At 49.8% G+C, this 62,500-nt stretch overlaps 2 protein-coding genes across 2 annotated transcripts; both read right to left on the bottom strand.

The window, feature by feature from the left end:
- Positions 1–18,932: 18,932 nt before the first annotated feature.
- On the bottom strand, positions 18,933–35,671 carry LOC144676544 (hepatic and glial cell adhesion molecule-like). Its single transcript, XM_078536943.1, has 5 exons — positions 35,464–35,671; positions 28,109–28,453; positions 23,162–23,419; positions 21,162–21,286; positions 18,933–19,096 (listed from the first exon to the last, which is right to left on the bottom strand). Exons 1-5 carry the CDS (start codon positions 35,513–35,515, stop codon positions 18,938–18,940), a joined length of 939 nt encoding a protein of 312 aa, XP_078393069.1. The 5' UTR covers positions 35,516–35,671; the 3' UTR covers positions 18,933–18,937.
- Positions 35,672–44,649: 8,978 nt separating this feature from the next.
- Positions 44,650–54,519, bottom strand: LOC144676545 (hepatic and glial cell adhesion molecule-like). The gene is made up of 5 exons (XM_078536944.1): positions 54,316–54,519; positions 49,909–50,253; positions 48,491–48,748; positions 45,756–45,878; positions 44,650–45,579 (listed from the first exon to the last, which is right to left on the bottom strand). Exons 1-5 carry the CDS (start codon positions 54,371–54,373, stop codon positions 45,542–45,544), a joined length of 822 nt encoding a protein of 273 aa, XP_078393070.1. The 5' UTR covers positions 54,374–54,519; the 3' UTR covers positions 44,650–45,541.
- Between the last annotated feature and the right edge of the window lie 7,981 nt (positions 54,520–62,500).

Below are 62,500 nucleotides of genomic sequence, written 5' to 3'. Positions count from 1 at the left end.
GGCTGAGGACCAACCTGATTCGAGTAGGAGGCGAAATGAAGCCAATTCATCATCTGGATGGTGTTTTTCTGACAGAGCCACACGGTGGCTTTGATGAGTCGTGTGGCCTTCCCTAAATGGAGGCAACTTGAAAAATCTAACCAAACTCTTTTTTTACCTTCTTGGCACTGTTACACTCACTTTCTGTCACTGTCACACTCATTTCTGGTTCTTGTCACACTTGCTTCCTGTCACTGTCACACTCACTTTCTGTTACTGTCACACTTGCTTCCTATTCTTGTCACACTCAGTCTTTCACTGTCACACTCACTTCCCGTTGATGTAATTCTCACTTCCTGTCACTGTCACACTCACTTCCTGTTCTTGTCACACTCACTTCCTGTCACTGTCACACTCACTTTCTGTCACTGTCACACTCGTTTCCTGTTCTTGTCACACTCACTTCCTGTCGCTGTCACACTTACTTCCTGTTCTTGTCACACTCGCTTCCTGTCGCCGTCACACTCACTTCCTGTCGTCGTCACACTCGCTTCCTGTCACTGTCACACTCACTTCCTGTTCTTGTCACACTCACTTTCTGTTCTTGTCACACTCACTTCCTGTTCTTGTCACACTCGCTTCCTGTCACTGTCACACTCACTTTCTGTTCTTGTCACACTCGCTTCCTGTCGCTGTCACACTCACTTCCTGTGGGTTGTTGTCCTCACCTCGTTAGGTTTTTTGGGGGTGAGGGGTGGGGTTTAAACTCGAATCCTGCGAGTCTTCACTCAGCGTAACATTAACGTGCCCTATTGAGGCTTCCGTTCGGGCAATAATAGACAATCTGGTGACGTGATGTCAGGAGACATTTATTGAGGAACAAAAGGTGGCCCTTTTAACAAAGTCGGGCATTGGCTTCACCGGCTCAGCCTGGTCCCTGTTCCTGATTGCGCCTGGGGGTGGGGAGGGGGGGGAGCGAGGAGACAGGGGTTCCGGTCTCCTCCCTCTGTCACGTCTCCAGTCTTCCGTGTTCCCAGCAGTCCCTCGTCTGTATACTTCTAGGGTCCTCAATTCTGTACCCCTTGGTCTGGGAAGCTTAACCCTTTCTGGCACACATGGTGGTCAGTGGTGCTGCTGGACGCTGCTTGGTTCAGGCCAGGGGCTCTGGGCAGCCTCTGCTTTTAGGTTAGTGCGTGACCAGCCTCTGATAGTTTTCTTCAGGGTGAAGTTCTGTCACTTCTGCTTCTGCCCTGTCTTATCCCTTCAGTTATCGGTTACCTGTGGAGCAGTGCCTCTCAGCGCTGGGCTTTTATTTCCCTGGTCTCTCGTTAAATTTTAGGACTATCAACGATGAACCTTGGGTCGTTTCTGTGTGCGCTGTTTGGAGATACGAGGGCGTGTGAGGTCAGGTCCTAATGATTAACGTCTGGGCTCACGATCCCAAATGCTGATTGATGTACGGGTGTCACTATTGCACGTCCTGTCGAACCCTCATTGAGGTGGGTGCCCCTCAGTGTCCTGGCTGAAGGGGCTGCTGGCTGGGGGGGATTTCCCCATTGTGATTGTTGGCGCTCAGCACAGAGCTAATTAAAAAATAGCAAATAGAGCACAAAGTGGCACAGAGCTTGAAAACTGACGCAGGGATTACAAACCTGCCCAGTTTGTTATGACCGATGCAGTCGGTAAGGCGGAGTTATTAAAACAAATCCCAGAGGGAAACTTTAAACAACTGTCATAACCTATAATTTTAAGTGCTGTGTTTGTGATGCATCTCTAAATTCAGGAATCAGACCACCAGCTCTTGAGGTTGTACATCAAACGAATTAAGCATTTTATTCATTCACACAGGTTTAAAAATATGGCTACAAATTACTGCTGTCAATAACTTTTAACAAACTCCCAAACTCATCTCCACTAAGGCAACAGCAAACCCCCTAGACTGAACCAAAACACCAGGCAAAGCGTTTTTCACCTGACGAATCCAAAATGAGTTTCCTTTTCACTGCGGAGCCAGTTGGAGGCTGTCACGGTCACACTCGCTCGATCTCACGTTGCCTTAAAATCCACACAGAGCGCGTGTAAAAATCAACGCAGTCCGGGTGCAAAAACGAGGGGGCAAGATGCACTTACACAATACGGCCGGACACGTTCAACCGATGCACGTTCACGAGCAATGGGAGGAAGCGACAAAAGGAATTTAATTCTTAAGCCGGCAAAACCAAATCAATGCTCAGGCTTTGTCGTACCACTTGAAAGAAAGTGACTGTTCCTTTTTTTTTGAAGGCACCACGAGTTAAAATAGTGAATTAAGTTGAGGGCTGAAGGCTTGAAACCTTCACGGCCGCTGCCCTCACACAATAGGCCTTGAGAACGAGTTGCGTAGGGAGTGTGACAGCTCCGGCCTGGGGCTTATTAAACCCAAGACTAACTTCACAGCCATGGCCTGCTGTAAAACCGTGTGAGTGTAGATTGGCACAGGCGCAGGGCCACAGGCTATATTTCACTTGTCAAGTAAAGGTGTAAATACAGACCAAGGGGCAGTCACATGGTAATAGAGTCCGACGTTGATTACAATTAAAGGGAACGTAATATTAGGCTAATCGATTAATATGCTTTCATTACTTTATCATTACCCATAAATAACCAAAATACTAAATGTTAAACATGAACTTTCCAACGCGGTTCTGTCACAGTCACTCGTACCACCTGTCCTGGTCACACTCACTTCCTGTCACAGTCACACTCACTTCCTGTCACAGTCACACTCACTTCCTGTCACGGTCACACTCACTTCCTGTCACGGTCACATTTATTTCCTGTCACGGTCACACTCACTTCCTGTCACGGTCACACTCATTTCCTGTCATGGTCACACTCACTTCCTGCCACAGTCACGCTCACTTCCTGCCACAGTCACACTCATTTCCTGTCATGGTCACACTCACTTCCTGCCACGATCACACTCACTTCCTGCCACAGTCACATTCATTTCCTCTCACAGCCACACTCACTTCCTGTCGCAGTCACACTCCCTTCCTGTCACAGTCACACTCACTTCCTGTCACGGTCACACTCACTTCCTGTCACAGCCACACTCACTTCCTGTCGCAGTCACACTCCCTTCCTGTCACAGTCACACTCACTTCCTGTCACGGTCACACTCACTTCCTGTCACAGTCACACTCACTTCCTGTCGCGGTCACACTCACTTCCTTTCACAGTCACACTCACTTCCTGTCACAGTCACACTCACTTCCTGTCACAGTCACACTCACTTCTTGTCACAGTCACACTCATTTTCTGTCATGGTCACACTCACTTCCTGTCACACTCACACTACCTTCCTGCCATGATCACAGACGTTTCCCGCCATGGTTACACTCACCTCTTGCCACGATCACACTGACTTCCTGTCACGGTCACACTCACTTCCTACCACGGTCACACTCATTTACTGTCACGGTCACACTCACTCCCTGTCACGGTTACACTCACTCCCTGTCACAGTCACACTCACTCCCTGTCACGGTTACACTCACTCCCTGTCACAGTCACACTCATTTCCTGTCACACGTTTATTTCCTGTAATTTACAGCTCGTCATGCTCAGTCCCTGTGCACATGAGAGATGTACACATGGTGCCGTGGTGTCCAATCCCAGCCTGCACCATTTAACATTCCGCTTCGGCTAAACCCCACCAAATAAATCCCACCCCACTGCAGCGGGCTCATTTCTGTCCCCTTCCTGGAACCTGTTGAACCATCAGTCTTCCCGCTGAGATTTGAGGCATGATGCCGTTTGATTGGGTGAGATTTGGACTGTGGAGGATGCCGTTTGATTGGGTGAGATTTGGACTGTGGAGGATGTTGTTTGATTGGGTGAGATTTGGACTGTGGAGGATGTTGTTTGATTGGGTGAGATTTGGAATGTGGAGGATGCCGTTTGATTGGGTGAGATTTGGACTGTGGAGGGTGTTGTTTGATTGGGTGAGATTTGGACTGTGGAGGATGTTGTTTGATTGGGTGAGATATGGACTGTGGAGGATGTTGTTTGATTGGGTGAGATTTGGAATGTGGAGGATGCCGTTTGATTGGGTGAGATTTGGACTGTGGATGATGCTGTTTGATTGGGTGAGATTTGGACTGTGGAGGATGTTGTTTGATTGGGTGAGATTGGGACTGTGGAGGATGTTGTTTGATTGGGTGAGATTTGGACTGTGGAGGCTGTTGTTTGATTGAGTGAGATTTAGACTGTGGAGGATGCCGTTTGATTGGGCGAGATTTGGTTTGAGAGGTGAGGCGAAGGCACCGCATTTGGTGATTAGGGTAAGTAATGCCTGAGACGGGTAGGACTCAGCTTGAGTTAGCTAGAATTGAGTTGCAGTTGCAAAAACCTGAAGGGGGGGAATAGAAAAAAACAAAAGAAATGGAAACATGAAATCTTCGAGGTTGAGTTTCAAACAGAGAAAGAAATCGGACAGTGCGGAGTGGAGAGAGAAAAGTTTTAGCTGCATGGGTTTAACAGAAGCTGTTCCAGTCAATAAAAATGATATTGCAGAGAATAACAGTGATGTGAAGAAACCAGTCTACATTTATTGCTGTAAGATAGACATATAAAAGCAAGTTGTTGGAAGCTGAATGGTAAACCAGTATAAGTAATGAGAATCAAAAACAGAAAATGCCGGAAAAACTCAGCAGGTCTGAGAGCCTCTGTGGAGAGGAAAGAAAAACAGAGTTAATATTTCGAGTCCGTGTGACTCTTCTTCAGAGCTAAAGAGGAGTAAAAATGTGATGAAATTTATACTGTTTAAGGGGGGTTGAGTGGGTGAAGTTGGATAGAAGGTCAGCGATAGGTGGAGGCAAAGGAGAGATTGACAAAGGTGTCATGAACAAAAGGCCAAAAGGGTGTTAATGTTAGTGGTAAGGACTAGAGGAGGTGCTGATGGTGGCATTAAGGTCGGAAAGCAGAATGTGATAATAGCAGGACTAGGGTAAGCACTCTGTGAAAGATCAACGTGAACAAGTGACACATGGGCCCTAGTGGGGGTGGGGTAGGGGGAGGGGACGTTGGTGGGAAAAAAGATTGAAAATAGGACAAACGGTGGGGATAAAACAATGAATAAACATGAAAATAAATAAAAATAAGTGGATAAAAACTAAAAATTAAAACATTAAAATGAGCATTGAGAAAAGGGGAGTGAAAAAGGGGGTGGGGATGGAGTGGAAAGTTCATGATCTGAAGTTGTTGAACTCAATATTCAGTCCGGAAGGCTGTAAAGTGCCTAGTCGGAAGATGAGGTGCTGTTCCTCCAGTTTGCGTTGAGCTTCACTGGAGCAATGCAGCAGGCCAAGGACAGACATGTGCGCATGAGAGCAGGGTGGAGTGTTGAAATGGCAAGCGACAGGGAGGTCTGGGTACTGCTTGCGGACAGACCGCAGGTGTTCTGCAAAGCGGTCACCCAGTCTGCGTTTGGTCTCTCCAATGTAGAGGAGACCGCATTGGGAGCAGCGAATGCAGTAGACTAAATTGAGGGAGGTGCAAGTGAAATGCTGCTTCACCTAAAAGGAGAATTTGGGCCCTTGGTCCAATGTGAAATTGTTTGTTGCGTGTATGCGTGGTCATTGAATACTTTTAAGGTGAAGGCAGAAAGATTCTTGCTAGGCAAGGGAATCAAAGGTTATTGGGGGTAGTTGGGAATGTGGAATGTGAAACACCAACAGATCAGCCATGATCTTATTGAATGGCCAAGCGGGATCGAGGGGCCGAATGGCCTACTTTTTTATATGCTCGTATGTCTTTATCTTTGGAGATCAAAGTTGCATGTGAATGTGTTTTCCTCAGGGCTTTCACAATGCTCCAGCGATCCTTCACAAATGAATGACCCAAGTGCTTAAACCCTTCTTGAGTCCTGAATATTTGTCACTTGCCAGTTAGCAGTTACTTGCTATACCTGAGGTGCAGACTCAGAGAATTAATAGAGTTAATATGAGAGAGCTGTTGAATTTTTGGTCTCAGGTTTAAATGTTAATCCATAGAAGCCACAACTCTTACAACGTGAAGTAGTCATCTTATGAGTCACATGGTATGATGTAAGTTACTCAGTCCTGAACTGCACAAGATTGACATTTTCAGCTCGTAGCATCACGTTGACTGCACTTAGAGCCTTTTTTTTGGGGTTAGAATGGGATCAACACTTGTTTATTCACAGATTTGTAGAACTGTCCAAGTCCTTGCTTGAACTATTGAAATGCGATGAAGATTTGGTGGTCTGCGACCGGACTTCCAAACACAAAAGGCTGTGTACCTCTGAAGACTTCCGACATTCAACCTCTATGTTTACTCAACCCAACCTGAAAACATCATTCCACCTGGAGGCAGGAGTCGCCAGTCAGAGACTTGCTGCCATCCTCTCTCTGAGGCACACGATAAACTTACGGTGGGGAGAAAACAATGAATAACGGAATCAAAATGAAAATAAATTTAAAAAATAAATATAAGTGGATAAAAAATAAAAAATAAAAATGAAAATGGTAAAAAGGGGGTGGGGATGGAGGAGAGAGTTCATGATCTAAAGTTGTTGAACTCAATATTAAGTCCGGAAGGCTGTAAAGTGCCTAATCGGAAGATGAGGTGCTGTTCCTCCAGTTTGCGTTGAGCTTCACTGGAACAATGCAGCAGGCCAAGGACGGACATGTGGGCATGAGAGCAGGGTGGAGTGTTGAAATGGCAAGCGACAGGGAGGTCTGGGTAATGCTTGCGGACAGATCGAAGGTGTTCTGCAAAGCGGTCACCCAGTCTGCGTTTGGTCTCTCCAATGTAGAGGAAACCGCATTGGGAGCAGCGAGTGCAGTAGACTAAATTGAGGGAGGTGCAAGTGAAATGCTGCTTCACTTGAAAGGAGTGTTTGGGCCCTGTTATCCCGGAGAGTGGTGAGAACGTGGAACTCACTACCACAGGGAGTGGTTGAGGTGAATAGAGGAGATGCATTTAAGGGGGATATCTGGATAAACACATGAGGAGGCGGGGGGGGGAAAGGAATAGAAGGATATGGTGATGGGATGAGATGAAAATGGGGGCTGGGAGGAGGCTAGTGTGGTTCAGAAACACTGGCACGGAGCAGATGGGCCGAATGGCCTTGTTTCTATGCTCCTGACTCAGAGCAACTCGATGCAACTCTCTATTAAAACTGAGCTTCTGGGCACCTGTCCAAATATCTCCTTCTGGGAACCAGAGTCAAGTGTTGACCTTTCCTGTGACGCATCTTGGGACCATTTTCTTTTCCCCAAAAATGTACTTGAATCATAAAAATTAGCAAAATTACAATCCATAACAGTTAAAAATGGACACGACTAAAAGTACAAAATAATTCTGGATCTTTCCATGCAGCATGTGCCACCCTGTGGTGCCTCAATGCAATTGCAGTTACACATGATGTTTACCAAATATATCCCATGACAAAGATTCTACCCAAGGGGTTTTCTCCAGTTTCCAGACCTTAGGCATTGGACTTTCCCCACTAAGCCTTTGCTGCCCCAAAATGTCGCTTCAATGTTGCGCGAGCTGCAGTATAACTCCTGATTTTGCCTCAATGCACCAGCTAAAAAGACTCAGCATCCCGTTCCCCCAACCCCCACCCCCACATCAGCCCTCGGCAGCTGTCTGCCCACCCTCCAAGCACCTCACCAACACCCCCACCCCAGCCCAACCTGCCCCTGGCGTAACATTCCCAAAGAATACCACTGGGGTTCCTGTCATGAATGGCAAGTGAGGAAACAAAAAAACAGCAGCTCAAGATCGGACTACTAGAGGGCGACTGCCGCCCATCTCCTCCTCCCCCCCTCCAATCTCGGGTCAGCCCTGAACCACACACAAGGACACGGACAGACAGCATTGCACAGACAACCCCCCCAGGACTGTGCGTGAGGGGAGTGACTCCCCTCCCACACTTTGACCATGAATCAGACAGTTCAGTGAAAGCAATGAGAGGCTCAGGCTGAATCTCACAGCCTGTAAAGAAGCCCAAAGTCTGGGACACAGGCAGAGGGAACGGAGGAGGTGGGGGGGGGAAAGGAAAATGGAGGGACTGCAGAATGCTCCGGAACAAGGGGATCTGGGTCTCCTCGTACATGAGTCAGCATTGCAGACACAAGCGATGAGGGAGGCAAATAGAATGTTGGCCTTTATTGCAAGGGAGGTGGAGTATAAGCGTGGGGAAGAGTCCTTACAGCTGGACAGGGTGTTGGAGAGACTGCACCTGGGCACAGCTCTGGTCTCCTTCCTTAAGGAGGGATGGGCTTGCCTTGGAGGCAGTTCGGAGAAGGTTCACTCAGCTGATTCCTGGGATGAAGGGGGGGTTTTGTCTCATGGGCAGGTTGGGCCTGTACCCATCGGAGTTTAGAAGGACGAGAGGCGACCTGATCGAAACATATGAGGTTCGGAGGGGGATGGACAGGGCAGATGCAGAGAGGGTGTTTCCCCCTCATGGGGAAATCTAGAACCAGGAGGTGCAGTTTCAGAATAAGGGGTCCTGTCTTCCAGTGCAAAGAGCTGTCCCCAGCTGAGCATTGCGGACTGGCACATTCCAAGGTCCAGGACTATGTACTGAGGGTGAGGGCTGGGGTTGGGGGGCAGGTTTGGAGGGGTGGGGGTTGGGAGTGGGAAGGAGGTTGAGTGTGGTGTTGGGAGCAGGGCGAGGTTTGTGGGGGCTTGGATGGTTGGGTTGGTGGGATGGTGACGGGAGGGAGACTTGAGTGGGTGGTGCGGGTGGTAATTGGGGTTAGGGTGGGGGGGGGAGTTTGAGAGGGTTGGGCAGTTAGGTGGTGGGGGTGACATGGCGGGGAGATTGATAGGGTTGTGGGATAGTGTGGGGTGGGGGTGATGTAGGGGGTGGATTGGTGGGGTTGGGGGATTGTGTGGGGTGGGGGTGATGTAGGGGGTGGATTGGTGGGGTTGGGGGATAGTGTGGGGCGGGGGTGATGTAGGGGGTGGATTGGTGGCGTTGGGGGATTGTGTGGGGTGGGGGTGACAAGGGGGGTGATTGGTGGGGTTGGGGGATAGTGTGTGGTGGGGGTGACGTGGAGGGGAGATTGGTGTGGTTGGGGGATAGTGTGTGGTGGGGGTGATGTAGGGGGTGGATTGGTGGTGTTGGGGGATTGTGTGGGGTGGGGGTGATGTAGGGGGTGGATTGGTGGGGTTGGGGGATTGTGTGGGGTGGGGGTGATGTAGGGGGTGGATTGGTGGGGTTGGGGGATAGTGTGGGGCGGGGGTGATGTAGGGGGTGGATTGGTGGGGTTGGGGGATTGTGTGGGGTGGGGGTGACAAGGGGGGTGATTGGTGGGGTTGGGGGATAGTGTGTGGTGGGGGTGACGTGGAGGGGAGATTGGTGTGGTTGGGGGATAGTGTGTGGTGGGGGTGATGTAGGGGGTGGATTGGTGGGGTTGGGGGATGGTGTGTGGTGGGGGTGACATGGAGGGGAGATTGGTGGGGTTGGGGGATAGTGTGTGGTGGGGGTGACGTGGAGGGGAGATTGGTGGGGTTGGGGGTTAGTGTGTGGTGGGGGTGACGTGGAGGGGAGATTGGTGTGGTTGGGGGATAGTGTGGGGCGGGGGTATCACTTTTAAGGTTTAGTGCCACAAAATTAAATGCTGTTCACTTCTCAAAATTCAATTTTAAATTTAAACCAGCAAATAAATGGCAGTCTAAATTTGCATAATGCCCTAAAGTGGCTACAAATAAATCACTACATTTACAAAACAACTCAATTCTGTGGCTAATACAACCTTACCATTCTGACTTCTCTGGCACCAACCCACAGAACACCAAAACACCAAAATGCCCAGGCACTACTCTGATGACGTGCTGTGTGATCGAGCAGAGGCTTGGGAATCTTGGGCCTCGGCAAAACAAATGTAAGAACCTAAAAACCGGCATTTATGCAAAGCAGGGTGCTGACCCACCCGTTTATTATTCTTGCAAAGTCTCCGATTGAAATCCCTACTTTCACTAAGGGATGGCTGAAAGAAAGGCTTTTAAAAATCTCCATTGCATCCTAGGTTCACCCCACCCTGCACCATCCTGTTTAAAATCTAGCAGAAGGTGGTCGTGCTGTGGGACTTGAATTTTTCTGGGGAGCGAGGATTCCCAATCATCCATTGTAACTTTGACAAAAAAAAAGCCATTGAAATGCCAGAGAAACAGCATAAAGGTCTTCTACTATAAAGGGCGTGTACAGAATCCCAACCCGATGACTTAAGTGCTCCTAGAAATGATTTCCCTCAGGGTATTGCTTTGTCACACTTTCTCTTTTGCTGTTGGTGTTTCTTATTTATTAATTACATGTTTCCATTTTAGGCTATAAATTCACAATGTGCAACATAATCTGTATAACAGCTTCTGGGGAAGGGGGAAACAACCTAGTTCTTGAGTTTTTGCACCATGTAATTATTCTTCTTTGAAAAATTCAGATCAACAATTCAATCTACATTTTTCCTAAGTTGCTGCCAGATGCCTGATTAACAAATCCTAGAGATAGTGCAGAACTGCCGAAGGGCCATGGAGGCTCGAAACGTTGACTGATTTCTTCTCCGTCGATGCTGCCAGACTTGCTGAGTTTTTCCAGGTAATTCTGTTTTTGTTTTGTTTTGGATTTCCAGCATCCGCAGTAGCTTTTAGCTTTTTGTTTGAATCTTCAAACTCGCTGATCAAATAAACACCGATACAATTGTGAACCATTCAGTCTTTATCCTCGAGTGTCTTAAAAGTTGTGTGACACAGAGACACTAGAGGAGTCCAATGCTTCTCACTAACAGTGAAGGCCTATGTTGTTTAATAACTACACGTTGTTGCTCAGGAGCCATTTGATTGTTGCACCCTGTGAGATTACTGATGAAATAATTGCAATGAATGTGGTCATACTCTCAGGCAGGAGAAAGCCTTCCTCTGCTTCTACACAATGTAAGAGATCTGATGCCATTTATCAGGGTTGCAAGCATTAAATCTTTCCCCCAAAATATGAATTCACTGTCACCGTGTCCATATGCTGCAATGTTAATGGGGGTGGGGGCAGTCACCGAAATCAGTGCTATCATCTGAGCAGTGTTATAAATAACCAATGGGATATTTTCCTGTCCAATTAACAATATTGCACAGTGCTGTTAAAGTACCATTTCTACTCTCTGGTCCGTTTAATAGTCATGGTGGGGTCACCCGTAGGGCAGACGCCAACGGACACCGCATCATAACGTTGCTGCTCTTAATACGAATGGCCCATGCTGCTTATACATTGGATAATATTTGTAACCAGACGCCAACATCTGGCGAGGGCGTTTCTGTTGATTGTTTGGTGAATTGATGGGTGAATCTTGAAAGGTGAAAAAATGTCAAACGTGATTGAGGGGGAGGGTTTAGTGGGGTTGCGGAGGGTGGAGGTGAGGGTTGGGTGGACTAAGGGGCCTGGAAACAGGAAAAGCGCCAGGGGTTCATGGTCCCCCTCCCTGGCCCTGAGTGTGAGGTGATACATCCTCCTATCCTGAGCCCTCACCTAGGACACGTGTGGCCCGACACGCACATCCCTGACTTCTCAGGCCCGCATATTCATTGACCAAAATGAGTCGCCCATTAAGCGGAAGAGCAGAGGCTTGACACAGAGATTAATAACTCCCGCCATAGGCCGAGCATTTCCCATTTCGCCGGCTCCTGAGGCCAGTAGGAGGCGCTGAGCTCCTGCGTCTTCAGGGATAAGGTTTCCCAGCGCGAACGAGGTGCTAGAACCTTGCGGCCTGCACACTACTCTTGAGTTGACCCTTTCCCATCGTTCTCACGCTGGAGGGGGGCAACCTACGACCTCACCCATCCCGCTATGTTTTTTTCTCCGAGCGGCCACTCCAGTTGGACCCAGTGTGCCGTTGACAGTCAGAGTGAAGTGGCCGTGACAGGTAGTTTTGCCTGTCCCGCCTTGCTCCTGATCGGCACCACCGGGCCTGCGGAGGGAGGGGCTCGTGTGACTCGTTTGAAGCACTGAGGGTCCTGAAATCATTCAGCCTCCATTTTTAACACAGGCGGATATAGAGGGATGAGTGGGAAATGCGAGGGAGGGGGGGCAAGGAGGGGGTATGTCCAATCTGGGGCAAGGCTCTTGGGCGGCGTCTCTCAGCCCTGACACCGACGGCCATCACCGCGGGCGGGGAAAATTTGGCCAAATTTCCCCGCCTTTCCCGCTATGATGCCCGCCAGTGTCGGGATCGGAAAATCCCGCCCTTTTCCTTCTTTTTCTCCTTCACACTCTTCCTCGAAACCAGATTTCTAACCGGAGAATGGAGAGGTGCAAAAAAATCTTCTGCCAAACTACCATCCTGACTCATTTTGCACCCCCGCTCCCCACCCACCCCCGCAACTCTATTGACCACTCAAGACTCTCGACACTGTAACTGAGAGTGGCTAATATGGTTTGTGATTCCCCTGACCCGTTAAACTCAATAACGTGGGTCAACCCTCACTGTTTAGACAGAACGAAGCACAGCTTGGGGAAAAGATAACTCAGCATGGCCCTTAAGAGTCACACGGGACAGGAGGGAGGCCATTCAGCCCATCAGCTGCCTGTGCCAGCCCTTTGAAAGAGCTCTCTGACTTGTCCCACTCTCCTCCCCCCGAGATTCCTCCAATTATTTTCCCCGTCCATTATTGATCCGATACCCCCCTTTGGAACGTTCCTATTGAATCTGCTTCCACCGCCCTTTCAGGCAGCGCCTTCCAGATCACAACAACTCGCTGTGTAAACAAAAAAACAGTCCCCTCAAGCCTTTAAATCAATTCCAGGCAAATCGTAGTCAGGGTCCGGTCAGGAAGATCGGGTTCCAGTTCCAAATTGGCGGGATTTAAATCCATAATTGTTCAGCTTTTCACTCAGTGAAATAAATGTGGAGGCCACATCCCCATCGACCTCACTCCTCCAGCCATCTCTCTTTATAAAAAGTTCATCGTCACCAACCCTCACACAACCCACAAAATGAAGAGGCCTCCAATCGGAGCCGAGATTCACCACCGGCTCCTGCACCAATTTGGTTCCCACACCACACGGCAAATAACAGGGAGACTCACTTTTGGAAAACGCAAATACCAGTAGAAACCAGCTAGGCCAGTGTCGATTCACCATTTCCCATCCTGTGTCAAAAACCCTTTGCCCCACACGGAGAGAGACCATGGCAGCGACGATGAAAGGACGAGAGTGACAATGGTATCAGTTTAACATTCAGGACGCTTTACAATCGACGGAGTGTGTGGCTGATTTATATGTTGCTTTAAAACTCAATCAAAACAATATTGACCTCACCTCAATACTGTGAGGAAGCAGAGCTTACAGAGAGATAGATGAAATTCCAGAAATATTTACCTCTCTAAAAAAAAGTCCCCAGAGGCCTCGGCCTCCTCTTGTTTGTTTAATTTACTCCCTGAGAAGAATTATCTTTAAAAATGAATAAATAACAGACAGGGGGGTCTGTGTATTTACAGATTAAAATTAGAAAGCGCTGGAAGTACTCAGCAGGTCAGGCTCTCTCTGTGGAGAGAGAAACGGAGTTAACGTTTCAGGCCGGAGGCCTATCAGCAGAATCAGATTTCCACTTTCCAGCAGTATTTGGCCTTTCTAGCAAGGGCCTGAAATTAAACCAGTCTCTTCGCAATCTTGGTCTCCCGTTTGTTTAAGAGATGAGTTTTCAAGCTCAGATTTGTGTCACCTGTAATGCCCCCCTCTTTTCACATCTGTAACACCGCCCGGCTTCACCCCTGTCTCAGCTCGTCTGCCACTAAAACCTTCATCCACACCGTCGTTACCTCTAGACTCGCCTATTCCAAAGCACCCCTGGCTGGTCTCGCACATCCTAACCTCCGTAATCCTGAGGTCACCCAAACCTCTTCTGCCCGCGTCTTAACTCACAGCAAGTCCCCGTCCCCTATTTGCCCTGCGCTTGCTTATTTACGTTGGACCTGAACTAAGCAACGCCTTGATTTTAAAATCCCATCCTTGTTTCCAGTTCCCTCCTTGACCTCGCCCCCCTCCCTATCCCCGTCATCTCCTCCGACCCTACAACCCTCTGAGGTATCCGTGCCCCTCTGATTCTGGCCTCCCGTGTGTAACTGCAGCTGGAGGACTATCAGCTCAGTCAAATATGCTGTTTAATCTGCCTTAAACTTGTTGGTCTTCCAGTGCAAAGAGTTGTCCCCGACCGAGTGTTGCAGACTAGGCACATTCCAAGGTTCAGGACCACGTGTTGAGGGACGCATTCAATCTTGGGGCAGCCGCTGCAGAGGCGTGATGGGGAGAGTTCGCTGTCTAATGCCCTCCCAACCTATTAAACCGGGGACTGGAAGCTGTGTTAAACCCCCCTCGGGCTCTATGTTTGACTTGAAACGAATATAGTTAATATTAACGATAATTGTAATTGTGGCGAGCAGCACAGAGCGTTGGAAGAAAACAATTTAATCTTGCATTTCTGTAATGTCAACTGTGAATGGCCCATGTAATGCGCTTCTATAAATTTTGTGAAGGAAGTAGATATTTGGAAAAATAAAATTCCAATTATAATCGCTCCACCATTGGCGGCCCTGTCTTCAGTTGCCTGGGCCCCAAGCTCTGGTATTTCCTCCCTACACCTCCGAGCCTCTCTCCCTCACTTTCTATCTTTAAGATTCTTCTTACAATCTCCCTCCTTTCCCAATCTTCTTGTCATCCGTCCCAATATCTCCTCATGTGGCTCGGGGTCAAACTCTGACTTATAATGTCCCTGTGAAATGCCTTCGGTCGTATCATGATGCCCAAAGTGCTATATAAATGTAAGATATTGTTGACGTCCATTTGCATGGCTGGTCAGTTATTTCAGAACAATTGCAGCCCCTGTAGAGAGCTCCTCCTCTGAATCAAACCTTTAACATCCAAAACTATCTCTTGTCTGCTTTACTCACTGATACAGGCTGAATATATATGGAACAACTTTCATACAAGCACCAACCTGTAACTGGGCTGATGGAGAGAAGGAGCCTCCTCATCAGAACCTTCTTGCACACCCAGAGTCTCACCCCCTCCACATGCGGTGCTCGAGGTGGTGGCAGTGGGCAAAAGCCAATAGACATTATTATTTTACCATTCGCTCAACGCTCCTTAGACAGCACCTTCCAAACCCACGACCGCTACCATCCAGAAGGACAAGGGCAGCAGACACATGGGGAACACCACCACCTGGAAGTTCCCCTCCAAGCCACTCACCATCCTGACTTGGAAATATATCGGCCGTTCCTTCACTGTCACTGGGTCAAAATCCTGGAACTCCCTCCCTAACAGCACTGTGGGTGTAACTACACCACAGGGACTGCAGCGGTTAAAGAAGGCGTCTCACCACCACCTTCTCAAGGGCAATTAGGGTTGGGCAATAAATAATAGCCTAGTGAGTGCAACCACATTCCACGGATAAATTTAGAAAATTCGGAAAGCAGTACAATAGAAGCTGACGTGATACTGATTTGAATGTTGACATGCCCTTTACACACAACAACTTAAAGAATAATGACTGCAACTCAATACTATGAGGAAACATAGCTTTTAGAAATGGGTAGAGTTCCAGAAATATTCATTTTCATCAAAAGAAAACTCCAGAGACTTCTATCTCCTGTTATTTGTTTTATTCACTCCCTGTAAGGAATTATCTTTAAACAAAATAGCTGCAACACTGACACTTAGCTGGCTATGTGGAAAATTGCCCAGGTATGTCCTGTACACAAAAAGCAGGACAAATCCAACCCGGCCAATTACCGCCCCATCAGTCTACTCTCCATCGTCAGTAAAGTAATGGAAGGGGTCACCAACAGTGCTATCAAACGGCACTTGCTTAGCAATAACCTTATCACAGATGCCCAGTTTGGGTTCCGCCAGGGCCACTCAGCCTCTGACCTCATTACAGCCTTGGTTCAAACATGGACAAAAGAGCTGAACTCCCGAGGTGAGGTGAGAGTGACTGCCCTTGGTATCAAGGCAGCATTTGACCGAGTGTGGCAACATGGAGCCCTGGCAAAACTGGAGTCAATGGGAATAAGGAGGAAAACTCTCTGCTGGTTGGAGTCATACCGAGCACAAAGGAAGGTGGTTGCGGCCCTTGGAGGTCAATCATCTCATCTCTAGGACATCACTGCAGGAGTTCCTCAGGGTAGTGTCCTCGGCCCAACCATCTTCAGCTGCTTCATCAATGACCTTCCTTCCAGCATAAGGTCAGAAGTGGGGATGTTCACTGATGATTGCACAATGTTCAGCACCATTCGCGACTCCTCAGATACTGAAGCAGTCCATGTCCAAATGCAGCAAGACCTGGACAATATCCAGGCTTGGACTAACACGTGGCAAATAACATTCGCGCCACACAATTGCCAGGCAATGACCATCTCCAACAAGAGAGAATCTAACCATTGTCCCTTGACATTCAATGGCATTACCATCGCTGAATCTCCCACTATCAACAACCTGGGGATTACCATTAGCCAGAAACTGAACTGGACTAGCCATATAAATACTGTGGCTACAAGAGCAGTTCAGAGGATGGAGGCTTTGTGGTGAGTAACTCACCTCCTGACTCCCCAAAGCCTGTCCACCATCTACAAGGCACAAGTCAGGAGTGTGATGGAATTCCCCCCACTTGCCTGGATGAGTGCAGATCCCACAATACTCAAGAAGCTCGACACCATCCAGGACAAAGCAGCCCCACTTGATTGGCACCACATCCACAAACATTCACTCCCTCCACCACTGACGCACAGTAGCAGCAGTGTGTGTACCATCTACAAGATGCACTGCAGGAACTCACCAAGGCTCCTTAGGCAGCACCTTCCAAACCCACGACCACTACCATCTAGAAGGACAAGGGCAGCAGATACATGGGAACACCACCACCTGGAAGTTCCCTTCCAAGTCACTCACCATCCCGACTTGGAAATATATCGGCAGTTCCTTCACTGTCGCTGGGTCAAAATCCTGGAACTCCCTCCCTAACAGCACAGTGGGTGTACCTACACCACATGGACTGCAGCGGCTCAAGAAGGCAGCTCACCACCACCTTCTCAAGGGGCAATTAGGGATGGGCAATAAACGCTGGCCCAGCCGGCGAAGACAACTTCCTGTGAAAGAATAAAAAATATTAAATAACAGACAGGGTATCCATGTGTTTACATAGTCAAATCAGAAAATGCTGGAAATACTCAGCAGATTAGTTTAAGAATAAGGGGCTCCCCAATTTAAAATGGAGATGAGCCGAAGTTTTTTCATTTAGACGGTCGTTAGCCTTTGAAACTCTCTTCCTGAAAAGGAGTTGGAAGCAGAGTCTGTGAATATTATTGAGGTAGAGGTGGATAGATTCTGGGTAAGCAAGGGGGTGGTAGGTTATCGGGGGGGTAGGCGGGATGCAGGTTTGAGGTCACTGTCAGATCGGCCATGTTCTTTATAAATGGCGGAGCAGGCTCAAGGGGCCGAATGGCCGTCTCCTGCTCCTTGCTCGTGCACTCATATGTTCGTACCAGGCAGGGCTTGTAAGAGTGACAGAGTTCACGCCTGAGTTCAGTGACCTTTCATCAGAATCGGATTTCCAGGTAGCGCAGGATGCTGCCTTTGTGAATTTGCATGTCAGATGTTACAAAACGATCCACCCTCTGTATCAAAGATTTAACACGCAAAGTGATCTCACCTCAGCTCTCTCCGCTGACGCGGGCTGGCTATGTTTAGGAGCAGCTCTCCTACATCACAGGGCGAAGTCTTAGCAGATTTGCCAGGCAATGTTGACCTAACGCCAAAGTCTCGTGGAATACACACTGACCTGGCCAGTCAAATGTCACAGGCAGCTTAACCGCAGCGGTAAACCAAGACAGAAATAAAAATTAGACCCCGAGCTACGATAAGGAGACATTAGGGATGGGCGACTAAAAGTTGGGTCAAGGAGGTCGGCGTTAAGCCGAGTGTTTAATGTGGAGGGGGAGGTAGTGAGGTCGGGAGGTTCAGGGAAGCATCGCTTGAAGAAACCAGTCCCCAAACCCAGTTGTAAATAAGATGCAAATTCGATCCTCGGGCTCCAAAGGTACAAATTTACATGGGGACTGAAGCTATTCGTTGCGGTAATAAAAACAGAAAATGCCGGACAAACTCAGCAGGTCTGGCGGCATCTTGTGGAGAGAGAGAAACTGAGTTAACGTTTCGAGTTGATGTGACTCTTCTTCAGAGTGAAAGAGGGGTAGGAAGGGGAGGGGATTTACACGGTCGAAGAGTGGGGTGAGGTGGAGCAGGTGAAGCAAGATAGAAGGTCAGGGGTTGGTGGGAGCTGAGGAGGGATTGACAAAGGTGTCATGCGCTCAGGACCAAGGGGGTGTCATTGGTAGTGTTAAAGACTAACGAAGGTGCTGATAGTGGCGTAAAGGTAAGATAGGAGGACGTGTCAATAGCGGAACAAGGCTCAGCGCTCGGTGAAAGCACAACATAGAAACAAGTGGCAGACGGCCCTGTGGCTAGTCCTGATGAGTGCCAGATAAAAAGCTTTGACAGTATGTCTCTTTTTTCAGCAATACTCAATATCTACGACCACCAAGCCACTCGGTGAATTAGAAGTGTCGATTTTGAGGATTGAACTGACCTCCTGTTCGTTCCACCATCATTTCGCAACAGCTCTGGATGACTGTCTCCCATCCAATGGGGAAAAACTACCGGCGATATTCACTCTATTTGATTTATAATTTATTCATTATAAATATACACATATGCACAAACACAATGTCAAAAATAAATAATTTCCATATCATTGCAGTCAGTCCCAGTGCACATGAGACACATACATGTGGCGCTGTCATGTTTAATTCCAGTCTGTACCATTTTGGATCCCCGTTCCACTGATAATCTCACATGCATCCCAATCTATTCCAGGAGGCTCGTTTCTGTCTGGTTCTAGGTCTCTGTCGGGCCATTGGGCTTTCTGCTGAGATTTGAGGGGGACATCGGACGGTGGGCGATGCTGTTTGATTGGCTGAAGAGGGAAGGAGTCTTGTCCACCTGCTGCCCAATCGCAACCTCCCCTGATGTTAAAGATCTCTTGATCACTTTTCCCTTGTCTGCAGAAGAGAAAATGGAGGTAAGGAATCTCCGAAGGTGATGTCTGACTACTTAAATACTGCCCGATCGTAAAATCCCTCCTAACTGCTCTGCCCTCAGTCACGCCCTTGTCATAATGGCCCAGGGTACGAGGGTGACAAAATATAAACTGTCCAAGACTTTTAAAGGATATAATCACTTTATTCATTAGACAATTTCAGGTCATAACAGATGCTCCCATTTATTCATACAACGTTGTTGGTGTAAACCTCCTGCTGCCATTCGAAACCTCCTCTAAACCAATACTTTCTTTTTTTGATTTGTTTCATTACCGTGTCCTTTTGCCCTGAGCCATTGTCCGCTTGGGATGCCTCCACCCCATCGCAAACCTCCCCTCTTGACCTTTCCTCCTCTTCCCCCTTTCCCTTCCTGTGTACTTAAAGGTCATCCGATCACTGGCTCTTTGCCAGTTCCAGTGCGTGGACAGGGAGCTGAGATGCTAATTCTGTTTCTCTCTCCACAGCACACTGACAGATCTGCGGGTTATTTCCAGCATTTCCTATTTCGATATTGCTAAATTAATTAGACTCTCAGGGTTGTTCGGAGGTGAGAGGCTGAGTAAATTTTAGGTCTATGTTCGCTGGACCTTAGAAGAATGAGAGGGGATCTCAGTGAAATGTAAAAGATTCTGAAGGGGCTTCAGAGGTTAGGACCCCGGCTGGGGGATCTAGAAGATGTGGGGGTGGGCCACAGTTTCAGGGTAATAGGCCGATATTTTCAGATTGAGATAAGGAGAAATTTCTTCACACAAGTGATTGTGTATCATTGGAATTCTCCAACTGAGAGGCTTGTGGATGCTCCATTGTTGAATATATTTGAGACCGAGATAGTGCAGCGCTTCCTCAGTACTGACTCTCTGACAGTGCAGCACTCCCTCAGTACTAACCCTTTGACAGTGCAGCACTCCCTCAGCACTGACCTTCCAACAGTGCAGCACTCCCTTAGTACTGACCCTCTGACAGTGCAGCACTCCCTCAGGGCTGACCCTCTAACAGTGCAGTGCTCCCTCAGTACTGACCCTCATACAGTGCAGCACCCCCTCAGTACTGACCCTCCGACAGTGCAGCACTCCTTCAGGACTGACCCTCTGACAGTGCAGCACTCACTCAGTACTGACCCTCTGGTAGTGCAGCACTCCCTCAGTACTGACCCTCCGACAGTGCAGCACTTCCTCAGTACAGACCCTCCGACAGTGCAGCACTCCCTCAGTACTGACCCTATGAAGTGCAGTGCTCCCTCAGTACTGACCTTCCAACAGTACAGCGCTCCCTCTGCACTAACCATCTGACAGTGCATGACTCCCTCAGTACTGATCCTCTGACAGTGCAGCACTCCATTAACATTGATCCTCTGGCAGTGTAGCACTCCCTCAGTACTGACCCTCCGGCAGTGCCGCACTCCCTAGTACTGACCCTCCGACAGTGCAGCACTCCATTAATACTCACTCTCCAACAGTGCAGCTGTCCTTTAGTACTAGCCTTCTAACAGTGCAGCATTCCCTCAGTACTGACCCTCTGACAGTGCAGCACCCCTTCAGTACTGACCCTCCGACAGTGCAGCACCACCTCAGTACTGACCCTCTGACAGTGCAGCACCACCTCAGTACTGACCCTCTGACACTGCAGCACTCCCTCAGTACTGACCCTCTGACAGTGCAGCTCTCCCTCAGTACTGACCCTCTGACAGTGCAGCACTCCCTCAGTAATGACCATTTGACAGTGCAGCACTCCCTCAGTACTGACCCTCTGACAGTGCAGCACTCCCTCAGCACTCACCCTGGGACTCTTGGCCTGGATTATGGGCTCGAGCCTCTTGATCCAACATTCATCAGACTCAGAGGTCAGCCTCTACCTCAGCTGACAGCAGGGTGCCAATGGGAGAATCACCTCCCTGGGTGGACTATGCAGGGAGAAGTAATCTTCTGCAAATTTATCTCAGAGTTTCTCTCATCTCCGACTGACCTTATCTTCACCCAGATCATCACTCCCCTGTGTGAAATGTTCTGTATTTAAATACTCACCTTCAGGAAAATACATGCTGCCAGAATCAACAAGGTGACACAAACCCCAATCACTATAGGGACCACATGAATGTGCCCTCTTTTCGCATTGTCTTTTTCTCTGCATTCAGCAAAGCCATGTGAATCTGAAATGGCAAGAGTGATCATAACATCAGAATTGCTCACCATTCTCTGAATGAGAGTCCATAACTCGGCACCATCAGTATAAGACAGACACTGATAAACCCAATTGAGGACAACTCCTTTACCCAGAGAGCTGGGAGAATGTGGAATTATATTGCTATCCCCTCAATGTGCTCCCCCCTCCAACCCCCGCCCCACCATGTGGAAATACCTTTTTCCACATATGCCTGTTACAATAGCGAGGTTTGGAAGTTTATTAGATTTTGGGATTGTATCATTTCATAAGAGTACTATAACTTGGGACTGTAGGGGATGTAGGGGAAAGGAGTCTTGTGACCTGTTTCAGACCTGGAGTCAGCCAGGGTGGTTTGTTCAAGATCAGAGGAAGAATCAGGTTGTTTTATTCGGACAGAGCTGCGAGGTGTTACACTTGGGGACAATGACAGCAGTTTCTATGTCTACAGTGGTAAGATCCTGAGCCTTCCAAAGTCCCAGAAAGTTGGTATCGGTATTAAATTATAAACAGTTTTGCTGGAGCCTGTTCCTTTACTTCCAAGCTGAAAGGAAGTTGGGATCAAAGATAACTGATTAGCATTTCTACTTATACACAAAGTGTTTCCCATTGCCATAGGGAAGAGAGTAGAATAATCCATTTTGAGATCAGGCTACAGGCTTCCATATAAACCCAGAAATATCAGAAACTGTAGCATTGTTGTGGTTTTGTCTTGTGTGGTCTGCAGCCAACTGTGAGGCAGAGAGCAAGGAAAACAGAATTAGTCAGACCTGCACCTTAAGCAGAGAAAATGCTGACTCTATCGTTCACCATGCAGAACATGAGTGGGAGCTCGCGCTCAGTCGGAAGCCCGAGTTCATGAGGAGTTAAACAAGAATGGAAGATTTGCCTAGCTTGGGGCGAGAGCAAGAAATATTCAGAAAACCCTCAGTGTGAAAGATAGTTTTAGGATTAGAGGTTACCAGGCTGGGAAAGGAATAAGTTAGGAATTCATTGAAATCTGAGAGCGACTGTGAATTGTTTGTGTAAGACCTGTAATTCCGGGAGACTGATAAGTAAGAAGAAACCATTTATTTCTAGCATTTAAAGTATAAGTTGTCCGCACAAGAAAATGGTGTTTCGCCAATCGCCGTTCTGAATCATTTGATACAGTAAAAGTTTTTTTCTGAAAATGTGAAATCTTAATGTTTTGTCCTTTCAGCTAATAACTGGGGATTTGAATTACTCTTTAAAAGTTATCAGTATCTATGGAGATTGTAACACACCCTACTGAAACCCCTTCGTAACGTTAAGGACCTCTATTAGGTCACCCCTCAGCCGCTTCTAAAGAGCTCCAGTCTTTTCAGTCTTTCATCACGGCTCTCAGTTCTCCAAAATTCACTTTTGTTTCTCCACCCCACACAATTCTATAATCGGCCGTGCCTTGTGAACGCTCTCGATCGATAATTCGGACAAATTTCAGTTGGGGCGGTCTCACAGTCTGCAGTGAGGTGAAACACTTTGAGAGGAATTGCACCAGTCACAATCATTGACAGCGTTCAATGGTTTAATTCTTCAATTGTTCTGTGTTCAACTATGTTAGTCTGGTAACTGATCCATGCTCACTGTGCTTGATTGGTTGAACCTGGGTGATGACGGGGAGCTTGAGTAAACAGTGAAGCGATGTGAAGAATCTGGGGCTGAGATAAGTGAGTGTGCAGGCGTTTTGTGATAACAGGGATATGTTAAAGTATTGTAAACATAACCCAGTGCACACTTAAACTTGTGTCATCTCTGCGTAGCTCTGAGGAAAATCAAATATATCAAATATGCAATTATCCACCAAGGACAAAACAAATGACACAATAACAGAATGCCCCCTAACCTGATAATGTTTTGTTCGCTGATTCTTGGCTGACTTTGTTTGTCACTAAACACGTATAAACTCCACACAATGCTCTGTCCTGTGACAGGAGAGAGAGATTGCGACCATCATCAGACACCACCAACACATTGGTTTCAACGAGGCTCCGACCATCCTTTAACCAATGATATCGCTGGTCTGTTCCATTATGCGCCGAGCAGGTTAACCTTAAATGGAGGTGGTTTTGGAAGGTCACGATGACCGGACTCGAGATGGGCTCTGTCGGATAAGGAGAGAGAACATTGGCAGATGTTTACTGTCCATTCTGATCACAGGGTGTAGATGTACATCTCTGCTGCCCAACCTCCTGCTTTCCATCTCTGTAAACGCGAACTCATCCAAGCTTCTATTGCCCTTGTCTGAACTCACAACTAGTCCCGTTCACACATCCCTCCTTGTCATTCACTGTCCTGTACTGGCTCCCAGTCCAGCAACACTTCCATTTTAAAGTTCTCATTCTTGTTCTCAAATCCCTCCATGGCCTCCAGGCCTCCTCCTTATCTCTGTAACCTCCTCCAGCCCCTACAACCCTCCCTATCTCTGTAACCTTCGCCTGCCCCTACAACCCTCCCTATCTCTGTAGCCTCCTCCAGTCCCTACAATCCTTCCTATCTCTGTAACCTCCTCCAGCCCCTACCAACTTCCCTATCTCAGTAACCTCCTCTAGTCCCTACCAACCTCCCTATCTCTGTAACCTCCTCTAGCCTCTATAACCCCCCCATCTCTATAATCTCCTCCAGCCCCTATAACTCTCCTTATCTCTGTAACCTCCTCAAGCCCCTACAGCCGTCCCTATCTCTGTAACCTCCTCCAGCGCCTACAACCCTCACTAAGCCTGTAACCTCCTCCAGCCCCTACAACCCTTATTATCTCTGTAACCCGCTCCAGTCCCTACAACCCTCCCTATATCTGTAAACTCGTTGAACCCTTACAACCCTCCCTATCTTGGTAACCTCCTCCAGTGCCCACAACCCTCACTATGCTTGTAACCTCCTCCAGCTCCTACAACCCTCTCTAGCTCTGTAACCTCCTCCAGCCCCTACCACCCTCCCTATCTCTGTAACCTCCTCCAGCCCCTACAACGCTCCCTATCTCTGTAACCTCCTCCAGCCTCTACAACCCTCCCTATCTCTGTAACCTCCTCCAGCCCCTACAACCCTCCCTATCTCTGTAACCTCCTTCAGCCCCTACAACCCTTACTATGTCTGTAACCCCCTCCAGTCCCTACAACCCCCCCTATCTTTGTAACATCCTGCAGCCCCTACATCTTTCCCAGATCTCTGCTCTCCTCCTATTCCGGCCTCTTGACCATCCCCCGATTCCCATCGCTCCACCATTGGCGGCCGTGCCTTCAGCTGCCTGGGGGGTCCCTGAGCTCTGGAGTTCCCTCCCTAAACCTCTCCAAATGCCTCTCCTTGATATCCGTGAGTTAGCATCTTACTTAGAGAGTAAGAGTTGAAGTGGGGTTGATGAGCTGAGGGATCTAGCAGATACAGGGACACAAATCACAACAAGTAGAGAGACACGTTAATAAAAGAATTGAAAATAAAATAAGGGCCCATTTCTGCGAGGGTAGAATTGGAAAGTGAAAAGGTTATCCTAAACCTGGATCAGTCGTTGGCCCACAGTTGTGGCATTGTGCACTGTTCTGGTCTCCGATTTGTACAGTGGGCAGAGTGGCACTGGAGCACGTTCAAAGCAATATTTACAAGGATGATCCCAGAACCATGGGGATATGCTTATCAGGAAGGGGTGAACAGGTCATGCACTTTTCTCTAGAAAGACATCCATTGTGCTTGGGCTGAATCTTTGAAGGAGTCTAGCCTTAGGGAGGATTTGAAGTCTTCTGAGACAGTGCAGAAAAGTTTCAGGAAAATGGTCCCGGGGTGAGGAACTTCGGTGACATGGATAGATTTAGAGGAGCTGGGGCTGTTGTCCTTGGAGAAGAGAAGGCTAAGAGCGTAATGTAAGGTTATCTGGCCTAGCAAGAATTAATGTGGGACTGGGACACAGTGCCGCCCACAGTTTGAGGTAAAGAGGCGCATGACCTGGACTAAGACTGTGGTTGTGGACCAGACAGAAACCTGTGTAGAAGCAAGCATGGAGTTAGCTCATAGTTTGGGCTTTTTAAAAAAAATTCATTCATGGGATGTGGGCTTCGCTGGCTGTGCCCAGCTTTTATTGCCCATCCCTAATCGCCCCTTGAGAAGGTGGTGGTGAGCTGCCTTCTTGAACCGCTGCCAGTCCATGAGGTGTAGGTAAACCCACCGTGCTGTTAGGGAGGGAGTTCCAGGATTTTGACCCAGCGACAGTGAAGGAACGGCCGATATATTTCCAAGTCAGGATGGTGAGTGGCTTGGAGGGGAATGTCCAGGTGGTGGTGTTCCCATGTGCCTGCTGCCCTTGTCCTTCTAGATGGTTATGGTCGTGGGTTATAACGTATACAGTTATGTGTTATCAATAAACAGTTAATGTTAAACCATATAAGGTTCAGAACCTCTTCGTGAGACCGACTGTACAGATGTACAGACAACTAAGAGGAGATTTGATTGAGGTCTTTAAAATCATGAAGGGTCTGGACAGAGTAGATAGATTCACCCTGTTACAGTCCCAGCTAATGTTACTACTGGAAAAGTCAGGTCCCAGAGTAGAACCCAGTTTGATAGATTTAACTTTTTTTTTGTTCAGAAACATGAAGGGCAGCTACTGAACAGAGTCACAGGAGTCAGCTGATGAACTTTTAACAAGGAGAAAACACTTATTAAACAAGAAAAGGTGAACTATATTACAATACTCAATGCAATACTATATTACAATACTTACAATATTACAATACTGGGTGGAGTAGATCCACCAATTGGTGGAAGGATCGAGAAACAGAGGGGCACGGGTTTAAGGTGATTGGTGAAAGAAGCAATGGTGATGTGACGAAAAACTTTTTCATGCAGCGAGTGGTTAGGATCTGGAATGCGCTGCCTGAGAGTGTGGGGGAGGCAGATTCAATCGTAGCTTTCAAAGGGAAATTGGGTCATTATTCGAAGAGTAGAAGTTTGCGGGGCTACGGGGATAAGGTGCTGGAAGTGGGACTAGGTGAATCGCTTTTACAGGGATCTGGGACTGGCAAAATGGGCTGAATGGCCTCATTCTATGTTGTAAACATTGTATATTCTAGTCCAAATCTGTCTGAACTTTCCCCTTAGCATTGCAAATCCTTTCCCTTTTCAAAGGTAGTTTTTGGTGTTGTTAGGAGCTGGAGACAGTCTTAAGTAAGTTATATGCATATTTGTGTGTGCTAGGAACAAGATATGGCTTTACGTTTAATTTATGTTTTATTTGTGGGTTAAAAGGGTGAAACCTGGGTCTAGTTTCATTTTGAGTTTTCCTCTGGGAGAATGTTGCCTGCAAGTCTGTGGCTTTGTCTGCATACCTGTATTTTAATGAGGTTTTACGACCCTCAAAGTGGTTTAGGGAAATTAAAACGAAGTATGGAATGCTGTGCGGATACCTAGCGACAGGGGACCCACAGAGACAGAGAAACAGAAAAGCAGTGTGAGTTCAGTTGGCAGGGCCATTTCACGGAAGCTGCCAGAGCAGGTAGGAAAGGAGCTGCAGGGAGCAGGACCCAAAAGAGAAAGCAGAAAGTCCCAAAACCAGGGAGTGGGGACAGGAAAAGGTCTCAAGACATAAGGTAAGTCAAGAAGGAGCAGAGGAAAAGGCTCCGAATTAAAGCAAGAAAGCTGCAAGGAGCAGAATCAAAGCAAAATGTGCTTGCAAGAAGCCAGAAGAACTGAGGAGACAGGCAAAGGTTGGTGACTCCTTACTATGGGCATGTGGTGTTCTGTTGGCATGGCTGAGTCTCTGAGAAAGAGTGCATGGAAGGCGAGGATTGGGTGCACATGGCAACCCAGGGAAGAGGAAGATCGGAAGGAGAGATCAAAACCCTGGAGGTGGACCCTGGTGGAAGGCGTCCGAGAGGAAGTGTCATTTGGGAGAAGATTCCAGAGCGAGTTCTTTGAGAGTGGAGCTCAGGAGCCTTCACGTGAAGGATGGAGTTTAGTTGGATTGGTTGGCTTACGGTATGACAGGCGTCTTGGGGGGAGTTGAGGAGAGATCCATAGCATTTGCTTGAGGTGGCATCAGTCACTTGGTCTCAGAGTGTGACCTGTCTGACCACAGGTCACCTACTGGTTTACATGGACTGCGTACTTACTGTGAACGTTAGTGTATAAGACAGCCTTTGTAACATGTGTTATCCTTATGAATCTGTATACATCTGTAACCCGTATAGTTGTGGGTGAAGGAGTATTGTAATATGGTTCATCATTTCTTGCTTAATAAGCGTTTTCTCTTTGTTAAAAGTTCACCAGCTGATTTCTGTGACTCTGTTCAGTAGCCGCCCTCCACGTTTCTAAACAAAAAAACAAAGTTAAATCTATCAAGCTGGGTTCCACTCTGGGACCTGACTTTTCCAGCAGCCACATCAGCTGGGACTGGAACAGGGTGAATTGCAACTGAGATCGATGTTGAACCAGAGCGTGGCAAAAACAAGAGCTCACGATTGGGCCACTCGGTGGAGAATGGTTCCCCGGCTTTTAAATCGGCAGTCAGCATGCCACAGGTTCCACAAGAACTGTGCGCGAAAAGGACAACTCCAAATACATTGAGCGTGAAACGAGGCTGATTTAGACCGAGTTCTGGTAGATGAGGGAGTCAGGGTTCATGGAGGTGGAGGCGGGGTCGGAGGGGAAAGCTGTGTTAAGGCCACGATCCTGTCAGCTGTGATCTCACTGAATGGCGGAGCAGGCTCGAGGTGGGGGGTCAGGCGGCCCCTATAGCTTATGGGGCTGGGAGGAGGGGGGGGGGGGGGGGGGAAAGAGAGGGAAAAGGCACAGCAAGATCCCGACTCACCGTACACCCGCACCCGCGTGGATGCTGTCTGCTCGGCGCCCTCGGTGTCGGTCACCATGATGCGGTACAGCCCGTTATCCCGGGCGGTGAAGTTCAGCAGGGTCATGGAACCGTTCTCCCTGTGGAACGCCACCCGGCCCCGGTAGGGAGGGGACAGGTACATCCTGCTGCTCTCCACGATGTACTGGAAGATCCTGAGGGAGGTGGCTGCCTGCACCTTCCAGGTCACGCTATGGATATCCCGCCAGCTCCCCTTGGTGTACTCCGCCTCAAAACGCAAGGGCTGCCCGACGATCCCGTAGAGCTGTGGGTCACTCAATCTGACCTGCACGCCCCTCACTGCCCCTGGGGGTGAAGAGAAGCGGCCAGTTTTAAGGTGAAAGGCAAACAAAGCAAAGGTGACGCGCGGAAACATTAACTTTTCTTTTATGCGGCAGGTGGTCAATGTTGTGTCTCGACTGGTTTGTTGTACACTTTACATTTGATTTTCCTTGGAGCTACGCAGAGATGACACTAAGTGTGCGGTGTCCTTTATTTACAATGCTTTAAGATATCTCATGTTTGCTGCTCAGCTTCACGGGCTTGCTGTGTGTCCATTTACTTTAGCTGCGACCACGCCCGGGTTTATTTAGTTGAGCGTAGATCAGTTACCAGACTAACATCATCAAGCATAGAACAATTAAACGCTGCGTCTAGGGTCTGGGATGGCCTGAGAGCCTGGTGGAGGCAGATTCAATCGTGGCTTTCAAAAGCGAATTCAATCATTACCTGAAGAGTGAGAATTTGCAAGGCTAAGGGAAGAAGGCATGGGAGAGGGACTAGGTGAAGAGATAGCACAGACCCAATGGGCCAAATGGCCTTCTTCAGCGCTGCAACCATTCTATGATTCTACTTTATCAAAGAGACAGTTGGGTTGTTTAACCTTTTTATTTTAAAATATATATTATTGGGTGAAAGTATTGGTGGCTGTTGGTGTCTATTCCTGGTCGCCTTGATAGCATTAAAGGGTGACCAAGACACAAGCTACCACACCACAAGGTAAGAGTACATGGTATAGGAGTAACAGATTACATGGATAGAAGATTGGCTACCTAACAGGAAGCAGAGAGTAGGCATTAGTGGGTAATTTTCAGGTTGGCAAGCTGTGGCTAGCGGAATGCCACAGGGATCAGTATTGGGGCCTCAAATATTTACAATCCATGTCAATGTCTTGGATGAAGAGATTCTACTCCTTCTGCCAAAAGGGACATTATCCCACATTATACTCCCTCTGTCAAATTTTTGCCCTCTCACTTAACCTCCCTGTATCCCTTTGCAGCAGGCTCTTGATATCTTACTTTCCTACCGACCTTGGTGTCAGCGGCTAATTTAGCAACCAACCATTCAGAAAGCGGTAAACTATTTGAACTGAGGGTCTGCAGAACTCGGTGGCGCAGAGGGATCTGGGTGTCAGAAAAAGAGTTAGCATGTGGGTGCAGCAAGTGTTCGGGAAGGCAAATGGAACGTTGGCCATTCATCGCACAGGGAATGGATTATAAAAAGTAGGGAGGTTATCCTGCAACCGCACAGGGCTTTGGTGAGCCTGCATCTGAAGCACTCTGCACGGTTTCAGTTGACTTATTTAAAGCAAAAGATACCATTGCCTGAGGAGCAATGGACTCATTCCTGGGATGAAGGGGTTTTCCCTTCAAGGAGAGGTTGAGCCTACACTCATTGGGGTTCAGAAGAATGAGAGGAGACTCTTTCGAGTTATCAACAGTCACAGATTGCAACTCTTTCGAGTACAATCACAGTTCTTGGTTTCCGGGAGTGGGACATGAACCCACAACCCTCTGATTCTAAGGCGAGGGAGTTATGAACTGAGCCACAGCTGACACCTCAAGAATGAGAGGAGGTCTTACAGAAACATATAAGATCTTGAGGGGCTTTGTACGGCCAATAGCCAGAGGATGTTCCATCTTAAGATGGAGACTAAAACCAGGGCACACAGGTTAAACATAAGAGGTCTCCATTTTAAGACGGAGATGAGGAGAAACGTTTTCTCTCCCAAAGGTTGTTAGTATGTGGAATTCTCTACCCCAGAAAGCAGTGGATGCTGGGCCTTTGGATTTATTCAAGGCTGAGTTAGACAGAATCTTGATCGATGAGGGGGGTGGTCAAGGGTTTTTGGGGAACAGACAGGAAAGTGGACATAGACCACAACCAGATCAGTCACGATCTTACAGAATGGTGGGATAGGCTCGAGGGGACAAATGGCCTCCTCCTGCTCCTGTTCCCCGAGTAGATGGGCCGGATGGCCTGTGTCTGTGCTGTATCCACACTGTAAGAATTGAACTGCCTGTTTTCCCATCCACTGATATTCCGTTCTGTTGTTTCACTCCACAAGTAGAGCTTCAACCCTCAGATGTCACCCAAAGCACGGGGATGGATTTGGAATGGGGTAACTTTCAGATTTGATGGGGTGCTCATAGAGGCAAGCAGGGTTCAGCCCCCTGTCACTCCCACCCCCTGATATGAGGGGTGGCTCAGTGGGTGGTGCTCTCAACCCTGTAACACAGGATTGTGGGTTCAAGCGCCACTCCAGAGACTTCAGTACACAATCCTGTACGGCATTCACACTGACAGGATCAAGGGAGTGCTGCACTGTCGGAGTGTCAGTACTGAGGGAGTGCTGCACTGTCAGAGGGTCAGTACTGAGGGAGTGCTGCACTGTCAGAGGGTCAGTACTGAGGGAGTGCTGCACTGTCGGAGGGTCAGTACTGAGGGAGTGCTGCACTGTCAGAGGGTCAGTACTGAGGGAGTGCTGCACTGTTGAAGGGTCAGTACTGAGGGAGTGCTGCACTGTCAGAGGGTCAGTACTGAGGGAGTGCTGCACTGTCAGTGGGTCAGTATTGAGGGAGTGCTGCACTGTCAGAGGGTCAGTACTGAGGGAGTGCTGTACTGTCAGAGGGTCAGTACTGAGGGAGTGCTGCGCTGTCGGAGGGTCAGTACTGAGGGAGTGCTGCACTGTCGGAGGGTCAGTACTGAGGGAGTGCTGCACTGTCGGAGGGTCAGTACTGAGGGAGTGCTGCACTGTCGGAGGGTCAGTACTGAGGGAGTGCTGCACTGTCGGAGGGTCAGTACTGAGGGAGTGCTGCACTGTCGGAGGGTCAGTACTGAGGGAGTGCTGTACTGTCAGAGGGTCAGTACTGAGGGAGTGCTGCACTGTCGGAGGGTCAGTACTGAGGGAGTGTTGCACTGTCGGAGGGTCAGTACTGAGGGAATGCTGCACTCTCGGAAGGTCAGTACTGAGGGAGTGCTGCACCGTCGGAAGGTAAGTATTCTGGGAGTGTTGCACTGATGGGGGTGCCATTTTTTGGAAGGCTGCGGGGGGGATTCTCCCCAGTGCCCTGGAGAAATAATTATCCCTCAACATACGTCACTAAAAAACAGAATATCCAGGTCATTATCACATTGCTGTTTGTGAGATCTTGCTTTTGTTATGACCACCCCCCACGCCAGGTGAGGCTCCCCAACGTTGTTGATCCAGATGAGACCCCTCAGTTTCTCACCGTCTGGCTGGGACACCCCCAGATTGTTATGTCCTGGGTGAGGAGGGATGAACTCACTCCCTGTCTTTAATCAGCCCCCCAACCCCCCACCACCTCTGTTGGCCGCAACTAGATTTAATCCACAAAGGGCCCCCTCTCGCAGATACCTTTTTCTAAGACCTAGTCATTTGGGTTTTGATGGAACCAATTTGATCAGAATTTCCTGAGTTAAAGGTAAGGGTAAGTTTACTAACTGCTAAAGGAAAGACAGCATAAAACACATGCAGATACGGTCATACAGGGTAAAAGTATGAATTTAGCTTGAAGTAAGTGAATATATATATATTTTTTTTTTAAAAAAGGTATAGGGAACAGTCTTTGACTCTTGGGGAGTAGGGGATTGAGCTTTGTGACCATTGGGATTCAAGGTTCCAGTAGTGTTGACTCCGGTAAACGAATAGTCAGATTTGAGGATCCAGTAGTGTTGACTCCGGTAGACGAATAGCCAGTTTTGAGGTTTCAGTAGCGTTGACTCCGGTAGACGAATAGCCAGTTTCGAGGTTCCAGTTGTGTTGACTCCGGTAGATGAATAGTCAGTTTCGAGGTTCCCGTAGTGTTGACTCCGGTAGATGAATAGTCAGTTTCGTGGTTCCAGTAGTGTTGACTCCGGTAGACGAATAGTCAGTTTCGAGGTTCCAGTAGCATTGACTCCGGTAGATGAATAGTCAGTTTCGTGGTTCCAGTAGCGTTGACTCCGGTAGATGAATAGTCAGTTTCGAGGTTCCAGTAGTGTTGACTCCGGTAGATGAATAGTCAGTTTTGAGGTTCCAGTTGTGTTGACTCCGGTAGACGAATAGTCAGTTTTGAGGTTCCAGTTGTGTTGACTCCGGTAGATGAATAGTCAGTTTCGAGGTTCCAGCAGTGTTGACTCCGGTAGATGAATAGTCAGATTCGAGGTTCCAGTTGAGTTGACTCCGGTAGATGAATAGTCAGTTTTGAGGTTCCAGTAGCGTTGACTCCGGTAGATGAATAGCCAGTTTCGAGGTTCCAGTTGTATTGACTCTGGTAGATGAATAGCCAGTTTCGAGGTTCCAGTTGTGTTGACTCCAGTAGACGAATAGTCAGTTTCAAGGTTCCAGTAGTGTTGACTCCGGTAGACGAATAGTCAGTTTTGAGGTTCCAGTTGTGTTGACTCCGGTAGACGAATAGTCAGTTTTGAGGTTCCAGTTGTGTTGACTCCGGTAGATGAATAGTCAGTTTCGAGGTTCCAGCAGTGTTGACTCCGGTAGATGAATAGTCAGATTCGAGGTTCCAGTTGCGTTGACTCCGGTAGACGAATAGTCAGTTTTGAGGTTCCAGTGGTGTTGACTCCGGTAGATGAATAGTCAGTTTCGAGGTTCCAGTTGTGTTGAATTCGGTAGACGAATAGTCAGTTTTGAGGTTCCAGTGGTGTTGGCTCCGGTAGATGAATAGTCAGTTTCGAGGTTCCAGTAGCGTTGACTCTGGTAGACGAATAGTCAGTTTCGAGGTTCCAGTAGCGTTGACTCCGGTAGACGAATAGTCAGTTTCGAGGTTCCAGTTGTGTTGAATTCGGTAGAGAGGGAGAGAGGTCGGGAAACCTGCGAAAGGGCAATTTGCAGGGGTATTGTGTGCGGCTGCTACTCTCCTGAGTCAAACTTCCAGCACTTGCTGACTCTCTCTCAGGGCACCCACCGACAGACAGACACCGAAGCAGCTTTTCAGCTCCACTTTAACCCCTGCTTTGTATATTCCAAGCGGGAAGTGAATTTACAAATCTGGCTGGGCATTGCCTACAGGGTTTCTTGATGGGGTAATACCCACTTCCCATTATGTCCTATTGCCTCGAGCAGAGGGAGCAATTAGTTTCTGGATGTCTTTAGAAGTACCTTGTCTGGCAACAGGGTGGGGTTCCATTGCCTCTTCGGAGTGACCCTGCAGCATTCCGGCCAGTGGCTTGTGAGCATTTAAAAGAAACTCAGGTCTTATTTTTTAAAGTCCAATATTCCCGGACACAATTTTGGTGTTTTTCTTTCATTATCACGACACTGTGCGAAAATCGGCCGCCCTGCTTCCTACAATTGGACAGCGACAGCACTTCAATAGGATTTCACTGGCTTTGGGACGTCCTCAGGTGGCGAACGGCGCTAGATTAACGTTAACTCTTTCTGTGCCACGTTACTGTGCTCAGCGCGTGTCTCTCTCTTTGATTTGACAACAGAGAGCAGCAGCCACAACTTGCATTCATGTAGCGCCTTTAATGTCGTTTAACGTGCCCCGGGCACTTCACGGGAGCGTCGCCAGACCACAATGGACGCTGAACCACTGCAAAAAAAATAACTGAGCCGCAGGGATAGGTTTTAAGGAGGTCTGTTGGGGGAGGACGGAGGGGTGGAGAGGTGGAGAGAGGGAATTCCAAGGATTAGACCCAAGGGCAGGCAATGGTGGAGCAATTCTAGCAACTTTGGAACAGGAGGAGGCCATTCAGCCCCTCGAGCCTGTTTTGCCATTCAGTGAGATCAAGGATGATCGTGACCTGACCCCATATAGCCGCCTTCGCCCCATATTAATATCTTGGATCACAAAAGCCTGTCAATCTCACAGATTTAAAATTAGCGTTCAATCAATTGCCATTTGTGAAAGTGAGTTCCAAACTTCCCCCACCTTCTGTGCGTAGAAGTGTTTCCTCATTTCACTCCTGAAAAAGTCTGGCTCTCATTTATAGACTCTGCCCCCTAGTCTTCGATCGCCAACCAGCAGAAATATCCGTTCCCCGACCTATCTATACCAACACCCTGGGGGTTACCATTGATCAGAAACTGAACTGGACCAGTCACATAAATACTGTGGCTACAAGAGCAGGACAGAGGCTGGGAATCCTGCGGAGAGTAACTCACCTCCTGACTCCCCAAAGCCTGTCCACCATCTACAAGGCACAAGTCAGGAGTGTGATGGAATACTCCCCACTTGCCTGGATGAGTGCAGCTCCCACAACACTCAAGAAGCTCGACACCATCCAGGACAAAGCAGCCCCGCTTGATTGGCAACCCATCCACAAACATTCACTCCCTCCACCACCGACGCACAGTAGCAGCAGTGTGTGTACCATCTACAAGATGCACAGCAGCAACTCACCAAGGCTCCTTCAACAGCACCTTCCAAACCCACGACCGCTACCATCTAAAAGGACAAGGGCAGCAGACACATGGGGAACACCGCCACCTGGAAGTTCCTCTCCAAGCCACTCACCATCCTGACTTGGAAATATATCGGCCGTTCCTTCACTGTCGCTGGGTCAAAATCCTGGAACTCCCTCCCTAACAGCACTGTGGGTGTACCTACACCACATGGGGACTGCAGCGGCTCAAGAAGGCAGCTCACCACCACCCTCTCAAGGGGCAACCTGGGATGGGCAGTAAATGCTAGCCCAGTCAGCGAAACCCACATCCCGTAAATGAATAAAGTTAATAAAACAATCCCCCAGATCTGCTTGGAAACAACCCTTTCCAGATGGATCCTGAATGGTCCAATTGGAGAGATTGGACAAGGCTCCCCGCCTTCTCCTATTCAAAATGGTCTTTGAGTTTGATCACCAGAATCACCACCTCTAACTTAAACTAAAACCAGCGTTAAAGCCGCTACACGCAGACGCTACCAAGGAGAAGAGGGGACCAGATCACATCACAACTTTACAGTCCCGGCTCTACCTCCCGCCCGCGTATGAGAACGCTCGCCCAACTCCAGTCACCCGAAGCCCTGCACCCCCCAACACCACCCCCTCCCCCGTTTCCCAGTCCCAGTGTGTACCTGCCAACCAGAACGCCAGCGCCATCACCACTTGAAGTCGGCTGCGTCGCATTACCCCTCCAAGCCCCGCTGGCAAAGGGCAGCTCTCCGACCTCCGGGGTGCATCCGAGGGGTCAATCACCCCTTTGTCTCTCTGGCCCCGACAGGTGCGGCAGACAGAGGGAGTCAGCGTGTCATTCAGAATCCAAGGGAATCTAAACTGCGCTCCAATGACTTCATTCAACGGGAACACTATGCAGTGTGTACATGACTGAACAGGCTTTATTATTACTGATTAGGTCTTGGTTACCAGGGCGTGTGTTCGAATCCCTCCTCAATCAAGATTAAATGTCCCTTTCGAAAGCAAATGCCAAATGGTTTGTTCTTTAGTGTCAGTGTGATGGAATAATCATTATCATTCACTGAAAACACGAATGGACTTTACCCACTTGTTTAATTATTTAATTCCGCCCTCAGTTTCCTTGTTGTGTCAGTTCTGGTATCCTCCACATGGAACTTTATATCCACTGAATAGCCTTTGTAGTCCGAAGGCAATCCAACCCTAAATTCTTCAGCACTTACGAATCAATTTTTAAAAGAAAGATTGACTGACAGTGAGGGGTCTGCTGCACGAGGTGCTTCTCTGAGGGGTGTTCAGCTGCAGAGGTTGTTATACCCCTGTGCGCCGCGATATGGGGGCCTAACACTGAGGGGGTTGTATATCGAGGGACGTGTTATTCTGAGGGCCCTACATTGAGGGGTTTTCCCTCTAATCCTCTTGTGGGATGTGGGCGTCGCTGGCAAGGCCAGCATTTGTTGCCCATCCCTAATTGCCCTGGACCTGAGTAGCTTTCTCAGCCCTCTCCGTGGTGGGGGTTGGGGGGGTGGAATTAAGAGTCAGCCACGTTGCTGTGGGTCTGGAGTACAGACTGGGTAAGGAAGGCAGATTTCCTTCCCTAAAAGGGGCGTCAGTGAACCAGATGGGTTTCTTACAAAAAAATCTATGATGGGTTCCTGGTCACCATGGGCGGGAGCAGCTTTCAACTCCACCAAAAAAGATCCAACGGGTGAATTAACGCCAAATTCCGCCAATCGCCGGGGTAGGATTTGAACCCGTCGCCCACGGTGCTCTGGGTAACGTCCCTGCCTCTGACCCAGAAGCTCAGGTCCCACTCAAGGACTTGGCGGCTAAAGAAGGGCGTGCTCATAAACGTGGCCAGACAGATGGAGATTCCTGGTCGGCCAGAGTGAGGGAAAGAATGTTGGAGCCTCCACCATGGCTGTCCATAGCTCCGGGACACAACCTGTATGGATAAGTGGATGTTGCCACTGCAACCCGATGGTTTGGAACCCTCCGTGACCAGCCATGGAGTGTCTAGGAATTGGAGATCAGCCTCCAGGACACGGCTGTGTGCAGCCCTGGAGAACAATGGGTTGTTTCTGTTGAACCTATCCTTGAATATTTCTCTTTCCCCAATATAAAAGTGTTGAAAATGGTGGGGCGGGGGGGAGTGGATGAAAGGCTGTTTGCTTGACAGTTCATAGGTAATGAGACGTTGCGCTTTCCGATTGGCGTCGGAAGACAGCAAATAAAAGCAAAACACTGCAGGTGCTGGACACCCCAGATAAAAACCGAAAGCGCTGGCAAAACTCAGCAGGGAACTCACTCAGGAGGAGAGTCAGACCTGCTGAGTTTGGTCTCCAGGATTTTCGGTTTTTATTACAGGGATTGGGGTGGCGGTGATGGCCGGCTAATGGCTGGAGTGTACATTTGCGGGTGGAGGTTGTGTGGGGTGGGGGTGATGGGGCGGGACAAGTATGTGATGAAACCTCCGAGGTTGACATTTAGTCACAGCTGGGCAACCATGCTGGGGCCTCCTGGTCAACATGTCAGCACCACGTTGAGGGGTGTGTCCAGGGGACTCTGCCCTTGCGTGGGATAACATTCAGAGAGTGTCACAATACACACGCCACACCTACACTATTACTTTCAGCTCTATTGCACCAACTGAAGAGGAATTCCATGCGGCTTTCTCAGTTGGAATGCAGAAGGTGTGGCAAAGAGATTAGTTACCAGCTCTCATTCATGTACACAACAGCCAGGAGTCTCAGGGGCTATAAAAGGCAGGGAACCTCCGCCCACACTTGTCCTTGTTTGCTGTCTTATCTGCTGATCTTTGGCATCCAGCAGGAACTTATTTCTCACGTTAGGAGCACAAGTGTTGGCTTGACTCAGGGTCAAGAGGGCACAGCAACAAAATCCATCCCAGGGCCTGAAGCCATATCCCACCTCAACGTCCGCCAGAATGCCACATTGTCGGAGGTGCTGCCTTTTGCTAATCAGAGGCGGGGAAGGTTGTCGGGGCTGGAGGAGGTTACAGAGATAGGGAGGGTTGTAGGGGTCTGGAGGAGGTTACAGAGATAGGGAGGGTTGTAGGGGTCTGGAGGAGGTTACATAGATAGGGAGGGTTGTAGGGGCTGGAGGAGATTACAGAGATATGGAGGGTTGTAGGGGCTGGAGAAGGTTACAGAGATAGGGAGGGTTGTAGGGGCTGGAGGAGGTTACAGAGATAGGGAGGGTTGTAGGGGTCTGGAGGAGGTTACAGAGATAGGGAGGGTTGTAGGGGCTGGAGGAGGTTACAGAGATAGGGAGGGTTGTAGGGGCTGGAGGAGGTTACAGAGATAGGGAGGGTTGTAGGGGCTGGAGGAGGTTACAGAGATAGGGAGGGTTGTAGGGGCTGGAGGATGTTGCAGAGACAGGGAGGGTTGTAGGGGCTGGAGAAGGTTACAGAGATAGGGAGGGGTGTAGGAGCTGGAGGAGGTTACAGAGATAGGGTTGTAGGGGCTGGAGGAGGTTACAGAGATAGGGTTGTAGGGGCTGGAGGAGTTTGCAGTGATCCGGAGGGTTGTTGAGTTTGAGATTAGGCAGTGATAGCGGGAGGCTGGACGGGAGTCTGTTAGGATAGTCTGGCCTTGGGGTAAGAGTTGCTCGGATGAGGGTTTACAGCAGCAGACCAGCTGCAGCTGGGTCAGTGCCAGGAGACATTGCAGAGGTGAGAATAATTAGACTTTGTGATGGAGGCGAGAGGCTGTTGCGAGATCAGTTCGGGTTTAGTTGCAACACCAAGGGTGTGGATGAATATTGTGGTGCGGCCTCAGACAGTTCCCAGGAAGCTGGATAGAGCCAGTGTCTGGGGAACAGAGTTTCAGCCCAGATGTGAACCCACCTTCACTCCGGGAATCATTTCAGGCAGCAGAAGTCTAGAATACGTGGTCATTGTCATGTCAGAGTTCGCTGTGAGGGCTGTGTGTCTGTGTGTGTGTGTGTGTGTGGCCCCCTCCTGACACCATTTCTATAATCCTTTCACAGGATGTGGGCGTCACTGGCTGGGCCCAGCATTTATTGCCCATCCCTAATTGCCCCCTTGAGAAGGCGGTGGGTGAGCTGCCTTCTTGAGCCGCTGCAGTCCCGTGTGGTGTAGGTACACCCACAGCGCTGTTAGGGAGGGCGTTCCAGGATTTTGACCCAGCGACAGTGAAGGAATAGTGGCTCCTTGATGCCACACTCGGTCAAATGCTGCCTTGATATCAAGGGCAGTCACTCTCACCTCACCTCGGGAGTTCAGCTCTTTTGTCCATGTTTGAACCAAGGCTGTAATGAGGTCAGGAGCTGAGAGGCCCTGGCGGAACCCAAACTGGGCATCAGTGAGCAGGTTATTGCTAAGCAAGTGCCACTTGATAGCACTGTTGATGACCCCTTCCATTACTTTGCTGATGATCGAGAGTAGACTGATGGGGCGGTAATTGGCCGGGTTGGATTTGTCCTGCTTTTTGTGTACAGGATATACCTGGGCAATTTCCCACATAGCCGGGTAGATGCCAGTGTTGTGGCTGGACTGGAACAGCTTGGCTAGGGGCGCGGCAAGTTCTGGAGCACAAGTCTTCAGTACTGTTGCTGGAATATTGTCAGGGCCCATAGTCTTTGCAGTATCCACTGAAGTATTAATGAAACCAATGTAAGTTTGACAGCTGCTGTGCTGGGGTTTGGAATCACGTCTCCAGGGTTATTAACTCAGATTTCAGGGCTGCTAATCCAGTAACAGAACCAACACAATACCATAGCCAATTCATAAACTCGTAATTCAGGCTGATGTTCCGGTACTGAGGGAGTGCTGCACTGTCAGAGGGTCAGTACTGAGGGAGTGCTGCACTGTCAGAGGGTCAGTACTGAGGGAGTGCTGCACTGTCAGAGGGTCAGTACTGAGGGAGTGCTGCACTGTCGGAGGGTCAGTACAGAGGGAGTGCTGCACTGTCAGAGGGTCAGTACTGAGGGAGTGCCGCACTGTCGGAGGGTCAGTACTGAGGGAGTGCTGCACTGTCAGAGGGTCAGTACTGAGGGAGTGCCGCACTGTCGGAGGGTCAGTACTGAGGGAGTGCTGCACTGTCGGAGGGTTAGTACTGAGGGAGTGCTGCACTGTCAGAGGGTCAGTACTGAGGGAGTGCTGCACTGTCAGAGGGTCAGTACTGAGGGAGTGCTGCACTGTCGGAGGGTCAGTACTGAGGGAGTGCTGCACTGTCGGAGGGTCAGTACTGAGGGAGTGCTGCACTGTCGGAGGGTCAGTACTGAGGGAGTGCTGCACTGTCGGAGGGTCAGTACTGAGGGAGCGCTGCACTGTCGGAGGGTCAGTACTGAGGGAGCGCCGCACTGTCGGAGGGTCAGTACTGAGGGAGTGCTGCACTGTTGGAGGGTCGGTACTGAGGGAGTGCTGCACTGTCGGAGGGTCAGTACTGAGGTAGTGCTGCACTGTCGGAGGTTCGGTACTGAGGGAGTGCTGCACTGTCGGAGGTTCGGTACTCAGGGAGTGCTGCACTGTCAGAGGGTCAGTACTGAGGGAGTGCTGCACTGTCGGAGGGTCGGTACTGAGGGAGTGCTGCACTGTCAGAGGGTCGGTACTGAGGGAGCGCTGCACTGTCAGAGGGTCGGTACTGAGGGAGCACGCACTGACATTAAAATACAGATCTGCTGTGACCTGAAGGAGTGGAGGGGCAGGATTGAGTGCTAAATGGCCTTTTCCTCTTGTCATGTGCCATTATTGTTGATCAGTTTTGAAAGGTTGGAGCGGGAACCTAAGAGTTCAGCCCACAAACCTCAGCAACACACTTTCTGAGGTGCAAGTTGATTGAAAGTTAAATACACTGCAGAGAATGCATACCTGAGTATTTATAAAACTCAATATTAAATAATGATGATGTAACAGAAAAAGTACAACACTCATCACAAAATGGGTACAATTTACAATGAAAAGACACTAGACCAGCTTACAGAAGTAAAGTGCAGGAATACGGTGAAAGAAATGAGCTTATGTGCAAAATAGATACGTTCTTTCCTGACTGTTCATCTAGACAAACCGCGCCGGGTTCTCTCAGGCGTCATTCTTCCTTCTCGAGTCAACGAAGGTTGTGAACTTGAGTCCCCACTCCTGAGATTTGAGCTGAGAATCCAGACACTCCCAGTGTCAGTACTGAGGGAGTGCTGCACTGTCAGAGGGTCAGTGCTGAGGGAATGCTGCACTGTCGGAGGGTCAGTGCTGAGGGGGTGCTGCACTGTCAGAGGGTCAGTGCTGAGGGAATGCTGCACTGTCGGAGGGTCAGGACTGAGGGGGTGCTGCACTGTCAGAGGGTCAGTGCTGAGGGAGTGCTGCACTGTCAGAGGGTCAGTACTGAGGGAGTGCTGCACTGTCAGAGGGTCAGTACTGAGGGAGTGCTGCACTGTCGGAGGGTCAGTACTGAGGGAGTGCTGCACTGTCAGAGGGTCAGGACTGAGGGAGTGCTGCACTGTCGGACGGTCAGTACTGAGGGAGTGCTGCACTGTCGGAGGGTCAGGACTGAGGGGGTGCTGCACTTTCGGAGGGTCAGGACTGAGGGGGTGCTGCACTGTCGGAGGGTCAGGACTGAGGGGGTGCTGCACTGTCAGAGGGTCAGTACTGAGGGAGTGCTGCACTGTCGGAGGGTCAGTACTGAGGGAGTGCTGCACTGTCGGAGGGTCAGTACTGAGGGAGTGCTGCACTGTTGGAGGGTCAGTACTGAGGGAGCGCTGCACTGTTGGAGGGTCAGTACTGAGGGAGTGCTGCACTGTTGGAGGTGGTGTGTCCTGGGCAAAACATTAAACTGATGCCCCCTTCAGGCAGACATAACAGATCCCACGCCCACTATTCTAGACAAGAACATAATGTCCTCGGCCCAATATTGATATTTCAAACACCATCGCTGAAAAGAGCGATGGATCTGGATTATTGTCACATGGATGTTTGTTTGTGGGACTTTGCTGTGCGCAAATTGGCTACTGTGTTTCCTACATGACGACAGCACTGGCTACACTTGACAACGTGCTTCATTTGCGCTGTCGGGTGTCCCGGGGCGAAGAAAGGTGCTAGAGGAATGCAGAACTCTTCCTCGAAAAGGGCCACGTGCGCGTTAATGAGCCGTGTCGGCCCGCAGAGCTCCCGGTAACAAGTCCCCGTCTGCGCTGGGTCGGCCGTGGGGGGGTGGGGGGCTAAACCTGCTCTCGAAGAGCGAGGGTTGGGGAAGGGGGAGCGGGAGAGAGAGAGAGGGGGAGAGAGGTGGGGAGGAACCAAGTCTGGCGTAGGCTGGAGCTGATCGCTGACTGAGACCGTGTGGAGGGCTAAGGCGGCTGGGAGGGTCATCCGAGGGAGAGGAGGCCCTTCAGCCCCCTCGAGCCATTCTAGCATAGGGAGAGGAGGCCCTTCAGCCCCCTCGAGCCATTCTATCACAGGGAGAGGAGGCCCTTCAGCCCCCTCGAGCCATTCTATCACCTTCACGGCGGGTCTGTAACTTACCTCCCCTTTTACCCTCCCTTCGCTTTCCTCCATTCCCCCTTCAGCCCCCTCACCCAACAAAAAAAAATCTACCCATCTCAGTTCTGCTTTCCAATTGACCCTTCCCAGCCTCAGCAGCTTCTCTGGGGTGGGGGTGAGGCGGGGAGGTGGATGGGGAGCGAGTTCCAGATTTCCGCTCCCTGTTGCGTGAAGGGGTCTTTCATGACCTGACCCCGACTCTTAACTTTATAAAGGTCCTTCCCCCCTCCATTGTTCTGGGCTCCCTCAGTCGCCGCACCCCCCACACCCCGCCAACCCACAGCGCCACTCACGCATCCCCTTCCCCCCCGCCCAAACCCCCACCTCCCCCCGCCACCAACACGAGGAATATAATTCCTCTCTCGACCCTTTCCATCTTAAACCCGGTGATTAGATCCCGCTCCCCGCCCCCTCGTAACCCTCTGAGGGAATGCAAGCCCATGGTCTACCTCGTAATTCAACCCTTTAACGCACGGTTAACCTCGAGAGACCGAAAAAAAGCAGCAGGGCCCAACTATTTTGCGACGGGAAGGGCGCTTTGTCACCCTCTCAGTCTGGTCCTCCTCTCCTGAAGGAATAAAGTGCTAAAGGCGTTGCCTCCAATTGCACCAACCCACCCACAATCGACACAGCAGCGCATTCCATCCCTCAGCGGCCCAGGATTTATTTACTACCCCAGCTGCCAAGTTTCCCTGTGGGGGATCCCTGGGATGCCGTTCCCGCCTCGGTTTGCAGCAGCAGTGCAGTTGGGGTTGGGCCGAAGAGAAATCACGGGATCCGTTCCAGGGGATAGGCTGGTCCCTCGGAGAAGGGGAGGTCGGGAGGTGGGGGTTTCGATGTGGGGAGGGGGGTCCGGACGGAGCGGATAGGGGAGACACTAAAGGGTCCGAGGCGGCGGCGAGGTCAAGGCTCGAGGGGGCCGAGCGGCCTCACTCCCGCTCCTAACTCTCGCACGCTCGCGATGTAGCGCCTCCTGCTGGCGGATGGATGGGGAACCAGAAGAGGCTGGTTTTAGGGGGGGATTGGCAAAAGGGAGGAATGGCGATGGGGGAGGAGGGTGAAATTCTTTCCCGCAGCGAGGGGTTAGGACCTGGAAGGCGCTGCCCGTGAGCGGGGAGAGGGGGGCACAGGTTCAATCCGATTGGGAATTAGATCGTTAACTGAAGAGGGTGGGGGGGGTGGGGAAAAAAAATTAATTCAGGGCAACAGGGGAAAGGCAGGGGAGTGGGACCAGGTGAGTCGCTCTTGCAGGGAGGAAGCAGCACAGGCACAAGGGGCCGAATGGCCTCCCTCCGTGCTGTGACCACTCTACGAGTCTAGGCTCACAAGCCTCGTCTCCAAGAGGGAGGTAGGCGTTGATGCTGTGCGTCACTGCATGACCATAAATCATATTACAGCAACAAACAACTTGCATTAATCTAGCGCCTTTCGTGTAGGGAATCATCCCAGGGGAGGCAAGACTAGGGAGGGATTTGAAAACAAGGGTGATGATTTGAAAATGACTGTACCCCGATACCTGACCCACTATACTAACACCTGACACAGCAGCTAGCAGAGATGAAAGTGCTGAACGAGTTGTACCTGGGGAGAAACATGGTCAAAAATCAGGGGGACAGGAAAGAGATTTCACCTGCTGAGAGTCATAGCTGTAAATCTTCAACCTGGACTGCGGGCACAGAAATATAGGCACAAGCTTCATGTGCGATGGGAACATGGGCTGTGTCCTGCTCCCTTTGGAGCAGCCAATACTGGGGAAGAGACAACCTCCAGACAACCGATCATCGCTTTCGGAAAGGTGATGTGTAAAAATCCAGAGCCGGAGGAGTGAGGTTAAGGGAGGGGATGAAGCTGATTCAATCCACGAATGTCAAATGTCACTGGCGTTTTCCATCACTCGTAGCCATCGGCCGGTCGGCTTTGTAACCCTTTCCTTTCCCCCATCTCGAGCTCAAATTCTCTCCCCTTTCTCCCCTTGTCTTGTCATCTTCGCCAGGTCTCTCCCTGCTCCACTTTCATTCATCCACAACCGCGCCCCCTCCACACCCACACCCCCTCCCCTCCCAATGCGGAGTTCTCCGAGGGCTCACACCTCTAGCCGCTTTCCAAGCGCGTCCTGGTTAAGACCTGCCTTTGTTGGTCATCACCCTTAACCCTCAACCCCACCCCCAGTGTCCAAACGTGCCCCTCTTGCAATCCCCGTGGTGTAGCTCCTCAATAGCCTTCTGGTTGATGGATGGTGTCGATAGATCAGTAATTACATCGTGACTGAACCTTGACAATAGTCTTGCCGACAGGCAATTGCATTGGAAAGCAATTAAGACAATGGCATGTTAAAACAGGTGATGGGCATATGTTCACCCATCGAAATAGTATAATTAAAAGAGTCATCAAAATAGAATAAATGGGTACAGCTGTAACACCCTCGTGTGCAAGGGACTGGGAGAGTTTGCTACATTGCAGAGCCTTCTTGAAAGTAAATCAGCCTGAAGTAAAATATTAGCTTGGACTCATTCTTCCTTGACATGCGCTTATTGTGAGTAACAGATGGTGGAAAATTTTCCAGTTCAGCCAGTGCCCGGTCTGTGGTCAGAGCAAGGACGGAAGAGCCAAATGGCCTCCTTCTCCTCCCATGTTCTCTTCCGCCTCCAATGTATCAGCACTGACGTGGACATCACTGTCCGTTTCCTGGTGACCAGGTGAAGGTTGGTGTCTGTGAGGCGTTCGGCGATACCGAAAAGCAAGCTCTCGCAAGGCTTGGGCGGGGTTGGGGGGGGTGTCGAGGTCTGTCATCTTTTTCCGGAGCGATTCCCCGGCTCAGAGCGTCTCATATCGTTGTCCCCTTTCCATAATCGACGGAGGCACGGAAGCAGCATGATAAGGGATGCAGCATCAATCGAGGTTAGTGTGCAGCAAGTTAAGGGATGCAGCATCTGTTGGGGTAGGTGTGCAATGCCACACAAATCAACGTAAATTCAGCAAGTTAAGGGTTGAGGCATTAATTGGGATAAGTGGAGCAATTTAAGGGATTCTGCTTCAATTGGGTTGAGTGTGCAGTATGGTAAGGGATGCAGCATCAATTGTGATGAGTCTGTAGCGAATTAATGGATGCAGCACCACTCCAGGAAATGGTGTGGTTTTACTTGAATAAGGGTGCAGGATTAATAGGGATAAGGGTGCCGCCATGGTATATTCATACATTCAGTCGCCTAGTTCTCAATGATCAGTTACTTTGACCTTGTCCCCTGGAGAGCGATTTTACCGACTGTGAGAGAGAGAGAGAGAGAAAAGGTTACACTCTTTGTCATGGATTCACGATTTCAGACACCTCACCAACATACAGGGTTGCAGTAGCTTCCAGCTGGAGTGAGAAACACATGGAATCACATCTCGCGCAGGCTCATTACTTAATTAGAAATTAGTATGTGAAGAGATATTCACCTTTCGTTGAAAATGAGACCAAGCCCATCAATGTGCCAACAATCACAAATAAAACAGGAAGTACATAATGGTGCCTCGTGTTTTTCCTCAGGTCTACTCTGCACTGCGGGAATCTTGAAGATTCTGAAAGGGGAAAAATTTGGGATAGATGACGTTGTCATAGTGGCATCAATAGCACATTCTTCACAGCTGGTGCACACAAAGACACAAGGATATGTACACAAGCACACGTACACAAGCACATGCGCACAAGCACACGCGCACAAGCACACACGCACAAGCCCACATACACAAGCCCACGCGCACAAGCACACGTGCACAAGCACACGTGCACAAGCACACGCGCACAAGCACACGTACACAAGCACACGTGCACAGGCACACGCGCACAAGCACACGTATATAAGCACACGTATATAAGCACACGTGCACAAGCACACACACACAGGCACACGCGCACAAGCACACGTATATAAGCACACGTATATAAGCACACGTATATAAGCACACGCGCACAAGCACACGTACATAAGCACACGCGCACAAGCACACGTGCACAAGCACACGCGCACAAGCACACACGCACAAGCACACGCGCACAAGCACACGTATATAAGCACACATATATAAGCACACGTATATAAGCACACGTATATAAGCACACGTGCACAAGCACACGTACACAAGCACACGTACACAAGCACACGTACACAAGCACACGCGCACAAGCACATGCGCACAAGCACACGTATATAAGCACACGTATATAAGCACACGTATATAAGCACACGTATATAAGCACACGTACACAAGCACACGCGCACAAGCACATGCGCAAAAGCACACAAGCACACGTATACAAGCACACGTATACAAGCTCACGTACACAAGCACACGCGCACAAGCACAGGTATATAAGCACACGTACACAAGCACACCTGCACAAGCACATGCGCACAAGCACACGTATACAAGCACACGTATACAAGCTCACGTACACAAGCATACGCGCACAAGCACAGGTATATAAGCACACGTACACAAGCACATATGTGCACAGTGGATCAGTGGGTCAACACAGAAAGATAGGGTTTTACTCCCAGTGCCATGCCTGAAGGAGTGCAGCCCTGTCACCGATGCTGTTTTCTGGGTGAGATTTTAAGTTGTAAACCTGTCCGTCCTGTCAGGTGGGCATAAAAGATTCCAGGGATGCTCTTTGGAAGAACAGCGGTGGAGGGGGGTGTGGTGGGTGGTGCAGGGTTTGTCTCCAGTGGCCAGAACCAATATGTATCCCTCGCCTAAAATCAGGGAGGCATATTCTATGGTCATTATCTCATTGCTGTTTGTGGGATCTTGCTGTGCGCAGATTTGCGTTTCTGACATTGCAGCAGCAACTCCATTTGAGAAAGTGCTTCTTGGCTCCAAACGTGCGAGGGGACGTCACGAAAGGCGCTATAGAAATGCAAGCTCTTTCTCCTGCGCCTCCAAGATTGCCTGGCATTTAAGAGGAAGTTTGATAAACACCAGAGCAAAAATAACAGAAGAGGAGAAGAAATAGAGGGAGGTGGAGGCCACTCAGCCCCTCGAGCCTGTTTCCCCCATTCAATAAGATCAAGGCTGATCATCTACCTCAACTCTAGCCCCATCCCTTAGAAAGCCCAAAAATCTCTCGATCTCAGTCTTGAATGTACTCAACAAATGAGCCTCCACAACCCATGTGATTTGTGCACCGAGACACCCAAATCCTTCCGAGCAGCAACATTTTCAAGCCTCTCTGTTTTTAAACAAAATATTCTGCCTTTCTATTCTCCCGACCAATTTCCATAATTCCCTGCGGTGTGGTCCATCTGCCACCTCCCTGCCCCCTCAACCAAACTGTCCATGCCCCTTTGCAGAATCTTTGTGTCCTTCTCACAGCTTAGCTGTCCCACCTGACCTTGTATCATCAGAAAACAAGGACACATTATACTCGGTCCCCTTCACCTAGCTCCCTTGATAGGCATTGTAAATAGCTGAGGCTCTAACATTGATCCTTACAACACTCTAACTTATCCCAGCCCATTTATTCCCCTTCTCTGTTTTCTATCCATTAACCAATCCTCAATCCAAGCAAATATATGGAAGAATGTCCTGAATAGATGGGGCGAAGGGGAAAGACGCTCGTGTGGGCCAGATGGGCCGAATGGACTGTTTGTGTTGCAAGTGCTACATATCACTCTGTAATGACCCCTCCACGGTAACTTGAGAAATTCCTGTTTGAATATTTCTGAAAAGGGAGACATGCTGTCAAAGTTTTTCGTCTTGCACTCAACAGGACAAACACAAGGAAGCCAAATTTCAGATGATCACAACAATCTACGCGGTAGGAGAAAAGGGTGCTGATTTATTGGCAAGTCAACTGTGATTGGCCAGGGCATTGTCATGGAGAAAGCAACAGGGAACTATAGGCTCCCTAAGCTCCTGGGTAAGTCACAAAAAGGTGCAAGGCTTGGACACATTCCTTTTGTTTGCAGGGAATGGTTGCCCTGCGTGTAAATGTACGTTGCTTCAAGCACGCATAAATAAGCCACATTATGAACTTGACTGATTATCTTAAATCGGCTGTTAGTGTAGTTATTAGGGCACTCCAGGTTGTTCAGAAAGTGCTGCCCAATCACAGAATGGCATCGAATATTAGACATTTTCCGACAACAGTGTGGGTAATGACGGTTAATGATATAGCAACAAGCTGCCACCTAATAAATTCAGACTGTGAGTCTTGCTGTTAAGTTGGTTTGCCACCAAGCAGGCATAGGTGCCACAGTCCTCGAGGCTGAACATGGGCAGGTTGAGACTCTGTCCAGAATTCCAGAGGGACTCCGTGATGTTCCTCCCATCCTTTCTCCAGGAGAATTCAGGCTCTGTCCCACGTTCCACCGAGCAACTTAAAGTCACATTGTGCGAGGAGAAGGTCTCATTGGGCGTCATGGTGACCATGATCCCAGCAATGGGTTCTGGGGAAGAAGGCATTTGGAAGTCAGCACACGGCATTTTTATAATCGCATTCGTGCATTACTGAGTCACAACCTCTGAAAGAGGAGCTGTCAAATGATATTACTTTTCAAGGCGAATACTGGGAAATATCCTGTTAAAAGGGACTGAGGAGACAATATCAAACACTCCCAGGGCAGGTACAGCACGGGGTTAGATACAGAGTAATGCTCCCTCTACACCGTCCCCATCAAACACTCCCAGGACAGGTACAGCACGGGGTTAGATACAGAGTAAAGCTCCCTCTACACTGTCCCCATCAAACACTCCCAGGACAGGTACAGCACGGGGTTAGATACAGAGTAAAACTCCCTCGACACTGTCCCCATCAAACACTCCCAGGGCAGGTACAGCATGGGGTTAGATACCGAGCAAATGTTCCCTCTACACTGTCCCCATCAAACAGTCCCAGGACAGGTACAGCACGGCGTTAGATACAGAGTAAAGCTCCCTCTACACTGTCCCCATCAAACACTCCCAGGACAGGTACAGCACGGGGTTAGATACAGAGTAAAGCTCCCTCTACACTGTCCCCATCAAACACTCCCAGGGCAGGTACAGCACGGCGTTAGATACAGAGTAAATGTTCCCTCTACACCGTCCCCATCAAACACTCCCAGGGCAGGTACAGCACGGGATTAGATACAGAGTAAAGCTCCCTCTACATGGTCCCCATCAAACACTGCCAGGACAGGTACAGCACGGCGTTAGATACAGAGTAAAGCTCCCTCTACACTGTCCCCATCAAACACTCCCAGGACAGGTACAGCACGGGGTTAGATACGGAGTAAAGCTCCCTCTACACTGTCCCCATCAAACAGTCCCAGGACAGGTACTGCAAAAATGCGATAGCTTCCACCACATGCATGGGGACAAATTGGATACCAACTTTTAGGCTTCAAAGGAAATTTACTGAGCCACAGTCTCACTGAACGCCCTACACCATTGACTCTGCTGACCATAGTTGGCTACCTCAGTCTACCCCATCAACCAGACTGAGCATATTTGGCCTCCTTTGTCCACACCTTGATCCTCACTAAACGTAGTTGGCCACCTCTGTCTATACAGTTAGCTCTACTCGTCGTAGTTGGCCAGCTGTGTCCACGCCCCTGAGCCCACTCACCGTAGAGGGTCATCTCCGTGGAGGCTTTGTCCTCTGCCCCATCGTCAGCGGTCACAGTGATCTGATAGGTGCCTCGGTCACTCGGTGCAAAGTCAAAGAGGACAAGGGAGCCTGTCTCGCTGTCAAACTTGATCCTGTGGCGGAAGGGTGTGGAGGGGAGAGTCCTGTTTTTGCTGACAATGTACTGCAGGATTCGCGTGGGCCCCTCCTTGTCCACTTTCCAGGTGATGCTGTGGAGTTTGTTTGAGGGCTCCACAAGGTATGTGGCCTCCAAGTGCACGGGATGGCCAGTGATGCCGTGAATAATCGCCTCCTTCACATTCACGTTCAGACACAACCCCGCACCTAATAGGCAGAGATCAGAGTCAGCATGAAAGATACAGATTGGCTTACAGACTGGAATCTAATCAAGAGGTTCGGGGGGGTTTATGTATAGAATAACAGATACCCGGGAACGAGTTACAGACTGGAATCTAATCGAGGGGTTCAGGGGGGTTTATATATAGAATAACAGATACCCGGGAGTGAGTTACAGACTGGAATCTAATCGAGGGGTTCAGGGGGGTTTATATATAGAATAACAGATACCCGGGAGTGAGTTACAGACTGGAATCTAATCGAGGGGTTCGGGTGATTTACATAGAGAATAACAGATACCCGGGAGTGAGTTACAGACTGGAATCTAATCGAGGGGTTCGGGTGGGTTATATATAGAATAACAGATACCCGGGAGTGAGTTACAGACTGGAATCTAATCGAGGGGTTCGGGGTGGTTTATACATAGAATAACAGATACCCGGGAGTGAGTTACAGACTGGAATCTAATCAAGGGGTTCGGGGTGGTTTATATATAGAATAACAGATACCCGGGAGTGAGTTACAGACTGGAATCTAATCGAGGGGTTCGGGGGGTTTTATATATAGAATAACAGATACCCGGGAGTGAGTTACAGACTGGAATCTAATCGAGGGGTTCAGGGGGGTTTATATATAGAATAACAGATACCCGGGAATGAGTTACAGACTGGAATCTAATCAAGGGGTTCGGGGTGGTTTATATATAGAATAACAGATACCCGGGAGTGAGTTACAGACTGGAATCTAATCGAGGGGTTCAGGGGGGTTTATATATAGAATAACAGATACCCGGGAGTGAGTTACAGGCTGGAATCTAATCGAGGGGTTCGGGGTGGTTTATATATAGAATAACCGATCCCCGGGAGTGAGTTACAGACTGGAATCTAATCAAGGGGTTCGGGGTGGTTTATATATAGAATAACAGATACCCGGGAGTGAGTTACAGACTGGAATCTAATCGAGGGGTTCGGGGGGTTTTATATATAGAATAACAGATACCCGGGAGTGAGTTACAGACTGGAATCTAATCGAGGGGTTCGGGGGGTTTTATATATAGAATTACAGATACCCGGGAGTGAGTTACAGACTGGAATCTAATCGAGGGGTTCGGGGGGTTTATATATAGAGTAACAGATACCCGGGAGTGAGTTACAGACTGGAATCTAATCTAGGGGTTCGGGGGGGTTTATATATAGAATAACAGATACCCGGGAGTGAGTTACAGACTGGAATCTAATCGAGGGGTTCGGGGGGTTTTATATATAGAATTACAGATACCCGGGAGTGAGTTACAGACTGGAATCTAATCGAGGGGTTCGGGGGGTTTATATATAGAATAACAGATACCCGGGAGTGAGTTACAGACTGGAATCTAATCGAGGGGTTCGGGGGGGGTTTATATATAGAATAACAGATACCCGGGAGTGAGTTACAGACTGGAATCTAATCGAGGGGTTCGGGGGGGTTTATATATAGAATAACAGATACCCGGGAGTGAGTTACAGACTGGAATCTAATCGAGGGGTTCGGGGGGTTTATATATAGAATAACAGATACCCGGGAGTGAGTTACAGACTGGAATCTAATCGAGGAGTCGAGCTGTATGGCCTCTTTGTCTGCTGCAGATATTACAGATTAAGGAATACAGTTTAGCCCTGTTATAAACAGGTAATAAACGGTCACGAGGAAGTGAAGAATAGTTTTACAACGATGATATCAGAACGGAGAGTTTCTGGGAAGGGCTACACTCCTGGGGCTCTTTCCTCTCCAAAAGCGAACGCTGTCGGGTGACTGATCCTTTCACACAATGAGGGGATTTGATTGGTTCGACACAAGGAAGATGTTTTCACTTGTAGGGAACTACAGGTATTAGCTGGTCAGCAATAAATGCTAATCCAGGGGTGCGCCAGACTTGCGTGCAGTTTTCCTGCATTCTGGGATGCGGAATATTGAAGAGTAAATGTTCCAGTTCGCAGGGGCCAATTGGAGTGTTCGGACAGTGTCCGTCAATGGCCACGTCTCACACCTTGGAGTCGGGGAGCTGTGGGTTCAAATCCCCCTCTGCTAACCTGGAGCTGACCACTCCGATAGGGCTATCAGTTGAGGCCGGATCTGAACACTCGAGGGGCTTTTAAGAAGTCTCGCGGAAGGAAAAAAATAAAAAAAACTTGCATTTATATAGCAATTTTCACAACCACCAGATGAGCCAAAACGCTTTCCAGCCAATGAAGCACTTCTTGGGAGCGCAGCCACTGTAGGAAACGCCAATTATATACACAAAGCAAGATCCCACAAACAGCAATGTGACAACACCGAGGGTTCTGCTTTTGTGATGTTGGTTGGGAGGTAAATAACGGGCAGGGCACTGAAGTTAATTCCACCCCCCCCACCCCCCACCACTCTTCTTCAAAATAGCAGATGTGGGCCCATTACATCCACCCGAGCAGGCAGTCAGGGGCCTCGGTTCAACGTCTCACCCAAAAGACAGCACCTCCGACACTCCAGTACTCCCTCGGTACTGCACGGGGAACATCGGTCTTCGTTTTTGTACTCAAGTCGGGGAGCGAGGTTCGAACCCTCAACCTGGAGGCTCAGAGGCAAGGGCACTGCCCCCCTCTGAGCTTCAGCAGAGGCTAGGTCTCTGAGCCTCTCGGCTAACATTTATACCTTAGCCAGCCACCTCAAGGGGCAGGTTACCTGGCCGACTGTCACGTCGCTGGCTGCGGGATCTTGCTGTGCGCGTCATGTCTGCCGCACTTCCGACATTACAACAGGCGGTTCGCAAAGTGCTTCACTGGTTGTGGCGTTGCTTAAGATTGTGAAAGGCGCTCTAGAAATTCATTCCTATTCCAGCTGCTCTGAGGTCCTCCACATGTGGTGGGGGCGATTTGATTTAGCGCCCGTCTGGAGGCTCTCCTTAAGCTCTAAAAAAAAGACTTTGTAGCAGCTCGATATTATCGAGTGACTATCCGGGCCATCGCGGAGGGCGTTTTAAGAGACGGCCCCCTGGCTGTGGGGTCTGCAGCCACGCGTAGGCCAGACCGGGTAAGGAGGGCAGATTTCCTTCCCTAAAGGGACGTTAGTGAACCAGATGGGCTTTGACACCAATTGCTTCCTGGTCACCATTGCTAAGCCTCACTTATAATTTCCAGATTAACGAACTGAATTTAAATTCCACCCAGCCATTGGGATGGGATTTGAACCCATGTCTTCAGCGCTCTGAGGAGGAGTGACTCGGACTCGAGACGTTAACTCTGTTTCTCTCTCCACAGGTTTTGTGTTTCTCTTTCTTCCGAGCATTAGTCTGGGTCCCTGGATTGCTAGCCCAGTGACATTCCCATTGCCCCTCAAACCTGCAGCCTCTACCGTCTAGAAGGACAAGGGCAGCAGGTAGATGGGGAACACCACCACCTGGAAGTTCCCCTCCAAGCCACACGCCATCCCTGACTTGGAAATATAATCGGCCGTTCCTTCACTGTCGCTGGGTCAAAATCCTGGAACTCCCTCCCTAACAGCGCTGTGGGTGTACCTACACCACAGGGGCTGCAGCGGTTCAAGAAGGCAGCTCACCCACCACCTTCCCAAGGGAAATAGATGCTGGCCCAGCCAGCGAACCATGAATGAATGAGTTAAGTTTAAAAGAAAAAGTCATCCCGAAGTCTCCATGTTTCAGTCAGAATTGCGCACGGTTCTCTGGGATGGAGTCCGGACAAAGCTCCAATATATCCTCACACACCTAGGCATCTCACCTCCGAGGGTTGAGGAGTTAGCAAATAATCCTACCTAAGAAACAATCCTACATCAGGTCCTGAATGTATTCAGTGAGCCAGCCTCCCCCTGCTCTCTGGGGAAGAGAATTTCCAAACACTCATGACCCTCAGGGAAGAAATTCCTCCTCATCTCCGTCTTCAATGGGAGACCCCTTACCTTTTAACTGTGCCCCACCCCGCCCCCAGTTCCAGGGTTCCCCGGGATGGGGGGGACATCCCCTCAATGTCCAAACTGTCGAGCCCCCCTCAGAATCTCTTATGTGTCAATAAGATCACCCACCTGTCAGTAGGAGAACGATGCTGACTATCACCGAAGGCCAAGTCTGTCTTACATCCATGTGTCAATGAGCAGTATTGAGCAGGTTGAATCACGTTGAATCAAATTCTCCATTTGCCCCCATCCAGTCTGCCTTGTACACTGTCAACCTCTGTGAATATTACAAGACTGTGGTCAGTGAGTCCTCTCCAAGACTAGGGGCTGTTGCCAGGGGCTATCCACATTGTCATGCCTTAGGAGGGTGCTTTTCCAACAGGGATTTGCCAGTCCCATGAGCTGAGAGAGAGAGAGGGGAGGCAAGGGGAGGAGGCAGGAGAAGGAGGAGAGGGAATGCATGAGAGGGGGTGTGAAGGAGAGGTCAAAAGGGGGGGTATGGAGAAAGAGGAAGAGAGCAGGAGAGAGACAGAGAGAGAGAGACGTAGGCAAAGGAGATTGAGAGAAGAAGAGAAAGGGAGAGAGGCAGAGAGAGAGAGGAAGTGAGAGGTCAAAAGGGGCAGGAAGAGAGCATTATAGAGATACATAGGGAGAGGGCGAGAGAATAATGAGCGAGGAAAAGGGGGGAGGAAGAGGGAGAGAGAAGGGCAGGGAGTGAGGGAGAGGGAGTGAGGCTGGGAGACAGAGTGAACCCAAGAGAGATAAAGGAGGAGTGCGAAGGGAGAGGGGAAGAGAAAAGGAGAGAGGAAGAGAGAGGGTGAAGAAAAGGAGAGGGGGGGGGGGAAGAGACAGGGAGAGAAAGGCAGAAAGAGAGAAGGAGGGGGTGAGAGAGATAGGGAGAGAGAAAGGGGGAAGAGAAAGGGTGAGGGAGGTAGAGAGACAGGGAGAGAGAGGAGAGGGAGGGAAAACAAAAGGGCAAGAGCGAGGGAGAGGAAAAGGGAAGAGAGACAGCGTGAGGGAGGTAGAGAGGGAGGTAGAGAGGCAGAGAGAAAACAGGGAGAGAGGAGGGAACAGAGAGAGAGGCAGAGAGAGAGAGAGGGGGGTTGAGAGAGGGAGAGACAGGGAGAGAGAGAGGTAGTGGGGAAGAGAGGCAGGGCGAGAGGTAGAGAGAGGGAAAGAGAGGGGTAGATAGGGTGAAAGAGAGGGAGAGAGGAGGGAACAGAGAGAGGCAGAGAGAGAGAGAGAGGGGAGTTGAGAGAGAGGGAGAGGCAGGGAGAGAGAGAGGGGGGTTGAGAGAGAGGGAGAGGCAGGGAGAGAGAGAGGTAGTGGGGAAGAGAGGCAGGGCGAGAGGTAGAGAGAGGGAAAGAGAGGGGTAGATAGGGAGAAAGAGAGGGAGAGAGGAGGGAACAGAGAGAGAGGCAGAGAGAGAGAGAGAGAGGGGGGTTGAGAGAGAGGGAGAGGCAGGGAGAGAGAGAGGTAGTGGGGAAGAGAGGCAGGGTGAGGGGCAGAGAGAGGGAAAGAGAGGGGTAGATAGACAGGGAGAAAAAGAGGGAGGGGGGGAAAGCGAGACAGGGGGAGACAGAGAGAGAGAAAGAGAAAGCTCAGAGACAGATTCACATACAGGATGATGAGATATTCTCACCCCCTTGTGGTTTCCAAATGATAAGGATGTAGGTTGAAATGAGTTTATTTATAACCAGTTTGTAATACGTGTGGATTTAGTGAAAATTTTCAGCACTAACTAGTTAAAAGCTGAAGCACATCGGGAACACACATTAAACCAGCCCAACTCCCCAACCCCAACAACCTGGTTTTGACCATCAAACACGCTACAGTTTGAGCTGGGGGGAGAGGGTCCACCCCAATCACCTGGCGCTCCATCCTGGCCACTGACCAGTGCCCTGGACCGGGACCCTAAAAACCGTCTCCCGGACAAACCGAGACCCCTGACTGCACCCCTACCCCGCCCACCAGGTCGAAATAAAGACAAATCCCACAGCCACCATTGAAAGTAAGGGTAGGGGTGCAGAGGAGGAGAAGGTCGCCCGGTGTCTTGGGACCCCCCACCCCACCCCCACCCCAGATTTATCCCCTGACTGACATCACTTGGCAGAGGGAAAAAAAAAAGAACAAACCACACGCACTTTCCGGCCATTGATGTAATTGCTGCGCGTGGGATCTTCCTGTGCGCAGCCTCTCGTTCCTGGCCCGGGTTAAAATGGGGTGGTTGGGGGGAGGGGGGGGTGGGGGTGGGTGGAGGAGGGGAGGTTTTGGTGCGAGAGGGGGAGAGGGGGTGGGAATCCACAGACCCTCTCCTCAAGCAGGGCACTGAGCCCTCCCTCCCGCACCCCCCACCCCCCAGACACAGGGACTCAAGAAACCGCTGTACTTACCCCCTTCCCTCGGGGCGGCAAGCGATCCACCTCCTGTGAACACCGAACTGTTGAGGGTCAAGGAGGGGGTGGGGGGGGGAGGCTCCAACGAAAGTGGAGGGATAAACTCCTGAGCTGAGGTGACAGCAGAGGGACACGCAGAGGGGCACAGAGAGAGATCCAACCCGCCTAGAATGTTCCTTCTTCCCAATAGCAGGACTCCCAGCTCATTACAAAACCGAATGACAGGGCTGAGGGGAAAATGAAACCAAATAGCAAAAGGAAACCAGGCACATTCTGCAGCTGACGGTTGTTGGCAGGAATTCGGGGTCATCAGTATCACAGGATGTGCCAGAGCCACTTAGCTCCTTTGAAGCACTTTCTCAGGCAAAGGGCCCTGAAAGGGGAGAGATATTGGCCAGAGAGAGAGAGATATGGAGGTCAGGAAGTTGTTTCTTCCCTTCAGAGAGAGAGAGATATGGAGGTCAGAAAGTTGTTTCTTCCCTTCAGAGAGAGAGAGATATGGAGGTCAGGAAGTTGTTTCTTCCCTTCAGAGAGAGAGAGATATGGAGGTCAGGAAGTTGTTTCTTCCCTTCAGAGAGAGAGAGAGATATGGAGGTCAGAAAGTTGTTTCTTCCCTTCAGAGAGAGAGAGATATGGAGGTCAGAAAGTTGTTTCTTCCCTTCAGAGAGAGAGAGATATGGAGGTCAGAAAGTTGTTTCTTCCCTTCAGAGAGAGAGAGATACGGAGGTCAGAAAGTTGTTTCTTCCCTTCAGAGAGAGAGAGAGAGAGAGATATGGAGGTCAGAAAGTTGTTTCTTCCCTTCAGAGAGAGAGAGAGGTGGAGGTCAGAAAGTTGTTTCTTCCCTTCAGAGAGAGAGAGAGAGAGATATGGAAGTCAGAAAGTTGTTTCTTCCCTTCAGAGAGAGAGAGAGAGATATGGAGGTCAGAAAGTTGTTTCTTCCCTTCAGAGAGAGAGAGAGAGATATGGAGGTCAGGAAGTTGTTTCTTCCCTTCAGAGAGAGAGAGATATGGAGGTCAGGAAGTTGTTTCTTCCCTTCAGAGAGAGAGAGATATGGAGGTCAGGAAGTTGTTTCTTCCCTTCAGAGAGAGAGAGATATGGAGGTCAGAAAGTTGTTTCTTCCCTTCAGAGAGAGAGAGATATGGAGGTCAGAAAGTTGTTTCTTCCCTTCAGAGAGAGAGAGAGAGAGAGATATGGAGGTCAGAAAGTTGTTTCTTCCCTTCAGAGAGAGAGAGAGAGAGATATGGAGGTCAGAAAGTTGTTTCTTCCCTTCAGAGAGAGAGAGAGAGAGAGGTGGAGGTCAGAAAGTTGTTTCTTCCCTTCAGAGAGAGAGAGAGAGAGATATGGAAGTCAGAAAGTTGTTTCTTCCCTTCAGAGAGAGAGAGAGATATGGAGGTCAGAAAGTTGTTTCTTCCCTTCAGAGAGAGAGAGAGAGAGATATGGAGGTCAGAAAGTTGTTTCTTCCCTTCAGAGAGAGAGAGAGATATGGAGGTCAGAAAGTTGTTTCTTCCCTTCAGAGAGAGAGAGAGAGAGATATGGAGGTCAGAAAGTTGTTTCTTCCCTTCAGAGAGAGAGAGAGAGAGAGAGAGCCTTTTGAGGAGGATTGGGAGGTGGGCAAGCCGAAGGATGGAGGGAGGGGGGGGAATCCCGTAGTCCGGGACTGCGGGTCTTGAGGGTTAAGGGAGTGGGATGTGTGGTGGAGTGGGAGGTGTGAAATCCGTGCACACGCATGCACCACACACACACACACATACTCTGACTCTCTTACCCTTTCTCCTCTCTCTCACACTCTCTCCCTCCTCTACCCTCTCTCTCTTCCTCTCTCACCCGCTCTCCCCGCTTTTTGACCTTCATTCTCTCAACCCCTCTCTGTCTCTGCTCCTCTCTCTCCCGCTCTCTCTCCATCTCTCTTTCCCTACCTCTCTCTCTGCATCTCTCCCTTCACACTCTCACCCCCTCTCTCTTCCACTCTCTCTCCATCTCTCTATTTCTCTCCCTTCATTCTCTCACCCCTGTGTCTCTACCCCTCTCTCTCCTGCTCTCTCTCCCTATCTCGCTCTCTCTGCACCTCCCGCTTCACTCTCTCACCCTTTGTCCCCTCTCTATCTCTCCCACTCTCTCTCCTCTCTCTCCTTCTCTCCCTTCATTCTCTCATCCCTCTGTCTCTCTGCCCCTCTCTCTCCCGATCTCTCTCTCTCCCGATCTCTCTCTCTTCCGATCTCTCTCTCTCCCGCTCTCTCTCCTGCTTTCTCTCTCTCCCGATCTCTCTCTCTCCCGCTCTCTCTCTCTTCCGATCTCTCTCTCTCCCGCTCTCTCTCCTGCTTTCTCTCTCTCCTGCTTTCTCTCTCTCCCGATCTCTCTCTCTCCTGATCTCTCTCTCTCCCGATCTCTCTCTCTCCCGCTCTCTCTCCCGATCTCTCTCCCGATCTCTCTCTCTCCTGATCTCTCTCTCTCCCGATCTCTCTCCCGATCTCTCTCTCTCCTGATCTCTCTCTCTCCCGATCTCTCTCTCTCCCGCTCTCTCTCCCGATCTCTCTCTCTCCCGATCTCTCTCTCCTGATCTCTCTCTCTCCCGCTCTCTCTCTCTCCCGCTCTCTCTCCCGATCTCTCTCTCTCTTGATCTCTCTCTCTCCCGATCTCTCTCTCTCCCGCTCTCTCTCTCTCCCGATCTCTCTCTCTCCCGCTCTCTCTCCCGATCTCTCTCTCTCCCGATCTCTCTCCCGATCTCTCTCTCTCCCGATCTCTCTCTCTCCCGCTCTCTCTCTCCTGATCTCTCTCTCTCCCGCTCTCTCTCCCGATCTCTCTCTCTCCCGCTCTCTCTCTCCCGATCTCTCTCTCTCCCGCTCACTCTCCCGATCTCTCTCTCTCCCGCTCTCTCTCTCCTGATCTCTCTCTCTCCCGCTCTCTCTCCCGATCTCTCTCTCTCCCGCTCTCTCTCTCCCGATCTCTCTCTCTCCCGATCTCTCTCCTGATCTCTCTCTCTCCCGCTCTCTCTCCTGATCTCTCTCTCTCCCGCTCTCTCTCTCCTGATCTCTCTCTCTCCCGCTCTCTCTCCCTCCCGCTCTCTCTCTCCTGATCTCTCTCTCTCCCGCTCTCTCTCCCGATCTCTCTCTCTCCCGATCTCTCTCCCTCCCGCTCTCTCTCTCCTGATCTCTCTCTCTCCCGCTCTCTCTCCCGATCTCTCTCTCTCCCGCTCTCTCTCTCCTGATCTCTCTCTCTCCCGCTCACTCTCCTGATCTCTCTCTCTCCCGCTCTCTCTCTCCCGATCTCTCTCTCTCCCGCTCTCTCTCCCGCTCTCTCTCCCGCTCTCTCTCCCGCTCACTCTCCCGCTCACTCTCCTGATCTCTCTCTCTCCCGCTCTCTCTCTCCCGATCTCTCTCTCTCCCGCTCTCTCTCCCGCTCTCTCTCCCGCTCTCTCTCCCGCTCACTCTCCCGCTCACTCTCCTGATCTCTCTCTCTCCCGCTCTCTCTCTCTCCCGCTCTCTCTCTCTCTCCCGCTCTCTCTCTCCCGCTCTCTCTCTCCCTCCCGCTCTCTCTCTCCCGATCTCTCTCTCTCCCGCTCTCTCTCCCGCTCTCTCTCCCGCTCACTCTCCTGATCTCTCTCTCTCCCGCTCTCTCTCCCGCTCTCTCTCCCGCTCACTCTCCTGATCTCTCTCTCTCCCGCTCTCTCTCTCTCCCGCTCTCTCTCCCGCTCTCTCTCTCTCTCCCGCTCTCTCTCTCTCTCTCTTTCTCTCCCTTCATTCTCTCATCCCTCTGCCTCTCTGCCACTCTCTCTCCCAATCTCTCTCTGCACCTCTCACCCCTCTCTTTCCATCTCCCCCCCACTCTGTCTCTCTCACTCTCTCTGTTTCTCTCCCTTCATTCTCTCACCCTCTCTGACCCCTCTCTGTCCCTCCCACCAACTCCCTGTCTCCCCCACTCTCCGCCTCTCTCCCTCATTTCTCCACGTGTGGCACCCTGTTCAATTCTCCTGGATGACGCTGCTCTGGGACAGTTTCCCATGTTGCAGGCACTACATCAATGCAGGTTGCTGTTGTTCTGTTTAATTTCCTGAGTTGGCATGGAGGTTGTTTCTCAGGATGGTTGGCAGCCCTCACCCGATCTATCTTTTTATCTGCCCTTCTGTCTCTCCACCTTTCTGTCTCTACCCATCTGTCTGCCTTGAGCTATTTCTCTATCTGCTTCTCTATTTCGCAATCTATTTGCTCCCTCTCTCTCCATCTCCATCTCTCTCTCCGCATCTCTCCCTCTCTCTCCATCTCCATCTCTCTCTCCGCATCTCTCTCTCCCTCCGCATCTCTCCCTCTCTCCGCATCTCTCTCTCTCCGCATCTCTCTCTCTCTCTCCGCATCTCTCTCTCTCTTCACATCTCTCTCTCTCCGCATCTCTCTCTCTCTCTCCGCATCTCTCTCTCTCTCTCCGCATCTCTCTCTCTCTCTTCACATCTCTCTCTCTCCGCATCTCTCTCTCCCTCCGCATCTCTCTCTCTCCCCGCCCCGCGTCTCTCTCTCCGCATCTCTCTCTCTCTCCGCATATCTAGCGTTCTCTCATTCTGCATATCTATCTCTCTCTCTCTCGCTCTGCACATCTATCTCTCTCTCTCTCTCTGCATATCTATCTCTCTCTCTCTCTGCATATCTATCTCTCTCTCTCTCGCTCTGCACATCTATCTCTCTCTCTCTCTCTCTGCATATCTCTCTCTCTCTCTCTGCATATCTCTCTCTCTCTCTCTGCATATCTATCTCTCTCTCTCTGCATATCTATCTATCTCTCTCTCTGCATATCTATCTATCTCTCTCTCTGCATATCTATCTCGCTCTCTCTCTCTGCATATCTCTCTCTCTCTCTGCATATCTCTCTCGCTCTCTCTGCATATCTCTCTCGCTCTCTCTCTGCATATCTATCTCGCTCTCTCTCTCTGCATATCTCTCTCGCTCTCTCTCTGCATATCTCTCTCGCTCTCTCTCTGCATATCTCTCTCGCTCTCTCTCTCTGCATATCTCTCGCTCTCTCTCTGCATATCTCTCTCGCTCTCTCACTCTGCATATCTATCTCTCTCTCTCTCTCTCTGCATATCTCTCTCTCTCTCTCTCTGCATATCTATCTCTCTCTCTCTCTGCATATCTATCTCTCTCTCTCTCTGCATATCTATCTCTCTCTCTCTCTGCATACCTATCTCTACCTCTCTCTCCGCATATTTATCTACCTCTCTCTCCGCATATCTATCTCTCTCTCTCTTTCTGCATATCTATCTCTCTCTCTGCATATCTATCTCTCTCTCTCTGCATATCTCTCTCTCTCTCTCTCTCCGCATATCTATCTCGCTCTCTCTCTCCACATATCTATCTCACTCTCTCTCTCCGCATATCTATCTTGCTCTCTCTCTCCGCATATCTATCTCTCTCTCTCTCTCCGCATATCTATCTCTCTCTCTCCACATATCTATCTCTCTCTCTCTCTCTCCGCATATCTAGCTCTCTCTCTCTCTCTCTCCGCATATCTATCTCTCTCTCTCTCTCCGCATATCTATCTCTCTCTCTCTCTCCGCATATCTATCTCTCTCTCTCTCTCCGCATATCTCTCTCTCTCTCTCCACATATCTATCTCAGTCTCTCTCTGCATATCTATCTCTCTCTCTCCGCATATCTATCCCGCTCTCTCTCTCCGCATATCTACCTCTCTCTCCGCATATCTACCTCTCTCTCCGCATATCTACCTCTCTCTCCGCATATCTACCTCTCTCTCCCCATATCAACCTCTTTTTCTCCCCATATCGACCTCTTTCTCTCCCCATATCGACCTCTTTCTCTCCCCATATCCAACTATTCCTCTGTCTGCCTCTGTCTAGATATAAATAGGTGATTAGGCAAAGGGTTTTCTATTCTCACACAGTGAGTTAGGGCTTTGAAGGCACTGAAACC

Source organism: Cetorhinus maximus, unplaced genomic scaffold (genome assembly GCF_964194155.1).
Source record: "Cetorhinus maximus unplaced genomic scaffold, sCetMax3.hap1.1 HAP1_SCAFFOLD_1687, whole genome shotgun sequence".
Classification (NCBI taxonomy): domain Eukaryota; kingdom Metazoa; phylum Chordata; class Chondrichthyes; order Lamniformes; family Cetorhinidae; genus Cetorhinus; species Cetorhinus maximus.
Note: the sequence above shows the minus strand (reverse complement) of the source record. Positions and strands in the feature narration are given on the sequence as shown.

Coding starts and splice junctions, on each gene's coding strand:
- LOC144676545 (XM_078536944.1), bottom strand. CDS start 54,373: ATGGATGTAAGACAGACTTGGCCTTCGGTGATAGTCAGCATCGTTCTC. Junction 48,749..49,908: donor CACGGAGATGACCCTCTACG/GTGAGTGGGCTC, acceptor CTTCTTCCCCAG/AACCCATTGCTGGGATCATG. Junction 45,580..45,755: donor GGTCTCATTTTCAACGAAAG/GTGAATATCTCT, acceptor TCTCTCTCACAG/TCGGTAAAATCGCTCTCCAG.
- LOC144676544 (XM_078536943.1), bottom strand. CDS start 35,515: ATGCGACGCAGCCGACTTCAAGTGGTGATGGCGCTGGCGTTCTGGTTG. Junction 23,420..28,108: donor CACGCGGGTGCGGGTGTACG/GTGAGTCGGGAT, acceptor CTTATCCGACAG/AGCCCATCTCGAGTCCGGTC. Junction 21,287..23,161: donor AGCGAACAAAACATTATCAG/GTTAGGGGGCAT, acceptor TTGCCATTTCAG/ATTCACATGGCTTTGCTGAA.